Genomic DNA, 72,089 nt, shown 5'->3' with positions numbered 1-72,089 from the left:
CAGTCATACTCTGGACCTAGTTTTGTCCCACGGAATAAATGTTGTGGATCTTAATGTTTTTCCTCATAATCCTGGATTAATCGGACCACCATTTTATTGCGTTTGCAATCGCAACAAATAATCTGCTCAGACCCCAACCAAGGAGCATTAAAAGTCGTGCTATAAATTCTCAGACAACCCAAAGATTCCTTGATGCCCTTCCAGACTCCCTCTGCCTACCCAAGGACGTCAGAGGACAAAAATCAGTTAACCACCTAACCGAGGAACTCAATTTAACCTTGCGCAATACCCTAGATGCAGTTGCACCCCTAAAAATTAAAAACATCTGTCATAAGAAACTAGCTCCCTGGTATACAGAAAATACACGAGCTCTGAAGCAAGCTTCCAGAAAATTGGAACGGAAATGGCGCCACACCAAACTGGAAGTCTTCCGACTAGCTTGGAAAGACAGTACCGTGCAGTATCGAAGAGCCCTCACTGCTGCTCGATCATTCTATTTTTCCAACTTAATTGAGGAAAATAAGAACAATCCGAAATGTCTTTTTGATACTGTCGCAAAGCTAACTAAAAAGCAGCCTTCGCAAATGGAGGATGGCTTTCACTTCAGCAGTAATAAATCTATGAACTTCTTTGAGGAAAAGATCATGATCATTAGAAAGCAAATTACGGACTCCTCTTTAAATCTGGGTATTCCTCCAAAGCTCCATTGTCCTGAGTCTACACAACTCTGCCAGGACCTAGGATCAAGGGAGATACTAAAGTGTTTTAGTACTATATCTCTTGACACAATGATGAAAATAATCATGGCCTCCAAACCCTCAAGCTGCATACTGGACCTTATTCCAACTAAACTACTGAAAGAGCTGCTTCCTGTGCTTGGCCCTCCTATGTTGAACATAATAAACGGCTCTCTATCCACCGGATGTGTACCAAGCTCACTAAAAGTGGCAGTAATAAAGCCTCTCTTGAAAAAGCCGAATCTTGACCCAGAAATTATAAAAAACTATCGGCCTATATCGAATCTTCCATTCCTCTCAAAAAATTTAGAAAAAGCTGTTGCACAGCAACTCACTGCCTTCCTGAAGACAAACCATGTATACGAAACGCTTCAGTCTGGTTTTAGACCCCATCATAGCACTGAGACTGCACTTGTGAAGGTGGTAAATGACCTTTTAATGACGTCAGACCGAGGCTCTGCATCTGTCCTCGTGCTCCTAGATCTTAGTGCCGCTTTTGATACCATCGATCACCACATTCTTTTGGAGAGATTGGAAACCCAAATTGGTCTACATGGACAAGTTCTGGCCTGGTTTAAATCGTATCTGTCGGAAAGATATCAGTTTGTCTCTGTGAATGGTTTGTCCTCTGACAAATCAATTGTAAATTTCGGTGTTCCTCAAGGTTCCGTTTTAGGACCACTATTGTTTTCACTATATATTTTACCTCTTGGGGATGTCATTCGAAAACATAATGTTAAATTTCACTGCTATGCGGACGACACACAGCTGTACATTTCAATGAAACATGGTGAAGCCCCAAAATTGCCCTCGCTAGAAGCCTGTGTTTCAGACATAAAGAAATGGATGGCTGCAAACTTTCTACTTTTAAACTCGGACAAAACAGAGATGCTTGTTCTAGGTCCCAAGAAACAAAGAGATCTTCTGTTGAATCTGACAATTAATCTGGATGGTTGTACAGTCGTCTCAAATAAAACTGTGAAGGACCTCGGCGTTACTCTGGACCCTGATCTCTCTTTTGAAGAACATATCAAGACTGTTTCAAGGACAGCTTTTTTCCATCTACGTAACATTGCAAAAATCTGAAACTTTCTGTCCAAAAATGACGCAGAAAAATTAATCCATGCTTTTGTTACTTCTAGGCTGGACTACTGCAATGCTCTACTTTCCGGCTACCCAGATAAAGCACTAAACAAACTTCAGTTAGTGCTAAATACGGCTGCTAGAATCCTGACTAGAACCAAAAAATTTGATCATATTACTCCAGTGCTAGCCTCCCTACACTGGCTTCCTGTTAAGGCAAGGGCTGATTTCAAGGTTTTACTGCTAACCTACAAAGCATTACATGGGCTTGCTCCTACCTATCTTTCCGATTTGGTCCTGCCGTACACACCTACACGTACGCTACGGTCACAAGACGCAGGCCTCCTAATTGTCCCTAGAATTTCTAAGCAAACGGCTGGAGGTAGGGCTTTCTCCTATAGAGCTCCATTTTTATGGAATGGTCTGCCTACCAATGTGAGAGACGCAGACTCAGTCTCAACCTTTAAGTCTTTACTGAAGACTTATCTCTTCAGTAGGTCCTATGATTAAGTATAGTCTGGCCCAGGAGTGTGAAGGTGAACGGAAAGGCTGGAGCAACGAACCGCCCTTGCTGTCTCTGCCTTGCTGGTTCCCCTCTTTCCACTGGGATTCTCTGCCTCTAACCCTTTTACAGGGGCTGAGTCACTGGCTTACTGGTGTTCTTCCATGCCGTCCATGGGAGGGGTGCGTCACTTGAGTGGGTTGAGTCACTGACGTGGTCTTCCTGTCTGGGTTGGCGCCCCCCCCTTGGGTTGTGCCATGGCAGAGATCGTTGTGGGCTATACTCGGCCTTGTCTTAGGACGGTAAGTTGGTGGTTGGAGACATCCCTCTAGTGGTGTGGGGGCTGTGCTTTGGCAAAGTGGGTGGGGTTATATCCTGCCTGTTTGGCCCTGTCCGGGGGTATCATCGGATGGGGCCACAGTGTCTTCTGATCCCTCCTGTCTCAGCCTCCAGTATTTATGCTGCAGTAGTTTATGTGTCGGGGGGCTAGGGTCAGTCTGTTACATCTGGAGTATTTCTCTTGTCTTATCTGGTGTCCTGTGTGAATTGAAATATGCTCTCTCTAATTCTCTCTTTCTCTCTTTCTGTCTTTCTCTCGGAGGACCTGAGCCCTAGGACCATGCCTCAGGACTACCTGGTATGATGACTCCTTGCTGTCCCCAGTCCACCTGGCCGTGCTGCTGCTCCAGTTTCAACTGTTCTGCCTGCGGCTATGGAACCCTGACCTGTTCACCGGACGTGCTTGTTGCACCCTCGACAACTACTATGATTATTATTATTTGTTTGGGGTTTTAGGCTGGGTTTCTGTACAGCACTTTGAGATATCAGCTGATGTACGAAGGGCTATATAAATACATTTGATTTGATTTGATTTACTTAGCTTACTCAAGCCTGTCTCAAAGTGCCCCTTTAAGACAAAAAAAAGATATTTACAAGACTCTAGAAATGTACAGTTTTTGTGCTCTTGAAGGAAGCAATCACTCCCCCATTGCTGACTACAAATGATCTATAACTGGGCTAATAACTCACTATCTAGCAAAGGGTGTGAACAAATATGCACACGTGGGTACATGCAGTTTCACTTTGATCTCAAAACAAGCACCGCTCATGCTGTAAACAGAGGCCAGTTCAAAGTCAAGGGCACAGATCCATATATGGCAATAGTCTTTCTGCATAAAAGCCTACTGCAGCTCTGATTGGTTATGCCACACCGGTTTATGTAGAGTATGGCTGAGTCGTGTGGCTGAGTCATGCATGTCAATGAAATAGAATCCTACTCCGATGCGTTCTGCCTACAACAAAATCTGCAAGCATAGTTCGTTTTGCATGGTAAGTCTTGCATAGTTCGTTTTGTTTCGGTATGTTGCATTGAAAGTGGTTAATATTGCGTTGATTGATCACAATTCCCTCAAGAAAGGGAAATGTTGACAAGCGCGCTGATTAGAGGGAACATTGCAATAGACTATATACTTCTAGTCTTTTACTCTCTTGTTATTCATTTGCTTGAGGTGAACAGTTTATCTGGCTTGGAAGTGAAATTTGCGAACTTACATTGTACCACTACTTTATGTAGCACACATAACATATAGTTATTTAGCAATTACTTGATTATAATGTATACATTATTTACTTACAATGCACGCTAACTATTACTAAACAAATGTGTCTTGAAGATGAATTACACTCCTTAAATATGAGGAATAATATAGATACATGTACAGTGCCTTCAGAAAGTATTCATACCCCTTTACTTATTCCACATTTTGCTTTTGTCTCAACCATCTGCACACAATACCCCATAATGACAAAGTGAAAACATGTTTTTAGCCATTATTGCAAATGTATTGAAAATGAAATACAGAAGTATCTAATTTATATAAGTGTTCATAACCCTGACTCAGTATGTTGTAGAATAATCTTTGGCAGTGATAACAGCTGTGAGTATTTCTGGGTAGGACTCTAAGAGCTTTCCACACATGGATTGTGCAACATTTTCCCATTATTCTTTTCAAAATGTTTCAAGCTCTGTGTCTGGTGGAAAGCAGACTGAACCAGGTTTTCCTCTAGGATTTTGCCTGTGCTTAGCTCCATTCCGTTTTTTTTATCCTGAAAAACTCCCAAGTCCTTAATGATTACAAGCATACCCATAACATGATGCAGCCACCACTATTTAATTATTTATTTACCTTTATTTAACTAGGAAAGTCAGTTAAGAACAAATTCTTATTTACAATGACGGCCTACCCCGGCCAAACCCGGATGACGCTGGGCCAATTGTGCGCCGCCCTATGGGATTCCCAATCACGGCCAGATGTGATACAGCTGGATGTGATATGCTTAAATATATGGAGAGTGGTACTCAGTAATGTGTTGTATTGGATTTGCCCCAAACATAACACTTTGTATACAGGAGAAAAAGTTAATTGCTTTGCCACATTTGTTTTGCATTATTTCTTTAGTGCCTTGTTGCAGAAATATTTTTTATTCTGTACAGGATTCCTTCTTTTAACTCTGTCAATTAGGCTAATATTGTTGAGTAACTACAATGTTGTTGATCCATCCTCAGTTTTCGCCTTTCACAGTCATTAAACTCTATAACTGTTTTAAAGTCACCATTGTAGTCACTGCTAAGATAATGGCGCCGGAGGCGATGGCTGATGTTTTACGGGTTCCTAACCAATTGTGCTATTTTGTGTGTTTTTTCACATTGTTTGTAACTTATTTTGCACATAATGTTTCTGCTACTGTCTCTTATGACCGAAAAGAGCTTCTGGATATCACAACAGCTGTCACGTCCTGACCAGTATAGGGGTTATTTGTTATTGTAGTTTGGTCAGGACGTGGCAGGGGGTGTTTGTTTTATGTGGTTCAGGGTGTGTTTTGTGTATGTGTTTAGGTAGAGGGGGTATTTGATTTATTAGTCCGGGGTTTGTTAGTCATTGTTCTATGTTAGTATATTTCTATGTTGTATCTAGTCTTTTGTAGTTCTATGTTTAGTTAATTGGGGTTGGACCTTCAATTGGAGGCAGCTGGTTATTGTTGCCTCTGATTGAGGGTCCTATAATTAGTAGTTTGTTTTTCATGGGATTTTGTGGGAGATTGTTCTTGTTTAGCTGTTTGCCTGACAAGACTGTCAAGTTCGTTTTTGTTTTGTATACGTTTATGTGTTTTCCTTCTTCACTATAATAAAAGAAGATGAGTGTACATATTCCCGCTGCGTCTTGGTCTCTACCCTACGACACCCGTGACAACAGCGATTACTCACCTGGAACTGGACAAAGATGTTTTCTTTAATGAGTCTGACGCGAAGGATATACTGTTGCTCCCGGACCAGGCCCAAATCCCCATCATTAGCATGAAGAAAAGACTGAGATACAGTGGGCGCAGATCTGGGTGCTTTGTGAGAATTCGTTGGCGAGTGGGTAACCCGCCTCTACCATCCGTTCTACTGGCCAACGTGCAATCACTGGAAAATAAACTGGATGAGCTCTTTTCGAGACTATCCTACCAACGGGACATTAAAAAGAGCAATATATTATGTTTCTCTGAGTCGTGGCTGAACGATGACATGGATAATAATGCTCATCCAAAAGCGGTGCTCCTAGTGGCTGGGGACTTTAATGCAGGCAAACTTAAATTTGCGTGAATAAAGGTTGAAATACCATTGATCAATGCCTCAACCAAATATTACCCAAATTTCCACATTGAAATGACGTGGTGTGCCCAGTGGGTTGCAACAGTACTAGATACTGCTAACACATACAATCTTTATATACTGTTAAAATACACGTCCAACAGGCTGTTCCACTGTCTATGAGACGGACAGTGTTTATCCCTGATTCTCCTTTGATACAGGCATCTTCAGAAAACCAGGGAAAGGAGTCTACTACATCAGATTCACCGCCATGGGTTGAAAGTCTTATCAGAAAATTGGTGTGTACTTGACCAAAAATGGACAGCGACTGCTACACAACGTCCAGGATAACTTCAATGGTAGTTACGAGTACATATCAGGTGCCATGATTCTGCAACTGGAGAAAGATGATCATGTGTACATGGAGCTTCCCTGGGGGTGTGGGCTGTTCGATGTCTCGTACAACCACAACATCTTTAGTAGCTTCTTGCTCTTTCACACCAACCAAGCTATGGTCCTACACCACTAAAGTCCTTAGGTCCCTCCCGAGCCCTGTACTAAAGTTCACACTCATAAAGTCCCTAAGTCTTTTCTAGGCAGGAATAATTTATAATTAGTTGATACAATTTTGAACACAAAGCTTATGTCAAGTTGTGTAATTAGCTCATTTATAATAGGGTTTCGATGCAGGACTTGCTTTTGGCAACATATGTCATAAGAATGCAATTTCACTGAGAGCCATGATTCAACAATATTTTTTTCTATGGGAGTCACAGAGACAACAGGATAGCATATCTGTTATTTGGGAAACACTTTGTTTGTAGTAGAATCAATGGCTCATATTTTTTACCTGACGATTATATCTGGTACTATCCCCAAGGTTTGGAAGGCGACTCATGTACCTCCCCTCAAAGGAGATGCCCCTTGCCACCTAAATAACTATCAACCTACAGTTGAAGTCAGAAGTTTACATACACCTTAGCCAAATACATTTAAACTCAGTTTTTCACAATTCCTGACATTTAATCCTAGGTAAAATTCCCTGTCTTACGTTAGTTAGGATCGCCACTTTATTTTAAGAATGTGAAATGTCAGAATAATAGTAGAGAGAATTATTTATTTCAGCTTGTATTTCTATCATCACATTCCCAGTGGGTGAGAAGTTTACATATACTCAGTGAGTATTTGGTAGCAGTGCCTTTAAATTGTTTAACTTGGGTCAAATGTTTCGGGTAGCCTCCCACAAGCTTCCCACAATAAGTTGGGTGAATTTTGGCCCATTCCTCCTGACAGAGCTGGTGTAACTGAGACAGGTTTGTAGGCCTCCTTGCTCGCACATGCTTTTTCAGTTCTGCCCACACATTTTCTATAGGATTGAGGTCAGGGCTTTGTGATGGCCACTCCAATACCTTGACTTTGTTGTCCTTAAGCCATTTTTCCACAACTTTGGAAGCATGCTTGGGGTCATTGTCCATTTGGAAGATCCATTTGAGACCAAGCTTTAACTTCCTGAATGATGTCTTGAGCTGTTGTTTCAATATATCCAAAAAATGTCCTACCTCATGATGCCATCTATTTTGTGAAGTGCACCAGTCCCTCCTGCAGCAAAGCGCGCCCACATGATGCTGCCACCCCCGTGCTTCACGGTTGGGACGGTGTTCTTCGGCTTGCAAGCCTCCCCCTTTTACCTCCAAACATAACGATGCTCATTATGGCCAAACAGTTCTATTTTTGTTTCATCAGACCAGAGGACATTTCTCCAAAAAGTACGATCTTTGTCCCCATGTGCAGTTGTAAACCGTAGTCTGGCATTTTTATGGCGGTTTTTGGAGCAGTGTTGAGCGGCCTTTTAGGTTATGTCAATATAGGACTCGTTTTACTGTGGATATAGATACTTTTGTACCTGTTTCCTCCAGCATCTTCACAAGGTGCTTTGCTGTTGTTTTGGGATTGATTTGCACTTTTCGTACCAAAGTACGTTCATCTCTAAGAGACAGAACGCGTCTCCTTCTTGTGTGGTATGACGGCAGCGTGGCCCCATGGTGTTTATACTTGCGTACTACTGTTTGTACAGATGAACGTGGTGCCGTCGGGTATATGGAAATTGCTCCCAAGGATGAACCAGACTTCGGTCTTGGCTGATTTCTTTAGATTTTCCCATGATATCAAGCAAAGAGGCACTGAGTTTGAAGGTTGGCCTTGAAATACATCCACAGGTACACCTCCAATTGACTCAAAGGATGTCAATTAACAGAAGCTTCTAAAGCCATGACATAATTTTCTGGAGTTTTCCAAGCTGTTTAAAGGCACAGTCAACTTAGTGTATGTAAACTTCTGACCCACAGGAATTGTGATACATTGAATTATAAGTCAAATAATCTGTCTGTAAACAATTGTTGGAATAATTACTTGTGTCATGCACAAAGTAGATGTCCTAACCGACTTGCCAAAACTATAGTTTGTTAAAGAGAAATTTGTGGAGTGGTTGAAAAACAAGTTTTAATGACTTCAACCTAAGTGTATGTAAACTTCCGACTTCAACTGTATTTCAGAGGAATAATATTAGAATCATTGTTCAATTCTCAGTTACGATCTTTCGTATCTATGAAAAGTATTCTGAATGTTTATCAGTCTGGTTATAGACCAGGACATAGCACTAGCACCATCTCTGCTGCATCCCTCAAAGTAAATTATTTTGTGAATTGTTTAGATAAGAAACAACATTGTTGCTTCAGAGGCTATCTTCAATTAGCCTAGATGAGGCCGCTTGCACTTAGGTTAAAAACGATCTGACTGATAGAACGCAATGTATATCTATTGATGGTGTTCAGTCGAGTTTTCTTAATATAACAAAAGGTGTTCCGCAAGGGTCTATTCTGGGAATAGTACTTTGTATTATCTACATTAATGATATTGGTTTGTCTGTGAATAATTGTTGTGTTTTCTATAGCCTCCACTGTGGACCAGGCTCTATCTGACCTACAGAATTATTTCATTGTCTTACAAAAAAACGTATTGTCCTTAAATTAGTTTTGAATGTGGGAAAAACAAAGTATATGTTGTTTTCTAGAGCACACAATTACTCTAAAGATTTAAGAATCTGTACCTTGATGGTGTCCAAATTGATATACTTCTAAGAAACATATAGATGAGTTAACCAAGAAGCTGAGAATAAAATTGGGCTATTTCTATAGAAATAGGTCATGCCTCTCACTGAGCAGATCCTTCAGTCTACATTCCTACCGGTCATATACTATGCGACATCAGCTACATGAATGCAGCTGCCACATCATTAAAGATGTTAGATGCAGTTTACCACAGCACACTTTTTTTTATCACTGGTGACAGGTTTTGCACTCATCACTCCTTATCATAGCCTATCAGTTTAAATGTTTTGCTGATATGCAATTGTAGTCTTTTGCTGATATGCAATTGTAGTCTTAACTACAGTGCCCAAAAAGTTTTGTCACTGATTTACATCAAATACTCTCAAAGTGGTGGATTTTTTTCAATAAACAATGACATTAAAAAAATGCAAGCCAATTTTAACTTTTAGTAGTAATCATCTTGTGATTGTTCATATTATTGCTGTTGTAGCTAATTTCCCCTTGGGGTTGAATAAAGTATCATCACCTCTCTCTCTTTCATCTCTTAAGACATCATGTGACAAATCTGTTTTGGATCCAATGACTGTATATATGAATGGACAAAGCCATCAATCACGTCACACCATTCATTCCTATGGGAAGACTCAACAGTGCATTGAAGCCAAATAAAGTCGTTTTAGATGGCCTCTGATGGAGACATAAGGGCTCAGACACACCATAAGCGTTTGCTGACCGAGAGAACTTAGTACCTCTGAAAGTAATTTGTGAACAGACTTATTTTATATGTAGAATAGAGTGAAAACTGTCAACAGTCAGACTTCTACAAAAATGTCAGCAGTCTACAGGGGCTGGTCCCTAAAATGCAGCGCGCTGAACGATCAGCAGACCAACCCTAGATCCACATTTGTTGTAATGTGTGCGAGCCTTAACATGTGCAGTTTGAGCTACTTCAGGAAGTGATGTTGCAGGCTAGCTCAGTGCTGCCCCTTTTCATTGAGTAACTCAAGTTGAAGGCCAAATGGGTTTATATACTGCTCAAAAAAATTAAGGGAACACTAAAATAACACAACCTAGATCTGAATGAATGAAATAATCTTATTAAATACTTTTTTCTTTACATAGTTGAAAGTGCTGACAACAAAATCACACAAAAATAATAAATGGAAATCCAATTTATCAACCCATGCAGGTCTGGATTTGGAGTCACACTCAAAATTAAAGTGGAAAACCACACTTCAGGCTGAGCCAACTTTGATGTAATGTCATTAAAACAAGTCAAAATGAGGCTCAGTTGTGTGTGTGGCCTCCACGTGCCTGTATGAACTCCCTACAACGCCGGGCATGCTCCTGATGAGGTGGCGGATGGTCTCCTGAGGGATCTCCTCCCAGACCTGGACTAAAGCATCCGCCAACTCCTGGACAGTCTGTGGTGCAATGTGGCGTTGGTGGATGGAGCGAGACATGATGTCCCAGATGTGCTCAATTGGATTCAGGTCTGGGGAACGGGCGGGCCAGTCCATAGCATCAATGCCTTCCTCTTGCAGGAACTGCTGACACACTCCAGCCACATGAGGTCTAGCATTGTCTTGCATTAGGAGGAACCCAGGGCCAACCGCACCAGCATATGGTCTCACAAGGGATCTGAGGATCTCATCTCGGTACCTAATGGCAGTCAGGCTACCTCTGGCGAGCACATGGAGGGCTGTGCGGCCCCCCCAAAGAAATGCCACCCCACACCATGACTGACCCACCGCCAAACCGGTCATGCTGGCGGATGTTGCAGGCAGCAGAACGTTCTCCACGGCGTCTCTAGACTCTGTCACGTCTGTCACGTGCTCAGTGTGAACCTGCTTTCATCTGTGAAGAGCACAGGGCGCCAGTGGCGAATTTGCCAATCTTGGTGTTCTCTGGAAAATGCCAACACGTCCTGTACGGTGTTGGGCTGTAAGCACAACCCCCACCTGTGGATGTCGGGCCCTCATACCACCCTCATGGAGTCTGTTTCTGACCGTTTGAGCAGACACATGCACATTTGTGGCCTGCTGGAGGTCATTTTGCAGGGCTCTGGCATTGCTCCTCCTGCTCCTCCTTGCACAAAGGCGGAGGTAGCGGTCCTGCTGCTGGGTTGTTGCCCTCCTACGGCCTCCTCCACATCTCCTGATGTACTGGCCTGTCACCTGGTAGCGCCTCCATGCTCTGGACACTACGCTGACAGACACAGCAAACCTTCTTGCCACAGCTCGCATTGATGTGCCATCCTGGATGAGCTGCACTACCTGAGCCACTTGTGTGGGTTGTAGACTCCGTCTCATGCTACCACTAGAGTGAAAGCACCGCCAGCATTCAAAAGTGACCAAAACATCAGCCAGGAAGCATAGGAACTGAGAAGTGGTCTGTGGTCCCCACCTGCAGAACCACTCCTTTATTGGGGGTGTCTTGCTAATTGCCTATAATTTCCACCTGTTGTCTATTCCATTTGCACAACAGCATGTGAAATTTATTGTCAATCAGTGTTTCTTCCTAAGAGGACAGTTTGATTTCACAGAAGTGTGATTGACTTGGAGTTACATTGTGTTGTTTAAGTGTTCCCTTTATTTTTTTGAGCAGTGTGTCGTGTCTTTGGCAATGCCGGATTAAGTGATATGACATGCTAACCTATAAAATCCTTTCTCTGTAATTAATATTACCTGATTAAGCTAATCATGTAAATGTAATTAACTAGAAAGTCGGGGCACCACGGAAGAACGTTTATAGAGCCGTTATCTTCCGAATAAACTCTTAAAATACTTAGTCATATTTTACATCGATAGCAGTCAATATTAACCCTTATCTTATTTTCAGTCTCATAATGAAAGTTGTAAATTCTTGGCTATCTTCACGAACCCTGGCTAACAAGTTGAATCAGCAATACAAAATTGGGTTTAATTATTTATTTACTAAATACCTAAACTAATCACACAGAATTACAAATACACCGAATACAAATGATGTCATACATGATGGCTGGTTACACAAAGGAAAGAGGGTTGGGCTTGAATGAAAGAGCGGGAAGATTTAGGAACAAAGAAACAGCAGCTATGCTATCGTAAATACATTATCTTATGCATTCTAAATTACCGCCCATTTGGAAAAGGAAAATGCAATAAATATTTACTCTGAGCTGCGCTTCGGTAGATTGGTCGTAGATGCTGGCTGGGTTGGCCAACAGATCTTCCTGTCCTCGGAAGAATGTCTCTGGTGGTAAATTGGATACGTGGTGGTATCTTCGTCTGGTTGTTAGACTGGATCCGTCGTCCGTCCTTTCCTACCCCACGTCTACAGCGGCCGCTGCTAACTCAACGGCTAGGAAGTATCACTTCTGTAATGAATAAGCTCAAAGTTCATACCATTCGCCACCAAAGCTCACGCCGAGGTTGGCTTAGTTCTGTACTTGACATGTGTGTCCTTCTAACGTAGAGGCTGCAGACCTCACGTACTGGAACATGTGGTTATCTTTTCGTCAAAGGCTTATATAGTGGAGAGGGGAAGGATGTGTTTCATCGTTTATAACCCCTGTCTCTTCACAGGGGTGTGCCACTGATCAAGCAGGGCACTTTCCTTATGAAAACCCAATTCTCTCATTTGGAAGCTAAAATTACATTTAATCTCCTAACAAACAATTTCAATATCAAACATTTCAATTGCATAACAATTCCATGTGACTCTGATAACTAGAGGGTGTATACTTTCCCAGGTACAGTTTATGTCGTCCTGTCATCAGTCATAATGTTTCAGATGACAACCGAACTGACATCCATACTCATTACGTTCCAAAGTATATTGGTTTTATTACCAAAATATGGTTCCTTTCCCCATTTGTTTGATGTTCCCAGACTCTCTATATTTAATAGGACAGCAGTCCTTCAGGACAGCAGTCCCTCAGTAGGGTCAGAAAGAGAGTGGAAGGGAGAAAGGTATTTATGGTGGGGTCATAAACCTTACCCACAGGCCAACGTCATGACAAGTGTATTATCTTTATAAAGTCTTCTGTGTACGATTTTAAAATACTCGGTTGAAGGACATACACCTGGTTTATTTGAAACAATTATTGGTACCATGAAAAAAATATTTACAGAAAGATTGACCAGGAAGATTGCCATTTTTCCATTCATTATAATGGGGGATCCTGTTTTCTGCTAACAGTACCGCGGTCGGCCGTGAACTTCCATGGCTTCAATGAGAGGGGAAAGTTGTTCTCCGGTTGGATCAAAGATTGTGTATTATATTTATAAGATAGTCGTGTGATCGCTCTAACAATGGAAATACATGTCCTCAAAGATGGAAGGCAGGTGGGAGAAGGCGAGATCAGGTGGAACCATTCTAGCCAATGAGAGGGCAGATATGCGTGTGAACAACAGGCCATAGAGATTGAGGACTCATATTTGTATCTGTGCCATCATAGCGTCTGTGACAGCATGGGCAGCCCCATTAAGGCTCCATTTTAAAGTAGTCAATTGTCTTCTTCTTCATTGGCTGATTGCTCCCAACTCATAAGAATCCCCACCCAGTTGGCTACTTTAAAATCGTGGAAGCTCTCCATTGCAGTGTCCATGCTAAAACAGGTTATATCCATGATAAGTCCTCTATCTATCTTTATGACAACAGGCACAACTCCTATATAAAGTAGTTTTTTTCAAAGTTGCCGAAATGACATATGCATCCACATCAGTGCATTCCTAACAACCTAACCATTATGAAACTCTTGTTCGTTCAAATAAGCCTCACTTAGAAAATTAGCAATTACATTTTTTGTTGACCAAATTTGACACTCTCCTTGACCTCACTTCGTGGGCTTATTTTCATGGAGAGATTTTGGGCTGAGTAAAATCTCTTCCTCTCTGGCTGGATTCACTCCCGGCCTCTGTTTTCCACCCTTTCCATCAGCTGGGTAATCTGCAACTGCTACTTCCATTTGTGGACTTTTAAATGAATAATATAAAGCCGTTGACTCTTGAAGAATATAACCTATAAATGCCTCATGTGCATAGTTCAACTGTCTAACCCACAGACTAAAAAAACAAAGCCATCGATGACGTCACCCCATTGTTTCCTATGAGAATGCTCAGTGGCGCATTTGAAGATCAAGAAGTGTCGTTTCAGCGTGTCACCATCTTGCTATATGAAGGAGTTTTTAGAAACATTGCATGCGCAGTTTGAGCGCTTCTCTAGGAAGTGACGTTGCAGGCTAGCTCAGTGCTGCCTCCTCTCCATTTAGTCAGGGGAGAATGACTGCCCCCTAGCATTGAGGATTTCATGTTAAAGGCCAACCGAAGCACAGCAGGTATTGTTTGTTTTAATTCATTACTTGTTAACAATGTAATTGTAAACAAACACTGTATAGCTTCAAAACATGGTTAAAACTATCATTTTGATCTCATTGATGGTCAGTCCTTGCATCCATAGCCCCGACTAAAGGGTGACCGCTTTGTTATTGGTATTAAACAAGGGCACTGCGTTCATCCACCACTGGCCTGCTGGCCCCCCTACCTCTGAGGAAGCACAGTTCCCGCTCAGCCCAGTCAAAACTGTTCGCTGCTCTGGCACCCCAATGGTGGAACAAGCTCCCTCACGACGCCAGGACAGCGGAGTCAATCACCACCTTCCGGAGACACCTGAAACCCCACCTCTTTAAGGAATACCTAGGATAGGATAAAGTAATCCTTCTAACCCCCCCCCCCCCCCCTAAAAGATTTAGATGCACTATTGTAAAGTGGTTGTTCCACTGGATATCATAAGGTGAATGCACCATTTTGTAAGTCGCTCTGGATAAGAGCGTCTGCTAAATGACTTAAATGTAAATGTAAATGTTATTGTTTGAACTGCAGATTGCCATTTAATGAATCTCTTCTGGTTGACCTGCACACACAGAGACATTTAAAGGACATTTTATACAATCAGATTAATATTTTGTAATTTTTTCAAAATTGTAAAAATCGAAACATTTTTGAAGGGTAAAAAATAAAAATCCTGTAAGGGAATACAGTAATATGTATCTTAAGCGTTTGTCAATACAGTATCAGCTAAATGTACCAGAAGAGGGAGCCAACTTACTGTTTATCAGAAATATTTATTTGACCAAATACCCAACTCCTAACATCATACACAATCATGTACACACCAATAACAACTCCACTGATTTCCCTGAAACAAGCTAGGTTTCAAAACTTTTATTTTCTGTGACAGAACTAATTCAGCCTTGGTACACATTACAGATTGTGTACGTCCCTCCTGTTTTGCGTGCACAATGAAAGAAAAATCATGACATTCAAATACATTTTAACAGCAAACAAATACATTTAAAACAAAAACCCTGATAAATAAAATAAAACACTCAATGAAACCTAGAACAAGCATTCTGAGAGAAATATGGTGCTCGTATTACCTAGCCTGGTGGTCCAGTCTGTTTGCGCTTTTGCCAACTTCTCTCTGTGTTCGTTCCTTGTCATACAGGATGTACACTACATGACCAAAGGTATGTGGACACCTTCTCGTCGAACATCTCATTCCAAAATCATGGGCATTAAAATAAAGTTGGTCCCCCCTTTGCTGCTATAACAGCCTCCATTCTTCTGGGAAGGCTTTCCACTAGATGTTGGAACATTGCTGCGGGGACTTGCTTCCATTCAGCCACAAGAGCATTAGTGAGGTTGGGCACTGATGTTGGGCAATTAGGCCTGGCTCGCAGTCGGCGTTCCAATTCATCCCAAAGGTGTTCGATGGGGTTGAGGTCAGGGCTCTGTGCATGCCAGTCAAGTTCTTCCACACCGATCTCGACAAACCATTTCTGTATGGACCTCGCTTTGTGCACGGGGGCATTGTCATGTGAAACAGGAAAGGGCCTTCCCCAAACTGTTGCCAGAAAGTGGGAAGCACAGAACTGTCTAGAATGTCATTGTATGCTGTAGCGTTAACATTTCCCTTCACTGGAACTAAGGGGCCTAGCCCGAATCATGAAAACAGCCCTAGACCATTATTCCTCCTCCACCAAACTTTACAGTTGGCACAATGCATTGGGGCAGGTAGTGTTCTCCTGGTATCCGCCAAACCAAGATTCTTCCGTCAGACTGCCAGATGGTGAAGGGTGATTAATCACTCCAAAGAACGCATTTCCACTGCTCCAGAGTCCAATGGCGGTGAGCTTTACACCACTCCAGCCAACTGCTCGGCCATGGAAACCCATTTCATGAAGATCCTGACGCTGCCTCCAGAGGCAGTTTGGAACTCGGTAGTGAGTGTTGCAACCGAGGACAGACGATGTTTACGCGCTGCGCACTTCAGCACTCGGCGGTCCTGTTCTGTGAGCTTGTGTGGCCTACCACTTCATGGCTGAGCCGTTGTTGCGCCTAGATGTTTCCACTTCACAATAACAGCACTTACAATTGAGCGGGGCAGCTCTTGCAGGGCAGAAATTTGATGAACTGACTTGCTGTAAAGTTGGCATCCTATGACGGTGCCATGTTGAATGTCACTGAGCTCTTCAGTAAGGCCATTCTACTGCCAATGTTTGTTTATGGAGATTGCATGGCTTTGTGCTCAGTTTAATACACCTGTCAGGAACTGGTGCTTGCTGAAATAGCCGAATCCACTAATTTGAAGGGGTTTCCATATGTATATATAGTGTATGTATAGCTTGACAAGGATAGAAGAATAGAAAGTTGGCTACAGCACACTTACAGAAGGGGACCAGGCTATACAGTATATATGACCAATGTTAATACATAAAACAATTAGTCTAGAGATGGGCCTAGGCTTGTGACAAGCTGAGGAAGAGTGTATCAATAAAATATTGTCAATGTGTGTGACATCACTAATAGGAACAATGAGAAAGGTGAAATAAACAGAAGTCATAATATGGCTATTTTTTACGCATCAGCTGTCCTAATAGTGAATCAATGTGCTTAATGTGAGAGAAAAAATTGGGCTTGATTCCTTTTGTTTTGTTTAAACCAGTCAAAACTGTGAAAGAAGTTACAATACCATGCATTCACACAATACTGATAAAGTGATACTTCTTTTTTTAGGTTTGGCTGAATTCACTCTGTAGTAGGTATGTAGTATCCGTTTTGGCCCCTGAATGACGACAAGCCATCTTCCATTGCAAGAAAGGATAAAAATGCCTCATCAAGGACCTTGAGAACCACCCAGACTCATTCAGAAATATAGAGGAAAAGAGGGGTGAAAGTCAATTCAAACGCAGCTCCCCTGGAAGGCAACATTAGCTATTCTTGTGTCCCCAAAGGGTAGGAAAATAAATATCTTGAATCTTATATTTTCAACATTGAGGCCAACTACCTCACTTTGACAACTGTACACTATATACAAAAAAGATAACACAGACAAAGTACTGCTTCGTCTTTTCCTCAAACTTGACATCAGCAAACTCAAGCAGAGCAATGTAGTTTTGGACAGTACGAATAACTTTCATCAACACAAGAGTATGAGATATTGCCTTTCATACAAATAAGAAAATGATTTGTTCACATTACTTTAAAGAAGTGTAGTCTTTCAGATTACATTGTTCCAGGAGCAAACACACAAAAACAAAGTTAATGAACCCAAATCCATTACTACTCATTATCAAAATGTGTCCCCTAATGTTAATGATAACTACGGCTTACTATATACAGTTATGTTTACACTCATGCATATAGTTTACAAGTAGCACATTGATAATCTAACTTTGAGGATTATTCAGACAGAGGTATAGACAACACTAGCACACTATGCTCACCACAGCGCTAAAGGGAACATCGCCGCACACCTGGACAAGGAATCAACAACAATGTATGACTAAACTTGACACAAGAAATTCTTGATGACTTTTCTATGAAAGAAGCACAACTGTAGAGTTTGTGTTGTTTTCTCTGTCACCTGCGGTAGATAACAGACAAAATGAAAGACATCACATCTATAAAAGGATTGGCAGTCTCTGTCTTGGAGATCTTGATAGCTTACTACAGGGATGGGCAATGGAACTCATCATGAGGGACTGCAGTGGCTCGTGGGTCTGCGTACCCACATCCATACCACCCTCCGCGAACAAAACATTGTAGCGAACCCCTCGTGACAGCGAAAATAAACATTTTAAGTTTTAAAATTCATTTCCTACAATTCCACACATTTTGCCATGGGGCGTAGAGAAAATGTTGGCGTTTTAAAGCAAGTTTGCTGCAATTCTACACATTTTGCCACAGGGCGGAGGGAATTTTTGTATTTATTTTACAACTAATTTAATGCAGTTCTACTCATTTTGCCATGGGGCGGAGAGAAAAATTTGCAGTTTTACAGCTAATTTCATGCAATTCTACCAATTTTGCCATAGGGTGGAGGTAAATGTTATCAGTTTTTAATATTATAATTGATAATCAATGGACCCTACTCTGTTTGGTAATTCGACCATGCTTACTACAAGTTTAGATAGCTGGCCACTAGACTAACTTACCAATCAAAAAACAATTAGCTGACATAGGCTAATTGAGTGACTGCTGATGCACAAACAAATTTCGAAATTGCATCTTGTGTATTCTATTATTCTAACTCTCAACCGTAAGTTGAGACCCCAACTAAGCTCCTAAGAATGTGTTTTTTTTATTTTAAAAAAATGTATTGGTCCGCAGGCCTATCCAAGGCAGTTGCCCATCCAAGGCATACTATACATTTTCTGGACTTTATCTTCTTACTACGATGGAAGTCCTATTCACCCAAATATGGAAGATCCATACTGTATCCTTGTCTTAGGATATAATTCTTGTCATAAGAAGTCTGATAAGAATATCAAAAGAGCTTCAACTCAACCAACCACGCTAGAAAAGGTTGATTCCTTTCAAAAAGCTTTCACTGACAGATATCTAGGCTCATTCCTTCCAATTATATACTTTTTGTTGATAAAACAACTTGTTGATTTCAATTTACACAGTTTAGTTTTTGTTTTACAATGATATTTAATTTGTAAATTGTGTTAAATGTATCTTAGTGAAAAACCAGATCACCTTCTGACAAAACATTTCTGTGTATTGTAGTCTTCTTTTACACTGTCTCCACTGTATAACATTCTCACAATCGCTTCATTGTAAAAATGGTCTGTTAGCAGACAAAGCCGACTGAATTAAATATGTTTAACACAATTAAAAGAAAGATCATAGAAGACATTATAGGATATAAATACATTTCACAAAGCCATAATGCTAATTTCACCTCTAATTAATTATTTATTGACTTGTCTAGTGTAATAGTATTGTTGCTGATAAATGTTTCATGGGGATTTAAAAAAAAAAAAACATTATATGCATTAGTGACATTTTATATCAAGACATTCTTCTAGTAAGGAAAGGTTTCTTTAGTTTCTGTAATATTGGAGATGCAGTCATGACTGCAACAGTACTGTGTAGACATACAATGAATTAGTCTCATTTAAGTATTTACCTCAGTAACTATGTATTTATCATCCATATGCCCTTCGCATTTAAACAACCACTCACGTTTCTGTGTTACAGGGATATTATGACATATTTGTCTAGTGTATTTTTGGGGGGGCACTGAACAGAAATTGTGGACGCCAGCCAGGAGCACTTTCAGGCATAGCTTTGAAGTTCTGTATAACCAAACAAGCACCATTTTTTTGCTTCATCTGAAATTACATTTTGGATACACAGCCTTAGGAGTCTTGATCCAATGAAAGTCAACAGAGAGCTTCCATTTAAAATAAACCTGCAACAACAGGATTGAAGGAGCTAGAGGACAAACACTAAATTAATAGTTAAAAAAACAACATAATCCCTCCGTTTTCACGTCTGAATTTTTTGGGCCACCATCCTGCTGGAGTTGGTTCAGAGGCCTTAGTTGTAGTAGTGGATTCTTCAGATGTCTTGGATGTGGCAGTAGATGGCTTAAGCATTGGATGTCATGGATGTTAGATTTAGGATAAAGGGATGTGGTAGTCAATGGCGTAGGAGACCTTGGATGTGACACGTCAATGCCTCCAAAACCTTGGATTTAATCGTACATAGTTCAGAGGTCTTGGATGAAAGCAATAAAGTGGTTATTTTTTTTCTTTTTAGCTTTCAAAGACTAAAAATCTTTCAATTTTATTTTAGAAGTCTTCAAATACTTTTGAATAGCTCTATAAGACCTCATAGAAGCTTTCAAAGACTAAGAAGCTTTCGAAGATCTTTCTGAAGCTTTTGAAGACTCTAGAAGCTGAAGCTTTCAAAGATCTTTTAAATATTGCTTTTTGAATCTTGCTTTCAGATTCTTTATAGAGAAGTTAGAAGCCCTTGATGTGGCAATACGCTTCCAGGGAGGAGAATACGATGTACATGAGCCACAGGCTGAAGAAGAGACAGGTGGTCGCGATTTTGGGGCCCCGGGGCCCACCCAGCTCGCCCCCAATCTCAGGCCGGCGCCGGTACATGAGCACGGCCACGGCGACAAAGGCGAAGATGGTGAATAGGGTGACGGAGAAGGCCAGGGTGCCTGGGTCCACCCGAAAGTCGTTGCCCTTGGAATTGTGGTAGATGGCGGCGATGGACCAGGCCACGCCGATCCCCAAAAAGACGTTGACGGCATTGCTGCCCGTTACGTTGCCAATGGAGGCGTCAGCGTACTGGTCCTGGATTGCAGCTACCTTGCTGGCAAACGTGTCTGGGGGAGCAAGAGAGCGATAAAGAGAAAGGGAAAGGAAGAAAAATAAGAATTGTGAATGGTGGTAGAGTGACATGGATCCAAAATTAGATGTCCATGCATGACAAGAGATATGACATAGTGTACTATTCAAGAACACTTCATACAAAGCACTGCTTTTAGGAGTGACAATGCCTAATTGTGATAAAACCCTGTCGTGAGAGTGTAGAGTTAGATGGTATATGTTACTAACCTGGTGTCCCAATGCCGCAAACACTAGATTGGTGACAGAGTCATAATAAGACCCACCGTTTGTGAATATGTCTGTGTGTGTGTACACATGTCTGTGTGTATTGCGGCATGTATGGAACGCACCTGGCACAGACGTCCCGAGCGCCACAAACACCACGGCGGTCACGGAGTCCTTGAGGCCCACGGTACAGCCAAAGTGGGAGGCCAGGTCTCCAATGAAGGCGGTGAGCAGGCCAATCATACTGATGGAGACCACGAAGCAGGCCCAGCCGTTCCAGTAGTCGGTGGGCGGCACAAAGGCGAACAGGAGCTTCCAGAAGACGGTGAGAAAGTGCATGACGTAATCAAAGCAGGAGGGCAGCTTCTCCTCACCGCACTCGTCCTCATCATCATCGCCTGAGACATTTTGAGGGGAGGAAAAATGTGTTGTAACCCCAACTTTGTAGTTAAATTTCAACATTTAACATGTTTAAAACCTCTGCTACAATGTTAAGTTTCTCTGCAATGTAAACAAGTCTTAAACTGTGAGTGGACCAGGAGAAACTAGCCACCACTAGTCCATTCTAAATTAAAACACAGACGTTCAGGCATTCCCAGTAGCGTTAGCCGTTAGCCCCACTCTCTCCACTCCCTACAGACCGTATGGAGAGTGAATTGCCACATTACACAAATAATGAAGCCAAGTCAGGACAGTGAGCCACATCTCTACTCATTGAAGCCATGGGAGAGTTCATTAGGGTGACTGACAGCATTGCTTAAAATAGCTGATGGGCAAAATCCATCTGAATGCGTTTCTCTGCATGGGAGCAGGGAATGGTCACATTTTTGTGTGTGTGTGTGTGTGTGTGTGTGTGTGTGTGTGTGTGTGTGTGTGTGTGTGTGTGTGTGTGTGTGTGTGTGTGTGTGTGTGTGTGTGTGTGTGTGTGTGTGTGTGTATTTTTGCTAATACAACACGTCGTGTCCATGAGTATGTCTCAAGACATAGGCCTGCATTTCAATACTTGTTTCAATGCTTGTTTCTATGCATGCGTGTATGCGTGGGTGCGTGTGTGTGCTCATGCATGCATTTGAGTGGACAGGAGGCCATAGTGGTTAAAAAGATCCAGCTTGACCATGTCCTGTCCTGTTTTGAATCCAATCGAATTTGTGTTACGGTAAACATACAGGTTAGGGATGAGATCAACCATAGCCCATCTGCAGCAAAGACTCTGTGCCTATCCTAGAGGAAAGGGTCTGCCCGGATATTAGCACAGTTCAGAAACTCACGAGTACAGACACACACACACACACACACACACACACACACACACACACACACACACACACACACACACACACACACACACACACACACACACACACACACACACACACACACACACACACACACACACACACACACACACACACGCGGTTGTGTCTGAATACCCACTTGCATTCTAAATAGTAGGCATTGTTTTATAGAATGTTTTATAGTATGTGAAATGTCAAAATATTTGTATGCTTTAAATGGCAGGATGTCATACTAATTTCACCTTGTCAGCTAGTAGAATTCACTGTACACTTTTGAGGAAGATAATCTTCTTTCGAGAACCATGTGTCTGACAACTGCTGATAATCAGCTGAGGGGACGTACTGTACCAAAATTAACGAACGGCGGGAATAAACGTAATTGCTCAAATGGATGATGCATTCTCAGGAGCCTAGTATGCTGATATTTGTTGCTTACTGAATTTGTTTTTTTCTAAACAGTATGTGGTACTAGCACACAATATGCAGTTTAAGTAAATAGTAGGAAAGCCTGATTCTGGACATGGCCACAAACACACGACCACACACACATGTAGTTTAGAACCCCACGAGCAGACTAATTCATTACATGGGCTTTTTAATGATCTCATTACTAGCCCTGGAGGAATCTCCTCTGGAGTTCACTCCCATGGCTAACAAGCTTTGTCATCTCCACTCAGGCTCTCAGTGGAACTTTGTGTGAGATGTGTGTGTATGTGTGATTGTGTGTGTGAGTTTGTGTGGGTGTGTGTGTGTGTGTGTGTTGCTTGATGAGTTCGTTGTGCTCCGGTGCTGCTCCGCTGATAAATCAACAGTGCATTGGAATGTGCTTCGGAGGGCGCCGCTACTGGAACTTCACAGTTCCCGCTAATTACAAAAAGCGTTCCAATTAAGATTTGGGCAGATGGCATTGTGGCTAGGGTGATTGTGTAGCCAATTAAGACAAATGTGATTTGAAAGGAAAATAACATCTTTTGGACAAGATTTGATTTAGCTCTGAATACATAATCCTGTATTGTTGTCCAAGAATCAGAATATAGGGTGCGTCCCAAATGGAAACCTATTCCCTATAGTGCACTACTTTTCAACAGAGCCCTATAGGCCTTGGTCAAAAAGTAGTGCACTATAAAGGGAATATGGTGTTATGTTTAAGAGGCTACCCTGAAGGGTTCTTCCTACTGCACTTCCTAGACCGAGGGAGTTTTCCCCTGCCACTCTAGATGTGGCTTGCTCTTTTGGGGTTTAGGCCTGGTTTTTTGGTTAGGCAATTTATTATAAACACTTTTCTAAAAAAGCTCTATAGGCTGCCAATTAAATGATTGATTGATTGATCTGCTTACCAGAGCTGACTGTGATAGCTTCCATAAACTGCTGCCTCCAGCTATTGGTTCCAATCAATAGAGCCAAGTTGGTCTTCTTAATCAGCTTATCCACTGTGTTCTGTGAGGCACCAGAAGAGAATATTTCAGTCTATTAATCCTCAATCCTGGTTATTTAGCATTCCACAAACACAGATACATGCCCAATGAATACACCTTGGCAGTGAACATGATGTACAAGTCTATAAAATACAATGGAGACAAACCAGTTTGATTTATCAGGGCAGACTGTGAGCCAAACCATTTCACATTCCTTATATCAACCTCAAAACATACCCTGACCTCTACCCCTAAAACTACCCCAAACGGCAAAGACATTTTTAATGCTCAAATTCTGAAATGTTCATCCTGAACACTGTCTCTTTCATGTGGAATACAGAACTTACAGTATCAGTATACCTTTTGGATTGACAGATGGGAGATACCACTAAAGACACCAGAGGTACGTCTTACTGTAAGTAATGGGAGATACAATCTCAAGTGCAGCTGGTTGTCTTACTCCCTCCCTTTCCAAGTGGTGGAGTGGGTGGTTTTATAGTCCACTAGTTGTTTTACGGTCCTATCAAAGCTGTGATTTACTATTATTAAAGGTACAATTTGCAGGTTTGTGCGCGACACGGCAGATTTCAGAAATAAATGAGAGTTAATGATCTGTCATTCTCATTGAAAGGAAGTCTGGTAAGCGGTAGATCCGTTCTTTGTGCGGTATGCTATGCTTCACCTCTATAAGTTTCGTTTTTGCTTATTTTTTGTTTTAGTTTTGTACGTCAGCTTCAAAGAGCTGAAAATACAATATTTTGGGTTATTCCAAATATATTTCACAGCGTTTAAGATATTGCAATGATTCTCTACACTATACATTGATTTTTTGTGTCACTAAAACTAAAATCAGGGGAACATTTTAGTAACCAGGAAACTTCTGTCTAAGAAACCAAAAGGTAGTCATTAATCTAGTAAAATAGAGCGCCTCAGAAACAGACCAAAGCGGAACTGTGGTCTCGTACCTTGAACTCATACGACTCCTCGATGACAACTTCCAGTTTGACGTGCTCCCCGAGGGTGGGCCGACCCATCTCAGCGATGCGGCGTTCCTCCTCCTCTTTCTTGGAGAGAGCTTCCTCGCCCCCTTCCTCTGAGGGAGAGATGGGGAGAAAGATAGAGAGATGGAGAAAGAAAGAGGAAAGGAGAGAGAACACATTTGGGTGGTTAGCGGCCATGACAAGGACGATACCCATAAGAGGCCATTAATGTGTTTCCGTGAGTGGTCAAGGTAGCTGTTGACTGTTCAACACCTGCCTTTGAAAACCTTTACACGTTTCAAAATATTGTGCTAAGTACTATGCTGCCTTGGATATTTTATTTTCCCATAATCCTTTCTAGCACAGTTCCAGCTACTGTGGTGGATGCATAACCTGGCCAGAGCATAACAGTTCAGCTTGGCTCTGTTTAGCGAGGCTCATAAGTGTGAAAATGTCACTTGAGTCCAGGTTTCTGTTGCAAGTGTACCTTCTTGTGCTCTGTTTATGCTAAGTGAGCAATGATAAAGTGAGGACTAGGAAAAGTGTGCATTCACAGGCTACATAAACGATCTGTGGTAGGAGAAGCCACAAAGGTGTGTGAAAGGGGCAAATGTGCAATAGCTGCATGATACTGACTATTAGCTTTGCTGTGACAATCTAGTCATTTGACTGGCCCAAAGCTAGTCATCGAAGCAGAAACAAAGACATACTGAGCTGATAGAGAAAGGGAGTTCTTTCAGAGTGACACTGGAAATAAAAATGCAGACTGTTATTTCGCAGAGATTTCCAGCCGGAGGCAGTATTGAGACGGCCGTGACAGAGAACTCTTGAGTCACACAGTGGCGTGGGTACAGCCTTTGACACAACACCGGCACATGGATGGTGAGAGGGAGCATAGAAGAGAGCGAGACGATAGAGAAGTGAGGGGAGGATAGAGAGGACAAAGGGAGGATGTGTACCTGCAATGCTGATAATGGTGGCGGGGACAGGGTTATCCCTACCCTGCACTTTCCGGTAGACGTCCCTGCCTGAGGGACAAGTTCACAGTTCAGAGTTCATTGCACAAAGAGCCCCCGTTAGATAAAAAAAACTGTTTCCCAAGGTTTCCGGATAAGTCAAAAACACTATCCAATATATTTCACAATATTATGGTTGAGGAACGCATGTTTCAATTGAAAAGCTGTTGAGATTCTTTGATCCCACTGTAAACTTTACTTTGTTGAGTACATGAATTTGAGTACATTTGCTTTGAGACTTTTGTTAAAGTTGCAGCTCTAGAGGAAATATGTTTTTAAAGTTATCCGGGGAAAACCAGTGACTGTTTGATTGAAAAGATTGTTTTTCATATAGCATTGGATCCAAACACTCCTCCTGAAGAGCTACTGAATGTGAAGAGTTTTGTTCCTGCCCACCATTAACACACATGATTCAGCTAATGCCAGCCCAGAACGAAGAGCTGAATGAAGTGTGTAGGCTAAGTGCTATCAACTGTGTTATTGCTGGGCTGGAACAAAAGCCTGCACACTCAGTACATCTTCAGGACCGAAGTGACCACTGACATACATTTGAAGTCGGAAGTTTACATACACCTTAGCCAAATACATTTAAACTCAGTTTTTCAAAATTCCTGACATTTAATCCCAGTAAAAATTCCCTGTCTTAGGTCAGTTAGAATCACCACTTTATTTTAATAATGTGAAATGTCAGAATAATAGTAGAGAGAATGATTTATTTCAGCTTTTATTTCTTTCATCACATTCCCAGTGGGTCAGAAGTTTACATACACTCAATTAGTATTTGGTAGCATTGCCTTTAAATTGTTTAACTTGGCTCAAACGTTTCGGGTAGACTTCCACAAGCTTCCCACAATAAGTTGGGTGAATTTTGGCCCATTCCTCCTGACAGAGCTGGTGTAACTGAGTCAGGTTTGTAGGCCTCCTTGCTCGCACACGCTTTTTCAGTTCTGCCCACACATTTTCTATAGGATTGAGGTCAGGGCTTTGTGATGGCCACTCCAATACCTTGACTTTGTTGTCCTTAAGCCATTTTGCCTCAACTTTGTAGGTATGTTTGGGATCAATGTCTATTTGGAAGACCCATTTTCAACCAAGCTTTAACTTCCTGACTGATGTCTTGAGATGTTGCTTCAATATATCCACATAATTTTCCTCTCTCATGATGCCATCTATTTGTGAAGTGCACCAGTCCCTCCTGTAGCAAAGCACCCCCACAACATGATGCTGCCACCCCCGTGCTTCACGGTTGGGATGATGCTCTTCGGCTTGCAAGCCTCCCCCTTTTTCCTCCAAATATAACGATGGTCATTATGGCCAAACAGTTCTATTTTTGTTTCATCAGACCAGAGGACATTTCTCCAAAAAGTGCGATCTTTGTCCCTATGTGCAGTTGCAAACAGTAGTCTAGCTTTTTTTATGGCAGTTTTGGAGCAGTGGCTTCTTCCTTGCTGAGCAGCCTTTCAGGTTATCTCGATATAGGACTTGTTTTACTGTGGATATAGATACTTTTGTACCTGTTTCCTCCAGCATCTTCACAAGGTCCTTTGCTGTTGTTCTGGGATTGATTTGCACTTTTCGCACCAAAGTACGTTCATCTCTAGGAGACAGAATGCGTCTCCTTCTTGAGCGGTATGACGGCTGTGTGGTTCCATGGTGTTTATACTTGCGTACTATTGTTTGTACAGATGAACGTTGTACCTTCAGGCATTTGGAAATTGCTCCCAAGGATGAACCAGACTTGTGGAGGTCTGCAATTAGTTTTCTGAGGTCTTGGCTGATTTAGATTTTCCCATGATGTCAAGCAAAGAGGCACTGAGTTTGAAGGTAGGCCTTGAAAAACATCCACAGGTTCACCTCCAACTGACTCAAATGATGTCAATTAGCCTATCAGAAGCTTCTAAAGCCATGACATCATTTCTTGGAATTTTCCAAGCTGTTTAAAGGCACAGTCAACTTAGTGTATGTAAACTTCTGACCCACTGGAATTGTGATACAGTGAATTATAAGTGAAATAATCTGTCTGTAAACAATTGTTGGAAAAATGACTTGTGTCATGCACAAAGTAGATGTCCTAACTGACTTGCCAAAACTATAGTTTGTTAACAAGACATTTGTGGAGTGATTGAAAAACAAGTTTTGATGACTCCAACCTAAGTGTATGTAAACTTCTGCCTTCAACTGTACTGTAGCACATACAGTAATCGCCAGGCATGTTAGGTGATATGATATTACAACTGGTCACACCTAACACAACAAGAACACATTCATAAACCATTCATGAATCATTTGTAATACCTGAATTACCATGATTAAAGTGTGTCAGTGTGTAAGCTTTATGAATGTCTATTTCCTGTAAAATAGGGGGAATTCAATTCAAGTTTCTGGAGACATGAAATTATTTGAATCAGAATTTAGCTAGTTCGTTTTCATTACAATGTTATATTTCCTTATCTGTAATTAGCTTACTGTATACAGTTGAGTAAGTACAAAGTGTTTGTGGAAATTGCATTCCCAAGAGACTTGATTGAACCCTGATGAATAGTGTGACCCGACCATTAACGGTTCACAACCCAACAGTTAAAGGACCACAGAATGCTCTCAGTGTGTCCATTAGGCCTGTGGATTTAAACATTTTTTTTTATCAGAATGAATTAGATTGAGCAATAAAACCCCCACTTTTATTCCATAGGCTGGGATCCGCACTATGCAGCTGTTGCAAGAGCGCATTTTTCACTGGCTGGTATCAAAAACAATGATTGGTAGGCAGCTTGAACTTCTTGAATTCAACCATTATTGGGTTCAAATACACATTTAGATTTGTGAGCAGCCATCCACAACAACCACAATTCGTAAGGCGTAAATTGATAAATGAGAGAGCAGCAGTGTGATTCACATCAATGCGCTATGTAGATATCAACAATAAGTGATATCCGTATCGCCGTAGACTACACCACTGCTGTCATCCTTACCTCCAAGCGTTTATTCAAATTGGATAGCCTTTGGATGACGACAGCAGTCGCACCATTGTAAGACATAGCTTGTACTGTAGCCTACAAGCCTATTTGTGCTCTTTTCCCACGATTCATCAAACACATTTGGTGTGTTGTCATAGTGGTCAGACTCGCTCAGGTGGAACAAATTTAAATGTGCGCCTTTTTCAATGCTGATTTGAATGTCATTGAGAAAACAGAGAAGTGTCAAAGATATTTTTCGCAAATATTCTTTCTGAATTGAAAAGTAATCCTCAAAGTAATCATCTAGTTTTTCAAAAGTATCTGTAATCTGATTACACAATTTTTTCTGGTAATGTAACAGATTACAGTTACCAGTTTTTTTTTGTAATCCCTTACAAGTAACTGATTACATGTAATATTTTGCTCCCCAACGCTGTCATTGGCATGGTATCAAACACATCAAAGACGTAGTTTCCATGCGGTTAATACCACTCCATTGACTCCATTCCAGCCTTTATTATGAGCCGTCCTCCCCTCAGCAGCTTCGACTGGTACATGCCTACATGAACACACAGTGAGGTCGCACACACGCATTCATCATCTTTCACACTCTTTCGCACACAGTGAAGTGTGACTCATTCAGTGATAGGATAGGCCTACACATTGAATGCCTGGAGGTGCCACAAACGAAGGTGCAAACCAAACAAACTACATTTCTAATATTCACCAAAGAAAACACTATAGTAGTACTACAGTAGTACACAAAACATATTCATTCAAGTGTTCTCAGTGCTGTCTTTGGAGTATATTTGATTTGAAAATATGCCATGCTCAAATCAACTAAAGTCTATCAAAGCATTCTGAATATAATCAATATATTACATTGGTTTGTTATAAATGTCTATGTGTAAATAGACATAGTTACAAAGATAGTCTAAACAATGAAAGAGTAGCCTGAAAGGCTTGTGCCATTAGTAGTGGGTAGGAGAACGCACGATTCTCACCAAGGTGACACATACATTACTTGAATTTGACTTGCTTTAAATTTCAACGATTTAAAGCAATCAATTGCAACACTGAATTGTCTCTTACCATAAAGCCTTTTGTCTATTAAAATTAATACAAAATGACCCATTAATTAATCAATCAATCAATATATATACATTGAATCCAAATAATATATATATTTTTACAATAGTAATATACCATACCTGTCTTCACGAATCCACCTAAAACCAAGAAAAATAAAGAAAATAAATCAAAACATGCCTTTTGGTTGTGAGTGGGTATTAGTTTATATGAAGTATCTTAATAGTATTATTGATTAATGACACATTTTGATCAGCAAATGATAATTTAACTCTAGTATAAAAATACTGTATAGGCCTACTTCCAACTCACTCTTTAATAAGAACAGTTACACATGTTTTCTTGCAACTGAGAACATTTACATTTTAGTCATTTAGCAGACGCTCTTATCCAGAGCGACTTACAGTAGTGAATGCATACATTTCATTTCTTGCATTTTTTATTTTTTTTGTACTGGCTCCCCGTGGGAATCGAACCCACAACCCTGGCGTTGCACACACCATGCTGGCGTTGCAAACACCATGCTCTACCAACTGAGCCACATCATTTAGGAAATGTATTTACCCTTCCGTAGAAGGTTACCATGTACAAGAACTGCCAGTGTTTGCACGCTTGACACTTGACACTACAAAAGTAACAGACAATGATTGACATTTGAAGTAATAAGTGACTTCAGAAGGGAGGGAAGAGAAGAGTGTGACAGCACACCAGAGCAGACTAACGAGAAAAAGTAGACTGCTTACCAATTTCTTGAAGCAACACAGCTGATAGGATGGAAACAGATGAGACAAGAGACAGTTGAGCAGAGAGAAACGAGAGATGAGAAACAAGAGAAATGGAAACAAGTAACAAGGGAAACAGAGGAATGAATATACACCAGCCGGTGGCAAAAAGTTATAGCCATCAGGCAAGTTAGTTATAATATATAGATTTCATGGTTAGGTTGTTGTTCACTACAGACTAGATGTCTAGCAAGTTTTTGAATTTCAAATCAGGCTTGTAGGACTCGAAATGTTATACATTAAATGCCAATAAAAGACTTGGGCCAATCAAATCTCAGAGGCACAATTTCAATTCCCAATATCTATGAGTATTTAAAGATGTAACAAATTTGGAAATACAAATAAGGGTTTCATAGTGGTATTTGTTACACGCTAAATGTTTCCACTGGATGAAAGTTTAAACAATGACAAATGATGCCTAAACGCACACTGAATAAGTCAAAACAGATTATTGTCAAAATGATGCGCTAACATTAACCTGCAGTGTAGTGTTTTGGGCCAAGTTTCCTGAGATGGAACTGAAGTCTCATAAGAGCGTTTTAACGATGCACTGTCCCTAATGTTCGAAGATGTAATGTTAGAGGGTTTTGGGAAACAGGGCCTTAGGCTCTGGCATAGCTTAATTTGGAGGTCAACATAAAATAAATATTAAATGAAATGGCACCACAATAAACATGTACTGCAATCACTTCTCTGTGATGGAAAAATTTGCCTAATAAATTAACCACCGCAACACACCATTTTCTCATCAGCACAATGATAATATGTTAAAAAGTAATTTCCATACATTGACAGTGGTGTTTTAGTATATGTATTGGTACCGTACATACACGGTAATATTGTATTATGTAATGATAAAAATATATCTAATGGCGTTTCTTCCAAAATCCTACAGTAAGGAGTTAATCAAAGTCCAAAATGCATAATGCAAAACTCATAAAGTTCTTGAGTATTGTGAGTGTGTGTTCCAAGCAACACCCCAAACAGAAACAGTGGAACACATTTAGTACCCAAGGGGTATGGTTAGGAAAGGGTAAACTCGGACCATTTGCTTGGCTGAAGACCACAAGAGCTCAAGGGCTAGAACATGTGGAGGTACACATTTCTACAGAACCTTCTTGAGCATACAACCACTACCACTCAACGTTCCAACTTTGTTTATCAACCAAAAAGTTATCATCACTCTGCACGCCTCATAGGATGGGACTCCTTAACAAGATAGAAATAAACTTATTTGACTCTGCTCAAATCCTGTTCAGCCGGCCCCCATTGAACAGCGGTGTTGACCAGGGGCAGTAGAAATACAAGAAACCAGAGGAGAGGGTAGGTAGCCTTGCAACAGCAGAGAAAATAGGAGAGGGAGCAGAAGAGGGTGAAAAAAAGAACAGGAAAGTAAGAAGGAAAGAGTGGGAGGAAGGAGAGAAGGAGGAGGTCAGAAGCTTGAGCCCATCTTCTACTCTTTTCAGTTACTCTCACACCTGTCAATCGCCTTTTCCAATGGGGCTCCTGCAGCTCTATGTAGAATCTGGCCTGTCTTTCATATTCGTCGTGGTCAAGTATTCTAACCGCTATGGTCTTCCTGCAAGGGGACACAAGACAAGGTACAAAACAAAAAGGGAACGGTGAAGGACGAGGGCGGGAGGTGGGGGAAGGGGGAAGGATAGATTGTGTAAGTTTCACAAACACACACACACACCAAAAAGGATTTGTACTGGTTTCAATATCCACCTATCCACTGGGCCATCCATGGACGTACAGATGGAACAGTTTGTCAGGGTTCTGGGGTAGGGGGGAAGTCAAGCTGTGTTGCACACCCGTACCACCTCATGGTGTATACATGGAGGGACAGTTGGAACTCTGTTTGGAAGCCTCTATGATCTCAGTTTGAGTTTAAAGATCAAAGCTTTTCACCTCAACTGTCTTCATTGATCTTCACCTCTAATCATAATAGCAATATTGTTATGTCTGTGCATTTGATATTGTTATGTCCTGGTATTTACCTCTCATAACATTGATATTGTTTTGTCTAGGTGCTGAGGTAAATAAAAGGTCACAGCTCAAAAAAGTGACTATTCAGAACAAGTGGTCTGTAGTCTAGGTCTGACTAAAATTGTTTTAGGATCAATTCTGGTCTTGGAGGACCACTATGCATGGTGGTTTCGGCTCCAATCAATCTTAGGATTTATAATCAAGAAATATACACCTGACCATTACACAAATATGGTTGAAAGGTAACAATGAAAACAGACCAAAAAAGACAATCCAGTGGGTAGGAGAACCTGCCTATTACTGTTCTCTTCTTGGACCAGGATTGGGAAAATGCTCCATGGAGGATGGAAATGTGGCCTTTATCCATGTATACCCAATTCAGTAGGTCTGGGCAAGCACAAAGTAATAGTGGATGGATCCAGTAAGGGATGCCATACATGGCGAATGGAATGGGGGCGGGGTTAAGGGGTACAGGGTGGGGACCAAAGCCTGCGAAGGGAACGCCCCACCTTTCCTCTCACTCATCTCCAGCAGCTGAGGCTTTCCCATCTCAAGGAAGAAGTTCTTGTTTTTCTCATATTCCTCGTCATCGATTATATTGATCTGTATAGTTTTGCTGAAACAAAGAGAGAGAGAAAGAGAGAGAAAGAAGACAAGGTTGCAGATAGAACAGCGTATGGAGAGTGCGAACATGAGGGAAGAAGAACGACGAGCCATGCATCGTCAAACGACACAAAGGCGACAGCACAAAAAAAAAATGGGAAGATGGGTTGTTACGGTGACATTAAGCAATTCTGGTGGGGGGAAACAATAAATCCCAAACAATGAAATCAATGTCTTTTATACAAAAATGTACTGGAAAAATTAAAACACCCCCCCATATATCGCCTCATCAAAACACTACATTTAAGTTCTGAATGAAAGTATTTTGAGACAAATAAGGGACACAACAATTCACAACAAGACTGAAATATTTTCAAGAGTGTGACTATGCAGTGCTGTATTGTACTGTTAGTGTTCTTATAGGCCACAGGCCCTCTATACAGACAGGCATGGTGGACATTTTTTCCCTCCAATATATATTATTGCATTTTCTTCTCAACAATAGGTCAAATGTATGTTGAGCTTGACTTGGCTCAGTAATATAATAAGGCCTAGAGAGTCTATCAGTCTATTTTAGTCTTATACTGTGGCTCAGGCCCATGTTTGAGAATGACCAGAATACTCTCAGCAGCGATGCTACCCAAATATGGACACTAAAACAACTCTCCAAGACAAAAACAGAGCACCCATGGGTTGAAGACGCACTCTTGCATATTGTTTATAAACTAAACCAGGGGGAAATTATTGCCTGATCCCACATATGTTTGTGCTGTATATCCAACTCATGACAATGACCATAGGACTTGGCAAGACTGCACAAACAGATCTGGGACCAGACCAGACCAGGGGTAAGGTGAGAGGGAGATGACAGTCTTCTCGCTCTAACAGCTAGCCAAACATGTCTGAACATATCTCCAAACACCACACTACTAATAAACTTGGACAAAATATACAAGTAATGACAAAAACGATGTAGATAGCTTTGAAAGAAAAGCCTTTCTACTTGCCTTGGGCCTAAACAGGAGATGACATTGCCAATTTCTAAGTGATTAATTGTCTGATTGCTACTGTTGAATAATGCAGAAACTAGCTGCTGTAGCAGATTGCCATTTGCTGTTGGATTTGAAATAATAGCAAATAATCACAACAGATTGTGACAAGTTTCAGACTGTGGCTAGTTGTTCATATTGTAGGCCTACTAGAGTGGTCTACCATCAAAAACAATGGAGAAAATGCATCCACGATTTGTTGACAATTTGTCGTCAGAATAAAATAAACAGCCAGTCCATGTGACACACAGAATGTAACCTTGTGGATGGTTGATGAACGATACTTCAAGGCTGCTGTGTTTGCCACATTTCACCCCTTACAAGATGGACCATTTAAATCTGGCAGATAACTGCGTCTAATAACAGAACATGTCCATGGTCTGACGTATTTCCTTCATTAAAGGTAGGCTAAACACTGATTGCGAGTCCTAATAGCATTATGTCAACATAGGTGCGATTTCAATTGCTTACACATATTCAGAGACTGTGGGATAAACAGGGTCATTAATTGGAACGGAATTACACTGTCCCTTGATAAAACAGTGCTGCTTTGTAGCAATTGGAAATGTCAAAAACTTTTGGAAGGGAAAATTGCCATAGAAAGTAAACACATGCTGTATAGTCAACCTGGTCTCAGACCATTTCATATTATTCTGTATGTAAATCCGAGACACTCCTATTTAGTATGATATGTTACGTTTCGTATGTTAAGTATTAATTTGTGGATGTTCATCACCCATTTCATTTGATAAGTTAAGAATTACAATTCGTTTTATATGTTACAAATTTGCTAAATGTACTATATGTTACAAATTTCCAAAACATGATATGTTAGAAAATCTAGCTAGGTGGCTAACGTTAGCTAGGCTATAGTTAGGATTAGCTAACATGCTTAGTAGTTACAGTTGTCCGTAATGAGATTTGATCTCACAACCTTTGAGTTGCTAGATGTTCACGTTATAAACCAACCCATCATTTTAGTCATTTAGGAGACACTCTTATCCAGAGCTACTTACAGTAGTGAGTGCATACATTTGAATACTTTTTTTCACCGTGGGACTCAAACCGACAACCCTGGCGTTGTAAGCGCCATGCTCAACCAACTGAGCTACACGGGACTACCATCCACCCTGACCAACCACCACAGTAAGTAAACATCTGTCTTATATAACCATACCAAACGTAACATTTCATACTAATTTGAGTATCTCGGATTTACATTTACTATGTTACGTCTACTCTATGAGACCAGACTGGCATACTGGGTTCCACAGTGATTCGTGGGTATATTAGGACCTCTGGCAGTCTCTATGGGGGTACCACAGGGTTCAATTCTTGGGCCAACTCTTTTCTCTGTATACATAAATGATGTCGCTCTTGCTGCTGGTGAATCTCTGATCCACCTCTACGCAGACGACACCATTCTGTACACTTCTGGCCCTTCTTTGGACACTGTGTTAACAACCCTCCAGACGAGCTTCAATGCCATTCAACTCTCCTTCCGTGGTCTCCAACTGCTCCTAAACACAAGTAAAACTAAATGCATGCTCTTCAACCGATCGCTGCCTGCACCTGCCCGCCTGTCCAGCATCACTTCTCTGGTCGGTTCTAACTTAGAATTTGTGGACAACTACAAATACCTAGGTGTCTGGTTAGACTGTAAACTCTCCTTCCAGACTCACATCAATCATCTCCAATCCAAAGTGAAATCTCGAATTGGCTTCCTATTTCGCAACAAAGCATCCTTCACTCATGCTGCCAAACATACCCTCGTAAAACTGACCATCCTACCAATCCTCGACTTCGGCGATGTCATTTACAAAATAGCTTCCAATACCCTACTCAACAAGCTGGATGCAGTCTATCACAGTGCCATCCGTTTTGTCACCAAAGCCCCATATACTACCCACCACTGCGACCTGTACGCTCTCGTTGGCTGGCCTTCGCTTCATAATCGTCGCCAAACACATTGGCTCCAGGTCATCTACAAGACCCTGCTAGGTAAAGTCCCCCCTTATCTCCGCTCACTGGTCACCATAGCAGCACCCACCTGTAGCACGCGCTCCAGCAGGTATATCTCTCTGGTCACCCCTAAAGCCAACTCCTCCTTTGGTCGTCTCTCCTTCCAGTTCTCTGCTGCCAATGACTGGAACGAACTACAAAAATCTCTGAAACTGGAAACACTTATATCCCTCACTAGCTTTAAGCACCAGCTGTCAGAGCAGCTCACAGATCACTGCACCTGTACATAGCCCATCTATAATTTAGCCCAAACTACTACCTCTTCCCCTACTGTATTTATTTATTTTATTTATTTTGCTCCTTTGCACCATATTATTTATATTTTATCTCTGAACTTTCTTCAAACTACAAATCTACCATTCCAGTGTTTTTCTTGCTATACTTTATTTACTTTGCCACCATGGCATTTTTTTGCCTTTACCTCCCTTATCTCACATCATTTGCTCACATTGTATATAGTCTTATATATATATATATATTTTTTTTTCTTCTACTGCATCATTGATTGTATGTTGTTTTACTCCACGTGTAACTCTGTGTTTTTGTATGTTGTCGAACTGCTTTGCTTTATCTTGGCCAGGTCGCAATTGTAAATGAGAACTTGTTCTCAACTTGCCTACCTGGTTAAATAAAGGTGAAATAAAATAAAATAAAATAAAAATATTCTCATAGACATATTGGAGGTATGCTGGTTTTGCTCTTACATTGTTCCTAACATTACATGGTTTTTGGGTTAGAGACTACAGTGGGGGGGAAAAGTATTTGATCCCCCTGCTGATTTTGTACGTTTGCCCACTTACAAAGAAATGATCAGTCTATAATTTTAATAGTAGGTTTATTTGAACAGTGAGAGACAGAATAACGACAGAAAAATCCAGAAAAACGCATGTCAATAATGTTATAAAATGATTTGCATTTTAATGAGGGAAATAAGTATTTGACCCCTCTGCAAAACATGACTTAGTACTTGGTGGCAAAACCCTTGTTGGCAATCACAGAGGTCAGATGTTTCTTGTAGTTGGCCACCAGGTTTGCACACATCTCAGGAGGGATTTTGTCCCACTCCTCTTTGCAGATCTTCTCCAAGTCATTAAGGTTTCGAGGCTGACGTTTGGCAACTCGAACCTTCAGCTCCCTCCACAGATTTTCTATGGGATTAAGGTCTGGAGACTGGCTAGGCCTCTCCAGGACCTTAATGTGCTTCTTCTTGAGCCACTCCTTTGTTGCCTTGGCCATGTGTTTTGGGTCATTGTCATGCTGGAATACCCATCCACGACCCATTTTCAATGCCCTGGCTGAGGGAAGGAGGTTCTCACCCAAGAATTGACGGTACATGGCTCCGTCCATCGTCCCTTTGATGCGGTGAAGTTATTCAATACTTCCGGTTTGGAGCGAGCAGTCGCACCACGCTTCGCTCCACAGGTAATATTCCACTTCGCTACATTACAACGGCTTGATTTGTTTGATCTGAGCAATTCTTCTTAGCTAGCTACATAGCCGTCTTTGTATCAAAGATAATTGTGTAGTTTAGAGTAACTGAGTAATTATCGAGGCTAGCTATCTTCGTCCTCCTAACGTAGTCAACACTGCTAGCTGCTAGCTAGCTAGTCATCACTGTTAGCTAGCCAACTTCTACCGACTAACAGCACCGCAGAAACTATTACATTACAACGCAACGACTTGATTAGTGTGGTGTTAGTGTTAGTTAGCCAGCTACATAGTTGTCTGTGCTGTCTCTGTATCTAAGATAATTGTGTAGCTTGAGTTTGAGTATTATCGAGGTGGGCTAGCCAGCCGCGACGCGGCGCCAGACTTACTCAACACACCTAGTCATCATTAACCCACTGCCAGATAGCCATCCGTTACCGACTAGCAGCGCTGTAGTTACTAACACTTCACAACGGAACGATTTGACTAGTGCAGTGTTACCTAGCGAGCTACCTAGTTGTCTTTGTCATAGCTTGATAATTGTTAATTGATAATTGTTAGCTAGCCAGCCATCGAGGTTAGCTAGCCAGCTATTTCCGTCCCCCGCGACGCCATTTTTCCTAACCTAGCCAACTATTACCGACGAGCAGCATTGTTGAAACTAAATACACTACAAGGAACGTCTTGATTAGTGTTATGTTAGCTAGCTAGCTACAAAGTTGCTTTGTATCATGACAAGGTGTAGTACTGAAACTACCGAGGTTACCTAGCCAGCTACACGTTCAAAGTCAACAACGCAGCCACTGCTAGCTAGCCTACTCCACCAGCCAGCAGTACTGTATCATTTTAGTCAATAACATTTTTGCAACGTAAGCTTAACTTCCTGAACATTCGAGACGTGTAGTCCACTTGTCACTCCAATCTCATTTGCATTAGCGTAGCCTCTTCTGTAGCTTGTCTACTATGTGTCCGCCTATCCCTGTTCTCTCTCCTCTGCACAGGCCATACAAACGCTCCACACCGCGTGGCCGCTGCCGCTCTAACCTGGTGGTCCCAGCGCGCACGACCCACGTGGAGTTCCAGGTCTCCGGCAGCCTCTGGAACTGCCGGTCTGCGGCCAACAAGGCTGAGTTCATCTCAGCCTATGCTACCCTCCAGTCCCTAGACTTCCTGGCGCTGACGGAAACATGGATCACCACAGATAACACTGCTACTCCTACTGCTCTCTCCTCGTCTGACTACGTGTTCTCGCATACCCCTAGAGCATCGAGCCAGCGGGGTGGTGGCACTGGAATCCTCATCTCTCCCAAGTGGACATTCTCTCTTTCTCCCCTGACCCATCTGTCTATCTCCTCATTTGAATTCCATGCTGTCACAGTTACCGGCCCTTTCAAGCTTAACATCCTTATCATTTATCGCCCTCCAGGTTCCCTTGGAGAGTTCATCAATGAGCTTGACGCCTTGATAAGTTCCTTTCCTGAGGATGGCTCACCTCTCACAGTTCTGGGTGACTTTAACCTCCCCACGTCTACCTTCGACTCATTCCTCTCTGCCTCCTTCTTTCCACTCCTCTCCTCTTTCGACCTCACCCTCTCACCTTCCCCCCCTACTCACAAGGCAGGCAATACGCTTGACCTCATCTTTACTAGATGCTGTTCTTCCACTAATCTCATTGCAACTCCCCTCCAAGTCTCCGACCACTACCTTGTATCCTTTTCCCTCTCGCTCTCATCCAACACTTCTCACTCTCCCCCTACTCGGATGGTATTGCGCCGTCCCAACCTTCGCTCTCTCTCTCCCGCTACTCTCTCCTCTTCCATCCTATCATCTCTTCCCTCTGCTCAAACCTTCTCCAACCTATCTCCTGATTCTGCCTCCTCAACCCTCCTCTCCTCCCTCTCTGCATCCTTTGATTTCCTCTGTCCCCTATCCTCCAGGCCGGCTCGGTCCTCCCCTCCTGCTCCGTGGCTCGACGACTCACTGCGAGCTCACAGAACAGGGCTCCGGGCAGCCGAGCGGAAATGGAGGAAAACTCGCCTCCCTGCGGACCTGGCATCCTTTCACTCCCTCCTCTCTACATTTTCCTCTTCTGTCTCTGCTGCTAAAGCCACTTTCTACCACTCTAAACTCCAAGCATCTGCCTCTAACCCTAGGAAGCTCTTTGCTACCTTCTCCTCCCTCCTTAATCCTCCTCCCCCTCCCCCCCCCCCCCTCCTCCCTCTCTGCGGATGACTTCGTCAACCATTTTGAAAAGAAGGTTGACGACATCCGATCCTCGTTTGCTAAGTCAAACGACACTGCTGGTCCTGCTCACACTGCCCTACCCTGTGCTTTGACCTCTTTCTCCCCTCTCTCTCCAGATGAACTCTCGCGTCTTGTGACGGCCGGCCGCCCAACAACCTGCCCACTTGACCCTATCCCCTCCTCTCTTCTCCAGACCATTTCCGGAGACCTTCTCCCCTACCTCACCTCGCTCATCAACGCATCCTTGACCGCTGGCTACGTCCCTTCCGTCTTCAAGAGAGCGAGAGTTGCACCCCTTCTGAAAAAACCTACACTCGATCCCTCCGATGTCAACAACTACAGGCCAGTATCCCTTCTTTCCTTTCTCTCCAAAACTCTTGAACGCGCCGTGCTTGGCCAGCTCTCTTGCTATCTCTCTCAGAATGACCTTCTTGATCCTAATCAGTCAGGTTTCAAGACTGGGCATTCAACTGAGACTGCTCTTCTCTGTGTCACGGAGGCTCTCCGCACTGCTAAAGCTAACTCTCTCTCCTCTGCTCTCATCCTTCTAGACCTATCTGCTGCCTTTGATACCGTGAACCATCAGATCCTCCTCTCCACCCTCTCCGAGCTGGGCATCTCCGGCACCGCGCACGCTTGGATTGCGTCCTACCTGACAGGTCGCTCCTACCAGGTGGCGTGGCGAGAATCTGTCTCCGCACCACGTGCTCTCACCACTGGTGTCCCCCAGGGCTCTGTTCTTGGCCCACTCCTATTCTCGCTATACACCAAGTCACTTGGCTCTGTCATATCCTCACATGGTCTCTCATATCATTACTATGCAGACGACACACAATTAATCTTCTCCTTTCCCCCTTCTGACAACCAGGTGGCGAATCGCATCTCTGCATGTCTGGCAGACATATCAGTGTGGATGACGGATCACCACCTCAAGCTGAACCTCGGCAAGACGGAGCTGCTCTTCCTCCCGGGGAAGGACTGCCCGTTCCATGATCTCGCCATCACGGTTGACAACTCCCTTGTGTCCTCCTCCCAGAGTGCTAAGAACCTTGGCGTGACCCTGGACAACACCCTGTCGTTCTCCACCAACATCAAGGCGGTGACCCGATCCTGTAGGTTCATGCTCTACAACATTCGCAGAGTACGACCCTGCCTCACACAGGAAGCGGCGCAGGTCCTAATCCAGGCACTTGTCATCTCCCGTCTGGATTACTGCAACTCGCTGTTGGCTGGGCTCCCTGCCTGTGCCATTAAACCCCTACAACTCATCCAGAACGCCGCAGCCCGTCTGGTGTTCAACCTTCCCAAGTTCTCTCACGTCACCCCGCTCCTCCGCTCTCTCCACTGGCTTCCAGTCGAAGCTCGCATCCGCTACAAGACCATGGTGCTTGCCTACGGAGCTGTGAGGGGAACGGCACCTCCGTACCTTCAGGCTCTGATCAGGCCCTACACCCAAACAAGGGCACTCCGTTCATCCACCTCTGGCCTGCTCGCCTCCCTACCTCTGAGGAAGCACAGTTCCCGCTCAGCCCAGTCAAAACTGTTCGCTGCTCTGGCACCCCAATGGTGGAACAAGCTCCCTCACGACGCCAGGACAGCGGAGTCAATCACCACCTTCCGGAGACACCTGAAACCCCACCTCTTTAAGGAATACCTGGGATAGGATAAAGTAATCCTTCTAACCCCCCCCTTAAAAGATTTAGATGCACTATTGTAAAGTGGTTGTTCCACTGGATATTATAAGGTGAATGCACCAATTTGTAAGTCGCTCTGGATAAGAGCGTCTGCTAAATGACTAAAATGTAAAATGTAAATGTAAAAACACCCCCAAAGCATAATATTTCCACCTCCATGTTTGATGGTGGAGATGGTGTTCTTGGGGTCATAGGCAGCATTCCTCCTCCTCCAAACACGGCGAGTTGAGTTGATGTCAAAGAGCTCCATTTTGGTCTCATCTGACCACATCACTTTCACCAGTTGTCCTCTGAGTCATTCAGATGTTCATTGGCAAACTTCAGACGGGCATGTATATGTATCCTTGAGCAGGGGGACCTTGCGGGCGCTGCAGGATTTCAGTCCTTCACGGCGTGGTGTGTTACCAATTGTTTTCTTGGTGACTATGGTCCCAGCTGCCTTGAGATCATTGACAAGATCCTCCCATGTAGTTCTAGGCTGATTCCTCACCGTTCTCATGATCATTGCAACTCCACGAGGTGAGATCTTGCATGGAGCCCCAGGCCGAGGGATATTGACAGTTCTTTTGTGTTTCTTCCATTTGTGAATAATCGCACCAAATGTTGTCACCTTCTCACCAAGCTGCTTGGCGATGGTCTTGTAGCCCATTCCAGCCTTATGTAGGTCTACAATCTTGTCCCTGACATCCTTGGAGAGCTCTTTGGTCTTGGCCACGGTGGAGAGTTTGGAATCTGATTGATTGATTGCTTCTGTGGACAGGTGTCTTTTTTACAGGTAACAAGCTGCGGTTAGGAGCACTCCCTTTAAGAGTGTGCTCCTAATCTCAGCTCGTTACCTGTATAAAAGACACCTGGGAGCCAGAAATCTTTCTGATTGAGAGGGGGTCAAATACTTATTTCCCTCATTAAAATGCAAATCAATTTATAACATTTTTGACATGCGTTTTTCTGGATATTTTTGTTGTTATTCTGTCTCTCACTGTTCAAATAAACCTACCATTAAAATTATAGACTGATCCTTTCTTTGTCAGTGGGCAAACGTACAAAATCAGCAGGGGATCAAACACTTTTTTCCCCCACTGTACGAGTTGACTGGACGCTAATATTACACAGTGTGAATACAGTATGGGTGAATTGTCAGTAATAACCTTTATTTAACTAGGCAAGTCAGATAAGAACAAATTGTTATTTACAATGACAGCCTACCCCAGCCAAACCCTAACCCGAACGACACTGGGCCAACTGTGCACCGCCCTATGGGACTCACAATCCTGGCCGGTTGTGATACAGCCTGGAATCAAATCAGGGTCTGAAGTGATGCCTCTAGTGCTGGGATGCAGTGCCTTAGACCACGGCGCCACTCGGGAGCCCAAATACTTTGCTTCCTTTTTCAAAACCTCATTAGGTGGAAGCTAGAGAGGGATTGACAAACCACAAACTAGTTCAAACTTATTGGAACCTCCAAACTGATTAGATTTGAGGCAATTATGTGGGATAGTCAACCTGAGCATGCAACAGTTTAATTAATGTTTTGTTTGTCCTTTCTATGAGAAATTTAAGTTGTGATTTTGTGTGGAAATGTGACATCCATCACGCTGGAATTGCTCATTACTCAAAGTCAACTACTAAGTGACAGGGGACCTTTTTATAGCGTCATTAAGCTGATGTTCATGTGATTGACTAAGATTAACATGAATTATTGATCAACGGCCTCTTGGTGCCACAGAGGTGAATGAGTCTCTGGTGAAAGGAAATAGCAAGAGTCCTGCTGGGCCCTTGGGTGACATAACAGGGAGTCAGTCACTTCCTCTTGTGACACCTCCTATTCAACCTCTCAGGCAGCCCTGGGTGTCATGGATTAAACCAGGGGTGTCAAAGTCATTTTTCCCCTGGTGCCACAATCGGTCTTCTACGAGGTCCAGTGGGCCGCACTGAAAATTGGTTATGTTTCCTTGCCATCAAAATGCCATTGTTTTGGGAATTTTCAATGCTTCCTGACTGTCTAGTGATTATTAGCGATTTGGACAGTCAAGAAACTGTACTAATGTACACTAAGTTTGGGGTCACTTAGAAATGTCCTTGTTTTTGAAAGAAAAGCACATTTTTTGTCCGTTCAAATAACACCAAATTGATCAGAAATACAGTGTAGACATTGTTAATGTTGTAAATGACTATTGTAGCTTGAAACGGACAATTTTTAATGGAATATCTACATAGGCGTACAGAGGCCAATTATCAGCAACCATCACTCCTGTGTTCCAATGGCACGTGGTGTTAGCTAACTAGACACTCTAATGTACTTGTCCTCTTGCTCAGTTGTGCAGTCCTCTTTCTATTCTGGTTAGAGCCAGTTTGCGCTGTTCTGTGAAGGGAGTAGTACACAACGTTGAACGAGATCTTCAGTTTCTTGGCAATTTCTCGCATGGAATAGCCTTCATTCCTCAGAACAAGAATAGACTGACGGGTTTCAAAAGAAAGTTCTTTGTTTCTGGCCATTTTGAGCCTGTAATCGAACCCACAAATGCTGATGCTCCAGATACTCAACTAGTCTAAAGAAGGCCAGTTTTATTACTTATTTGATCAGGACAACAGTTTTCAGCTGTGCTAACATAATTGCAAAATGGTTTTCTAATGATCAATTAGCCTTTTAAAATGATAAACTTGGTATAGCTGACACACCGTGCAATTGGAGCACAGGAGTGATGGTTGCTGATAATGGGCCTCTGTACGCCTATGCAGATATTCCATTAAAAATCAGCCTTCCAGCTACAATAGTCATTTACAACATTAACAACGTCTACACTGTATTTCTGATCAATATGATGTTATTTGAATGGACAAAATAAATTGTTTTTCTTTCAGAAACAAGGACATTTCTAAGTGACCCCAAACTTTTGAACGCTACGTAGGTCCATTGACAGTGCACAGTGATTATTAGTGAGCTGGACAGTCAATAAACTATATGAATACATTGTAGGTCCATTATCATTTCTACACAGTTTAGATATGGTTTTAGTTATTTTAAAGTATATTGAGTTAGTTTCGCCCCCCACTCAATTTTAAATCCACCTGCGTGCAGCTCCCCCAAGACTGCCACACAAAATAAATATCAACCCGCACAGAGAAGCACGAGATTGAACTTTACTCAACTTTCTAGAGTTTTCCCCCTTTGTCAACACTACCAACTGTGGGAATTGTGATCGAATCAACACAATATTAGCCACTTTCAATTCAACATACTGAAACAAAACGAACTACGCAAGACTTAGAATGCAAAGGCAGAACGCATCTGAGTAGGATTCTATTGCATTGACATGCATGACTCAGCTGTTCTCTACACAGTCCTGTATGGCATAAACAATCAGAGCGCTGTAGACCTATATGCAAATAGGTCTTTCCCTTTCACATATATGTATCTGTACCAATCACGTTGAGCGGTCGTGAGTAGATGCGTTTGTTTTGAGATCAAAGCAAGAGCTGCATGTAGCCATGTGTGCACATTTGTTCATATCCTTTGCTAGTTAGTGAGTTATTAGCCCAGTTATATATAATTTGTAGTCAGCAATGGGGGAGTGATTGCTTCCTACAAGAGCACAAAACGTGTACATTTTTAGACATCTTTGAAAAGCGAGTCCGGTAAAGATTTTTTTTTTGTTGTCTTAAAAGGGCAGTGTTGTATTTTGAAACAGGCTTGAATAAGCTAAGTAGCCAATAGGCAGAGGGCAGCATACTTTGTCTGATTCTCTGTAATAATGGTATGGGAATAATAATGCATTTTATTTTGTAAAGTAGTTTCTTGCATCAAACAACACAACAACATTTGCAGTCACCTCCTTGTCTGAAGGACAAGTGGATAAACAGGTTAATGTCAAGCCTACATTGAACACCACACATTGACTGCTACTGTCAGCCTTACAGTAGCAGCCAAAGTGTGGTGTTCAATGTAGGCCTAAATTCCTTGACTTTTGAAAAAGACATGCAAGGCTTGACATTAACCTGTTTCAAACAGTGCATCGGCTGATTTGGCTCAGTTGGAGGGCTGGCTCATAAGCTTACAGTAGCAGCCAATGTGTGGTGTTCAATGTAGGCTTGACATTAACCTGTTTATCCACTTGTCTTTCAGACAAGGAGGTGACAGCTATTTCCATGTTAAAATGTTATGGATGCATTTTCTCCATTGTTTTTCATGGTAGGCCACTCTAGTAGCCACAGTCTGAAACTGTAACTTCAAACAGGTACAGCCTGCAAACTAATACTCATTTGGCAAATTCAGACGGCTTGGGTAACAAAACCTATTCAGTGGCTCTAATCTGCAAAAGTCAACAGAGAACCCCCTAGTGAGCCACTGTTACTCTCACAAGCATGGGAAACCGGGGATAGGTCTGTCTCCACATTTCAACTGGCTTTTGAAGAGATAAAGCCCCCTTTGTCAAGGATGCGCAACAAAGTAAAAGTTGGAAGCAAACAACTCTGTTGAGCAGTCGGTTTGAAAAAGGAGGGAATATTTCTACCGTGTTGGCTCTGAGCAGGATTACATGTGATGGCTTCCTCACAGCTTTGTCAAAGGCAAGCTCTGGATGTACATTTTACAGAAGCCAAGTGTACAAACAGTTTAACTGAGAGATACAGAGAAAGAGAGAGAGAGAGAGAGGGGGGGGGGGGGGGGGGGGGAGAGAGAGACTGACAGACAGTGGGTGAGTCATGACAGAGCGACTGAATGGCAATAACAGTAAGAGAGGGAGAGAGAGAGAGAGAGAGAGAGAGAGAGAGAAAGAGAGGGGAGGCAGAGAGGACATAAAGGGGAAAAGAGAAGCAAACAACAGAGAGAGTGGGAGAGAGATAAAAAGAGTGAGAGAAAGAGGACATGGGGACAAGGGGAGGAGAGAGAATGTTCCTATGGCTTCTTAGCCCCGTGTCAATCCTATCCCTATGAGCCAGCCCTCCAACTGAGTCAAATCAGCCGATGCGCTGTTTGACTCAGGGCCAACCACCAGCTGCGAGCCAGCATCTCCCCAGTCCTCAGCACTTCTATACTCCCACTCAAAGGCATCCATCCCACAAAATAGGCAATGTCAACGGTCACACTGCCACTGAATGTCAACACCAGTGACCTTGTCAACGTCAGTTACCATCCTTGACAATTTTATTTCCAGTGAAAGACAGCCCCAGATAGTTATACTTTAATGTCTGATTTGCGAAAGACTCAAGTTCAGAGTAGGTTTTACTGTTGCCAGAATTGAATTAAAATGAATGGTTTAAAACCCCTTACACTTGTGGAAATTGGCCTATTTGGTTAGGGACAAATGTAAATGTTTCTAACAGAAGAACTATAAAAAAGCATATGCAGGACAATGGTAGCGACTAAAAGAGAACGCTGGAGATTATGGGGAAATAATCAGACCAAAGGTGAGGACACGAGACTGAATCCAAACATTACACTGTTGATTTTATGTTGATTTTATGTGCATTTTACATTTAATGTACTTTTCAGTCTTTGTCAATAACAAAATCTGAAAATACTCTGGAAACATTCAGTAACATACTAAGAATATTCACTGAAATGTTGGATTGGTGCAAACTAAGAAAAAACAATTACAAGGGTTTGAGTGAGAGGTCTAACTGGTGTTTCCAGGTGGCCACACACCTCTCCAAACTGCACATTTACTAAGTAATTTCAATGCACTTGTAACAACCGTCGTCAAGAATGGACCAAGGCGCAGCAGGTATGTGGATACTCATGTTTTTTAATTTAAAAAAAGGAGTAAAGTATCCACTGGACAAAAACAATAAAGGCAACAGTCTTGCATGCACATACAACGCAGTGCAAGGACAACTACCCACAATCCCAAAGAAAAACACACCCTTCTATATAGGACTCCCAATCAAAGGCAACTCAACACACCTGCCTTCAATTGGGAGTCCAATCCCCAACACAAACCCTTAACATACAAAAAACCTGCCACATCCTGACCAAAACTGATACAATACCTCCCTCTGCTGGTCAGGACGTGACAGCACTTTTATGACTCAAGGAAAGAGCCTTCAACTATAAGGTGCTTTTTTGAGCTCTCCTAGCTTTGCCATTGAGGAACTGAAGCAAGCCCACATAGTTTTTTGTTTGGAACACAGCACCATCACACAATTACTGTTGCTGTATACACAATCCAAAAACACTCCATTATGAATCGCAATCTAGGTCAGGTGGGCATGTTTTGAAAGCTTATTTTATTGCCAACATGGCTAGCAAAGTTATAAAATAAGATTGTATATTGTTAGGCTTTAAAAAGGCACTTCAGACAAACAGATTGTAATTTTGGTGCATATAGAATGAGTGCATTCAAGTGCATGTTCTGCGTCTAATTTTCTTCACAATACAACAGTTTAGTCATCTCAATATCAATATTATTTATTACAAGATTTCGTTGAGGTTTAGGGTTTAGTGAGTATTTTGTTGAGTGTTGCAGTCATTTCAGTCACTGTAGTAGCTGACGTGTATAGTGTTGAGTCATCTGCATACATAGACTCTCTGGCTTTACTCAAAGTCAATGGCATGTCGTTAGTAAAAATTGAAAAAGCAAGGGACCTAAACAGCTACCCTGGGGAATTCCTGATTCTAACCGGATTATATTTGAGACACTTCCATTAAAGACACCCTCTGTGTTCTGTTAGACAAGTAACTCTTTATCCACATTATAGCAGGGGGTGTAAAGCCATAACACATACGTTTTTCCAGCAGCAGACTATGATCGATAATGTCAAAAGCTGCACTGTCTAATCATCAGTCATTTGTGTAAGTGCTGTGCTTGTTGAGTGTCCTTCCCTATAAGCATGCTTGAATTCTGTTGTCAATTTGTCTACTGTGAAATACCATTGTATCTGGTCAAACACCATTTTTCCCAGAAGTTTACTAAGGGTTAGTAACAGGCTGATTGGTCGGCTATTACTATTCTTGGGTAGTGGAATAACTTTAGCTTCCCTCCATGCCTGAGGGCACACACTCTCTGGTAGGCTTAAATAGAAGATGTGGCAAATAGGAGTAGCAATATCGTCTACTATTATCCTCAGTAATTTTCCATCCAGATTGTCAGACCCCGGTGGCTTGTCATTGTTGATAGACAACAATAATATTTTAATGTGTAGTGTTAGCGTTTGTTGCTGGCATGTCATCCCTAAGGTTGCTTATCTAGCCAATTAAAAAGTCATTAAAGTAGTTCGCAATATCAGTGATGAATGAGCCATCTGATTCAATGAATGAATGAGCCGAGTTGGCTTTTTTCCCAAAATGTCTTTTAAGGTGCCCCAAAGCTTTTTACTATCATTATTTATATAATTTATCTTTGTTTCATAGCATAGTTTATTTTTATTTGTATTTAGTTTAGATTTCTTAATTTGCAGTACATTTGCCAATCAGTTGGGCTGCCAGACTTAATTGCCATACATTTTGCCTCATCCCTCTCAACCATACAATTCTTCAATTCCTCATCAATCCAAGGGGATTTAACAGTTTTTACAGTCATGTTCTTAATGGGTGCGTGCTTATTAGTAACTGGAATAAGTAGTTTCACATATGTGTCAAGTGCAACGTCTGGTGGCTCATCATTACACACCACAGACCAACAAATATTATTTACATCATCAACATATGAATCACTACAAAATATATTGTATGACCTCTAATACACTATATTAGGACCAGACTTTGGAACATTGGTTTTCCTAGATATGGCTATTATATTGTGATCACTACAGTTGGTAGAGCATGGTGTTTGCAACGCCAGGGTTGTGGGTTCGATTCCCACGGGGGGCCAACACAGAAAAAAAAATGTATGAAATTGTATGAAATGTATGCGTTCACTACTGTAAGTCGCTCTGAATAAGAGCGTCTGCTAAATGACTAAAATGTAAATGTAAAATGTAAAATGTACTGCTTTAAAGCAAATTTCTGCAACATTAGTAAAGATGTGATAAATACATGTTGATGATTTAGTTCCTGTGCTGTTTGTAACTACCCTGGTATGTTGACAGACAACCTGATTCAGGTTGCAGGCACTGGATACAGTCTGAAGTTTTTTCTTGAGGGCAGCTTGATGATAGCCAGTCAATATTTAAATCACCCAGAAAATATTCTCTGTTGATATCACATACATTATCAAGCATTTCACACATATTATCTAGATACAGAATGTTAGCACTTGGTGGTCTATAGCAGCTTCCCACAAGAATGGGCTTTAGGTGAGGCAGATGAACCTGTAGCCATATTACTTCAACAGTATTTAACATTGGATTGTCTCTAAGCTTTATAGGAATGTGGTTCTTTATATAGACCGCAACACCACCTCTGTTGGCATTTCTGTATTTTCGGTAAATGTTATAACCATGTATTGCTACCACTGTATCATCAAAGGTATTATCTAAGTGAGTTTCAGAGATAGTCGGAATATGAATGTCATCTGTTACAAGCAAGTTATTGACTTCATGGACCTTGTTTCTTAAGCTACATATGTTAATATGGGCTATTTGTGGCACCTTTTGCATTGCTTGATTGTTTTTAATGCTTTACTGGGAAGCTTATCGGAGGTAGACTTACTCATGTTATTTACATTGGAGCTGATAGTGCAGGGTGAGCGGCATAAAGTGGTCTTCCTACTAGCGCATACCACCTCAGTGCTAACAGTGTAACTCTGGTTTATAGGCTCATGATTACTGCTTACAATAGCTGTAGGATAAACAGATGTATTCGGTGCAATTAGGGGTACATAAATTAAATTACTTACATTGTGTTTTCCAATGCCCCTAAGATCATGTACATTTGATGCAGCATTATGACGACTCATTGTCACAATGGTAGGGATTAACTGAGCTGGTCTTGGATCATTTACCAGTCATTGTTTCAACGCAGCCTTGAAATGCGTGGACAGAGTCCAGGAGTCAAGATGATTCTGTTTCCAGAAGATACTCTACAGTATCTTTAGAATTTGGGTCCCTCTTCTCTTTCCGATCCATTAAATCTGTTGCATAAAATGGCCCAGGTGTCTTCCTTCTTTTTGACAGTGTTGTTGTCTGTCTTTTTATCCTGCAGCAACAGTTACGTTACTAAATTCCTCCATCAGCTCCGGCAATAGTTTTTTTTTCATAAGTGGAGAAATTAGAATTTTTTGGAAATGCCATAATCAGGTGGCTAACGGACAAATAATAAACGGCAAAATAATGTTAAGTAATGACAATAATAAATCATATTTTATGCTATCTAGCTTGGTTTATAAACGCTAACATTAGCTAACAAATTATTTTCCTGTCTAGTACTGGCAAATAACAGATTTTATTTCAAATCAACCAACCCATGAGAACCTTTCACGATGGAGTTGCAGTAGTTCTAACGTTACATTGTTATTATTTTATCAAGGAACAGCAACTTTGTGGCCTCATTTGTCAAATCGGCTAGCTACTTCGTTTAAACTCACAAAATACCTCTTATATTGGTGTAACATGTCACTAATCATAGTTTAAAACCATTAATCATAGATTTACTGATCCAGATTTAAAATTAAGTGGTGCAACACATCTCTGATTAATTATAAATCTAGATTTACAAAACCTAGATTAGCTCTAATCCTAGATAAATGTAAACCATGTTGGTGCAACCCACCTTCTGTGTTTGGTCTGGTTCTTAGAGGAAATAACACTTTTTTAATAGTTAAAGATCTGATGCTTTCGTACACATCCATGCATTTCTGACTTTAATGGATATGACACACCAAGAGGTGACAGAGGAAAACCTCCAAAGAGCCACATACACCGGACTAGGAACCCTGGTTTTACCTGGCTCTGCTTTCAGTGTATTTGGGTCTTCCCAGGTTATCAGACCCTGTTATGGAGAATTCTAACAGGGAAAGAGTTAACACCAACCAGTAACAGGCATTACCCTCTAGTCTTCAGACCCAGCCACACAAAAGGAGACTGAGAGCGAGACTTGACAACACAGTAGCAGTCCCAATACACTTAAGCTTAGCCTTTACATTCAAGCCCTCCAGCTGGACTGGCAGTATCTGTGATTAACTAGAGGAGAATACTGTACAAAGCCTGACTCAGCGACTCCACTCTATCAGTCATTGTAACCGAGGAGGAAAACTCCCTAATGTAAGAACTCTATTAACCAACTCCTTCGTGACCTACTCAATTATAACCTTCCAACCACAGTACATCATACTTCCATGCAGAAAGTAGGCTACAGTCTGTCTCTCATTGGATTCTGTCAGAAGTAATTCTCTTTTGGTGCCTAAGGAGCTGGCAGACCAATAAGTTGCCTTCCCTACCATGAATATAATTCGTTTTCCTGCCTCACATTAATTTTCTATTTCTGGCCCTACTATAAGATCCTTATGCCAGTGGTCTTGAAATCATTTGCAGATTTTGTGAACGTGTAGACTGCGGTAAGTAAGAAGACAGCTCATAAAGTGAGGGAGGCTTATTAAATAATAATAATAATAATAATAATAATAATTTGGTGGGTGCTTATTTGTCCTATTTCACACATGTACACGTGTATTAATACGCATGTGTGAATTGGAAATGTGTTTTTTTACCTGGTAAAATGATGGCAAAATAAAAAATGTCCATATCTCAACTCCAGCTGAGTAACACCTCCGAGAGTGGTGTCATGGCCAGCGTCTGCCATAATCAACTGTAACACTCAAGCAATTAGGGTTAAGTGCCTTGCTCAACGGCACATTGACAGATTTTTCAGCAGGCTGACATTTACCCTGGAGCCAGATCTGAGCGATTTCTGCGATTTCTGCCAGCTGTAAAGTCAAAATTGGGTATAATGTACAAATTAATGATAACCAACGTTTGCTCTTTGGTCTTCATTTAATGTTAAGGGTTAGGGTTAGCAGTGTGGTTAGAATTAGAATCAGATGTTATGACTTTGTGGCTTTGCCAGCTAGTGACCACTCTGCAGAGCTGCCTCTAGAACAAGATTCATGACAAAAAAACGCTGAACGATTTTTCGCTTGTCGGCTCTGGGATTCAAACTAGTTACCTTTCGGTTACTGACCCAATGCTCTAACCTCTAGGGTTCCTGTCGCCCATTATTCTGTTGATGTCTATGTAATACTAGGTAGAATATTTTCTTGCAGACTGAAAAAATGTACACTATGTCTGTAAAGTAATTTACATAACAGATTTTTTTATATGTTTGCTATTCATGCATAGGGCTGGAAGCAGGAGTACGAAAGATGCCGAACAGGAGGCTTGAAAACCGTATTCCAAGATTTTTTATACATTTTGTAGTCACATTTTACCATCTTAAATGCCCCAATAAGCTATTTCCTCTTTGTAAATCATACAATTCAAATTACACACGAAAGATGGCTTCACAAAGATAGGCAGTTTGCAATGCTAATTGCTGCTTCCGTCACAAAATATACAATGCAGACTAATGAAAGTTTTTCCTTGTCCTTTATTCCTCCCCTTCTGGTCTCAGAATTTAAATTGATTTACAAAGAGATGTGGGTTCCCCTATGTGCAGTGTACATAATGTTAAGTATCCCTCTTGCGGTGGGAAGAAGTCCTATGGTATTACATCAGCAAAGCTACCAAAAAAGTCAAAATAATTCTACAATTCGTCACTTGCCACAGTTTTTCTTACAGCTATTCATAACCTATAGACTATACTCTTGTGTGTACAAAAATTATGTAACAATGCTGTTTCTGACTATCAGGCATGTGTGTCCTATATTGAGTGTCTTTCCACGAAAATAAATGTATTTTGCTAAGATATGGTATGTTTATTTCATGGCATCTTCATTGATGTGCTTACTTGAGCAGCAGCCAGAGTCGTAAGTGTGATCGGTTTTGCACCAAGTATACAATCGGATACAACGCTAAGAGAATCCGTCAGCACATACGAGATGGCCTTAGTGATTGATCAAACTGTGCTTTGTAAGTAACACGTCTGCTATTATCTGCGCCCAGTCTCTGTGTCTCAGCCAATTAGAGGCCTGAAAAACATTATTTCAGCCATGTAGAAAGCTTGACAAACATTTCAGGCAGCAGGGTCCTCTTTTGCCTGCAGAAAAGAAAGACACAAATACGTCCATCACCCCTGAAGCTTTTAGCTCCCCAGAAATTGGGACATTGCAAAGCACTGACCAACCCCCTCAAAAACATCCAAAGGCTGCAAGGGAAAACGTGAGGCGTATACAGACAGAGGTTGAGGGGGTTGGCTTTGGATAGGCCTGGGTTTGGATAGTATTTGATATCGTTCAAATACTTTAAGCATTTGGTTGAGCCTGCACCAGGCAAGCTCAATCAAGCACAGCTTGGAGTAATTTGAAAGATTTCAAACATGATTTGAACCCTTGGTCTTCTTGCTCCTCTATGGTCCAAAGCGCCTTGTTCTCCTGCCTCTGTCTATTGCTCGTCTGATGAAGCGGTGGTGACAGCCCCGCTGTCATGCAGCCCAAGGGAACACGTTACTCCCCCAGCCATGTGATCCACAGGCCAGAGCCGCCACTGGGCCGCGGGGGCAGCTACGCTAGCCCTGGATCATGACAGTGGTCTGAGGAGGAGCACGAGGTCTGTCCTCATGCGAGAGCAGGCCAGAGACGAGAGGGCAAATTTAGCATAGGCAAAAAAACGATTTAACTAGTTGTTTAAAATAGTACCTCATTCTAAAGCCCAAAGTAACCCCCTGTCAAGTTTCATGCTTGTCAATGTGTGTAGTCAAAGCAAAGTCATTAATTTCACTACATGTAGGCAGCAAAGTTAATAATATCTACATTACCAGAGGGTGGGTCTTATCAAAAGAAAATAAGGCATGGTTGGACCATCATTCTCTACGGTTGAGGGCAGCAGATATGATCTTGTCTGATAAGGACAGTAGGACACAAAGGACACATTCTGGCTATAATAAATTGTGATGTAAAATTACATTTACAGCATAGTTATCATTCAGTATAGTTTAGAGTGGATCGAACCACATTTTTTGAGAATAGATCCAATAGAAATTGAACTGAAATGGGTACTTTGTAGAACATTGTTAGTTTGATATTTCAAAGGCGGCTGAAAGATACTTGGCGGAGTACCCGGTGCTGCTTCTTTAACACCTATACTGGCTCAGTCAGGAGCGGAGCCCTTATTACACATTAATGTCTACCAATATCATCACAACAACTAACACTTGTTCCTACCAGCAAAACAAAAGAACATGGTCCTGACCGTGTAACTTCTTGTGATGATATAACTAGATCATCTTTGACTAATCAACCCCCCTTATCTGGATACAGCATGGTTGAGAGTAACCAGGCCTCTTGCTTCAGTGAAAAATGGAATTACTATCAATCCTATTCTGTCTGTGGCATAAGTGAATGATGTGTGCAGAAACATAAATAAATGTTTACATTCCAACGGACATTGCATGCATCTTAAAATAGATTTGGAAATAACTTGCAACTGCATCCTCTCAAATGTGTCAATGCCAACGTTAATACATTTTCCAAATGATAACTTAAGAACCGACTTCCCAACAGACGCTGCTGCCTTGTCTATATATGGTGCTGCTTCTCTATGCAAAGCTGGCTGAGACGATTTACACTGCTCACTTCAAAGCAATCCGTTTGCCTCTGTATAAATGTGTGGATGTCTTAAATCTTAAAACAGAGCACAGGGCCTTTTCCATTTGGTGCTATCCTCAAACTGGCAATGTTTTCCTCTATGGAATACATTTGTTGTCATTATATCCCCCACCCCACAATCCATGGAAAATGTCTGGCCCAACTGCTATTTTACGTATGTACAGTATACCTGACTATAGCAGTATATCATTTATGGAAGTTCCAGTTTGAAGAAGGGAGTGATAAAAGTGTCGCTGGATTTCTCATTGAAAAAGGCAAAAAGGCCTTACTCGCATTCAATTCTGGTGGTTTCCTATAAATGATGGACACACTGATATGGAAAATCTGTATCAATAGCAGCTGCATTTTTGTTTAATATGATATTGATGAAAAACATTTCAATATTACAACTGCTTAGCTTACATGTAATGTCTTATGAATGAGGAGTTTGTTTTGAGTTTAAATAAAACAGGATAGACTGCGGAGCAATTCAAGATCCAAATGATTTTAGCTAGTATGTAAGCTACATGTGGAGTGAACATGTAGGAGTCCTACTGTCTCATGTTCATAACTCCTTTCTCTACTCGTATCTCTCTGGAACCTATAACATAGTAAAATTTGTTTAGTAGTTGTTGGGAACTCTTCATAAATAGTAACCATTTGCCAACTGTTTAGAGTCCATTACATCTTTTGATACAACTGTTGATATTTATATTTAAAAAAAATCTTTATCAGGAAGGTATTCCAGTGTTTTTACATTGCATACACAAAATGAACAGCCAAAGAACAGCTGCTGCCTCTGAGCTCCAACATATTCCATACCTAATCTATTCATGCTACATGCTAATGCATCATTATCATTAGCATCACAATGATCATTTCTGGATGTGTTTTCTCTCTTTTATCCAGCACCAGTGAGTCATCAAGTCCCGTTTTCAGTGAGATACACCATGGTATTTGGTACACTTGAATACTCTCAATTGTACAGTATGTTCTGTGCCGAAGTACTGCAAGTCATAAAATATCCAACTGGTGTTGAGCGAAAGTGGAGGAGAAATTGCAACAACATTTTTTTTTAACTGAAATGAAATGAAGCCAGTTCTGCAATACTATTACAGTCCACAGTATCTCTACATATGGTATGCAAAACACTAATTGGTAGATTTGTAGACAGGCGCTATTCAGGCAGTCAATAGAATGCTCAAATGAATGATTAAAAAAAGAGGGGCAGTGAGAGAAAAGCTGTGAGAAAAAGAACACTTGACAGTGAAGCAGAAAGGATGAAGTACAGTGGAAAGATAGAAACTTAAGACAGGATTCCTTCTTGAACCCCAGAGACACTTACATCCCCTGAGAAAATGTAACCTAAGACAATAGATTAAAACAACAATAGGAATGGACAGCACATTGAAATGAATGGAATCTAATGACGATGTCAACAGGCCATACAAAATACAACCCACTGTGCAAAAACTGGTTGAATCAACATTGTTTCCACGTCATAAACAAAAAAATGACGTTGAATCAATGTGGAAAACTGATTGGATTTGCAAAAAGTTTGAACACAAACTGAACACAAATCCAATGACATGATGACATTTTTTTGTTGATTTCACATTGAATTCACATTAGCTGACAACTAAACCAAGTGTAAATTTAAAAAATAAGTTTAACTGGCGTCTGTGCCCAGTGGGAAGTCTCTTAGTGCTAGGAGATAACAATAAAGCTATTTTCTTTTTGAGACAGAAAGTTGCTTCTGTGGGACAAACTAGAAACAGGGACATTGACATAACTTAGACATAACATTTGTCCAAATTGAACGTCAATGTGCTGTGGGCCTCACCTCATTTATATGACAACAATAAAAACATGACAACGTTAAAAGCGAGTATGTAACTTACAAGATCTCATCGTTCTGGAATTCCAGCGCTCCGTGCGTATCTTCAAAGTCTTCTCCCCCTCCTTTTGCTGTACCCTCCATGGTCTTGTAGGGTACGACCACTAGTCCCCGCGCTCCTGAGGTACGGAGAACCTTTACTTCCATCATGCCGATACTCTCGCTCACGGTCATTACCGGTTCTTCAAAAGTAAAGATCCCGGCATGGTCATCGTCAAAGATAGTCACAGTGGCTGAGCAGGGTAGGCCAAGGCCCGCCAAAGTGTCCACTTGATTAGCCCTTGGTTGTCCGTAGCCAGTGCCCTCGGATATGACCTTCACGTTGCTAAGGTGGACCAGAAAATGCTCATCCTCCTCAAAGATGTCATCGTCAATGATGTCTATCCGGATCTCCTTCTCAGTCTCACCAGGTTTGAACACCACAACGCCCTCAGTGAACTGGTAGTCCGAGCCGGCATTGGCTGTGCCGTCTTCGGTACGGTATTCCACTGAAACAGTGTTAGTCAAGTCCTCACCAAGGCGTACCACATTCAAGGCCACTGTACCGCAGTTCTCCAAGCACTGGTATGTACCAGGGTCAAAGAAGACCTTTGACGAAAAGTCATTCTCCGAAACTTCGGAGCGGATCTCGTATGCACCAACAGCTTTCCTGGCTTGGTCTGCTGCATGCTTCTTCAGTACGTTCCCTGCTCCCGTCATGATTCTGGTAGTCTGGCATCGGTAGAAGGCGCGACTCTTTTGCTGCTGTGTCAATACCTGGTAGTTGGCCAGTTCTATCAGCTGCTCCATCTCCTTCTCTGGATGCTTCTGCTTCAGTTCCTTCAGGATCCGGGCCATTTCCTTCCTGGCCTCCTCCTCATCCAGGTCCTTCTCATCAAAACCCATCGCTCCGTCCATGAAGCTCTCTGAGTTGAGCATTTTCCCATCCATTTCAATGTCCATCTTTGAAGGAAGTTGAGCCTCCCCTTCCGTCTCAATGATCACCCCTCTTCGCTTCCCTGCGCGGTAGCGCTTGTACATGTACTTATAGACAAGAAGTCTGCGATCCGCAACGTAAGCCATCCCTACACACAACGGGAAAAAGAACAGTGTGACAAGGCCCTCCCACACCTGTACGATGCCCGGAGAGATGACAGCCAAGATGAGATAAAGCCAGGTGTACGCGAATATACTCCAGGTGGCGGTAACAAAAAATACCCTCAAATGTTTGACTTTCCGGTGCTCTCCATCGGGAATGACAGAAACACAGAGTCCAATGATAACGAACATGTTGAAGGCAGCACTACCAACGATGGTGTTCGGGCCCAGATCACCTGCGTCAAAGTTGTGACCGCACACCTCAACGACGGACAGTAGGATCTCCGGAGCGGAGGAACCCAGGGCCATAAGGGTCAGGTTGGACACTGTCTCGTTCCATATACGAACAGTGGTTGTCACTTTTTCGCCATTTGGTTTCTTGATGGTGATCTCCCTCTCTTGTGATGTAATTACCTCAATGGATGCCATGAAGCGATCCGCAATGATAGAGACCCCCAGGAACATGTAAAACAAGGCCACAAAGTAAACTGTGGCTCTTGCCAGTTTATCTCCAAAGGATGGGTTCTCTGGTAACCATTTGGGCAGAATGACACCCACTTTGCATTCAGTACCCACAGAATCACACTTCTTGTTAGTCTGGTTGCCAATGGAAGAGTTTGTTCCAAGGCTTGGGTTTGAATTCACCGCTGTAACAAATGTAATTTCAGATGAAAAAACTGCCAACAACACTGTGAGTTGGAGAGTACAGAAGAGGAAAGATGATGTCCCAGTTTGTCCCATGATTCTGACGAGGTGTTATGCTCCAACTCTACCTTTCACCTATGCAAAAAAAAGGGATCGATGAGAACAGAACTACCAAAAACTGTACAAATTTGAAAAATTACAAATGACTGAAAGAGAAATATAAATATTCCTAACTCCAGTGTTTCCCTAAGTTACAGTAGATATAAAGCAACATCCCCCAGAGCCGCCTCCAATGCACACATCACACATTCAGTATTGGAGCCAATTGAAGTTAAATTATTTTAGGAAAGACCTCTTTGTCAGATGTGGGGGTGCTTCAGGTGTCCTCTGGGATACCAGGTTAGGAGGGGGATCCGGCTAACCTGGTTGGGGAAACACTTCCTAAATAATATCAAGAAAATAACACTGGTTTAACCAGACAACCACACAAGTGTACCACACACTTCTCTCTCTGAGTGTGTGTGTGTGTGTGTGTGTGTGTGTGTGTGTGTGTGTGTGTGTGTGTGTGACTTGGAGCGTTATCACCTGCATTGTATCATTTGAATAACTGGTTTAGATGGAAAAATGGCACCAATGATTACATTACAAGCTTTACTATGTCCTCTTGACATACTGCCAAATTAGGGTTAAGTGCCTTGCTCAAGGAGACATCAACAGATTTTTCACCTAGTCAGCTCGGGGATTCAAACCAATTCTACGTCTAGTTTTGATTGACATATTATATATATTTTTGTTACTCAGTTGGGGTCTCAACTTACTATTGAGAGTAAGAACAGTAGAATAGACCAGTTGCAATTTTGAAATTTGGTGGTGCATCAGCAGTTTTTCTATTGTTATGTCAGTCACTGACAGTCACTCAATTAGCCATGTCAGCAAAATATTTTTAGATTGGCAGTTAGTCTAGCCAGCCATATAAACTTATAGTAATCATGCCGAATCCCGACTGGGCACACAGGGCACGTGTCCAGGGGCCCTGACATCTAGGGGGGGGGGGGGGGGGGGGGGCACATTGATTTTGTTAGTCATTCTCCCTCAGATATCATACTAACATTGCAAAGTCATTACAGAATGTGTAGAATTGCAGGAAATTTGGTGTAAAACTGCAAAGTTTTCTCTTTGCTCCATAGTAAAATGTGTAGAATTGCAGAGAACTTGCTTTAAAACTGAACATTTTCTTTACCCCCCATGACAAAATGTGAAGAATTGCAGGAAATGAACTTAAAAACAAAAAAATGTTCTCTCCACCATCAAGAGGGGAGTCACTAAAATGTTTGCCCGAAGTCGGGGCACCCCAACCAAATCTTGCTTAGGGTCCCCAGAAGGCTAGAGCTGGCTTAAGCTGGCGATAGTAAAATGTCTTTCATAGTTTTATCTTTCCTTACATAGGTTATTCTTTTGAGAAAGGCTAGACAACATGTATCCTAATTACATGATTCTCATTTGCAACATGAAATCACAAAGATACAGTATCAGAAAACAAATGACAGCTGACAGCAATCTAGTCCGCAATTTACAGTACATCCATGCACATGTTCTTTACAGGTAGGATTTAAAGCCAACTAGCCCATAAAGTAGCCTACAAAAATGTGTAACATTTCAAGTGACAGTAGTTGCCCAGAATGCTAGCCTACCGTTTTAATCCACGCAATAGGGAAAGGAATTTATAAGCTACTCAAAAACAATGGAGGTTGAAGAAAGGATACAGAAGTCCTTGAGAAATCTTCAATTTCCAACCTTTTATAAAACAATGATGTAAGTTGCGCCATCGTCAATAAATCTTGAGTTGTTGTATAGGTAAACCCTTCGTACCCAAAAAATCTAAATGTTCTGCCACCCTGTAGATAGCCGACTAGAGACAATCATGGGCTCTCAAAGCACGCTTCCTCGGGACTGCTCTCTCTCACTCTCTTGCTCTGTCTCCCCCTCCCGCTCTCTCTCTCTCTCTCTCTCTCTCATCTCTCATCCTGGTTTTAATGTCCATGCTCTCATCTCCCAAGTGATGTGATAATGTTATTTCGATACTGATGCAAAGCAATGGGGGAATTCATTTCCATATATTATTTGATTTGCTTTCTTGAGAAAAAATAATGCATTTATTCTAACAGCTTATTTTAGGAATAGTTTCATTATATCTAACCAAAACTTGAACATGAATCAAGTTTGAACAAATCAGTACTGTATCTTCATCTCATGTATTTTAGAAGCACTTACTTGTGGAAACTACATTATTGGCACAATATTAATATAGTATTGGAGGTTAATGCAACCAAGGCCTAATGCAAACCTAGATATGCTCCATTTTGTTTAGCCATAATGCTATTTTTTTTGTATCCTTTATACAATAAATATTTAACACTTCTTCAGGATCAGTGGGTCCCCCACGGGACGGTTGAGCTAACATAGGCTAATGCGATTAGCATGAGGTTGTAAGTAACAAGGAAATTTCCCAGGACATAGACATATCTGTTATTGGCAGAAAGCTTAAATTCTTGTTAATCTAATTGCACTGTTCAATTTACAGTAGCTATTACAGTGAAAGAATACCATGCTATTGTTTGAGGAGAGTGCACAGTTATGAACTTGAAAAGTTATTCATCAACCAATTAGGCACATTTGGGCAGTCTTGATACAACATTTTGAACAGAAATGCAACGGTTCATTGGATCAGTCTAAAACTTTGCCCGTACACTACTGCCATCTAGTGGCCACAATGTAAATTGTGCATGGGCTGGAATGATACATTATGGCCTTTCTCTTGCATTTCAAAGATGATGGTAAAAAAATATATTAAAAAAACAGCAGTTTCTTTCTTTGTATTTTCTTTTACCAGATCTAATGTGTTATATTCTCCTACATTCATTTCACATTTCCACAAACTTCAAAGTGTGTCCATTCAAATGGTATCAAGAATATGCATATCCTTGCTTCAATGCTTGAGCTACATGCAGTTAGACTTGGGTATATCACTTTAGGCAAAAATTGAAAAAAAGGGACTGATCCTTATCCAACTGCAATACTGTTATGTTTCACAGGTTATAGGCCTACGTTTTTTTTTTTTTTTACCCATTTTGACAATTCAGGAGTCTGATCCCAAGCTATTTATTTAATTGAGTATTTACAGAGAAGCCCAAATGCAACCTGGACTCAGAGGTAGACGTAACATGCTAAATGAAAATCCAACACTCAAATTAGTATGTTACATTTGGTATGGTATGTATTAATTTGTGGACATCAATCATCTATTTCATATGATATGTTCCGAATTGCAGTTCATTCAATATGTTAAGAATTTGCAATACGTATGATATGTTACAAATTCCAATGTGTTGTGTCTAACGTTAGCTAGGTGGCTAACACTAACATTAGCTGTCATAGCTAATGTTTAAAGATAAATATTGATATATTACTAGCTCTTAACACTTTGAATCTGCAAAAATGACAAATTAATTAGTGGGTGATTTCAGATCACTGATAGTGGGGTGGTAGATACCTAGTTTCCCTCATGGCTCAGCTTAGGTGCCTACATACACCATAGACACGCACACCAACACACACACACACACACACACACACACACACACACACACACACACACACACACACACACACACACACACACACACACACAGAAGTCAGCTTAGACAGATCCGTATCGGAGGCTATGTATCTAGATACGTATCGAATCGTCTTGAAAGTGAAAGATTCACTCCCTAGAAGTTTGGTTAAAGGGTTAATGTTACAATTAGGGGAAGGGTTAGCTAACATGCTATGTGGTTGCAAAGTAGCTAAAAAGAAGTAAGTAGTTGCAAAGTTGATAATTAGCTAAAATGCTAAAGTTGTCCGTGATGGGTTTCAAACACAGAACCTTTGGGTTGCTAGACATTTGCGTTATTCCTCTAATCAAACTGAATCACACTGAATCATTTCAAACTAAAACGTATCATTCCTGTATGGTATTGAAGCCCATGTATCTAGATACTTATCAAATCGTCTTGAAAGGGAAAGATGTATATCTTTAAGAGTTAGCTTAAGGGATAGGGGAAGGGTTAGCTAACATGCTAAGTACTTAAAAAGTAGCTAAAAAGTAGTATGTTGTTGCAAAGTTGCTAATTAGCTAATGTCCATGATGAGATTCAAACACACAACCTTTTGGTTGCTAGATGTTCGCATTATACACCTAACTATCCACCCTGACCAACCACCCTCCTTTCAGTTTTGCCTGAAGTAACCTTATGTGTTATGTAACCCCACCAAACATAACAAATCGTACTAATTTGCATGTCCCCAATTTCCGTTTACTATCTTACGTCTAGTCTATGAGACCAGCCTGTCAGACAAGCTGAGGTCAATTATAACTCACTAAAGAAAAGAGTTTCTGCTCCTGCTTGTAATCTTGAGTCACTGCAATGCCATGTCAGGTCAAGTTACCCAACGCTGAGCTCTCTGACATCTTTTGTCCCCCCTTGTTAGCCCACTCTATCTCCAGGCCTCCGGTAGAAGGCTAGCTTAGCAGCGGACAGATATGAATAATATGTCAGATGCTGCTGCAACAGTCACTCTTTGAATTAGCCCATGCTGCTCCAAATGCACTACACACACCACACAGTGACTAGCCTATACAGAGTCACCAGAAAACACAAACATTTAGTTTTCAGGGATACAATATTTTCATCCTAACTTCCGTTTCCCCTGAAAAATGGAAGTGGGAACTCTGCTCAGGCGTCTTTCTACGCCTACTACATTAGGTTACACAGTGACTACCTTTCATTATTTGAAGCTTTGACTTTGAAATCATTTCACCTTACGGGAGAGGCGAGAGTAGTTCAATCAAAGTTTCATCAAATGCGCAGTGTGTGATTTGTTTCCTTTTGAAACAATGTAGATGCGTGTCCCTTGGCAGAGACACAGCATGCAGTTGAACCTGACTCCATTCTGAGTCAGTGGAGTTTTAATGACGATATTGTAGTACTGGGAAGCTTTCACCTCAAATAACTTCATCATAGAGCGAGAGGGACAGTTGAGGTGAACTCACAGTTAAGTCAGTCATGTTTTTACTCTTGGCTCACACAGACTGGACACACTTTACTTGAACGTCAGTCAGTTAGTTAGTCATTCATGATTTTGCTATCAGTTATTTTGGCTTACAGGGTTATTTTGGCTTACATGCACTTGGCCAGACTGCTTGTACTCTCTCAGTCCTTAAACAGTCCTTTGCATCGTCGTATGACACATAGTAAGTGAAAGATGTGATAAGCAGTCACGATATATCTAAAGTAGGTTTTGATATAGTAGGAATGCAAGCTTTCATGGATAGTTTGCTGCATATCTGAATGAAAGTTATGTTCAGACGGTAGAGTGTACACATTTGTAAGGCCAAGTATGGATTGGGAACAGAAATCACTCCCATAGCATTTCTCCATTTTTGTGTATGCACTTATTGATTGATGGGCTGTTCCACTAAACTACTTTGGGGATGGTGTCTGTAAAATGTTACTGCAGACTATTAGTCAAATGATGATCAATCTGCTCAAAAATCATAATAACAGGCCCATGGGCTGCAACACTTTTCTTTCTCCTTTTTTTAAACAAAAATACAATGCAATGTTGTTGATCCTCTGTATTTTCAAATATTGTGGAGGCAGCATCATGTTATGGGTATGCTTGACACCAGCCGGGACTGGGGAGTTTAGAGGAAAACCCACCGTAGTCTTCTGAAAACCTAACCCAGGGACAGAGTTTTATTTTCAGCGGGAAAATTTCAGCACAAATGTTAATGCCAAAGACACACCAGAATGTCTTTCCAAGAGGTGTTCCTGAATGGTCCAGTCTCGGTCCTGATTGAAATCTGCTTGAAAATCAGAGACAAGATTTGAATATTGTTGTCTATCAATGATTCCCACCCAAATTACTGAGCTTGAGCAATTTTAACAAAGTCAATTGATATACAGTGCATTCGGAAAGTATTCAGACGCCTTGACCTTTTCCACATTTTAAAATTGATTAAATCGTTTTTTTCCCCTCATCAATCTACACACAATACCCCATAAAAAATGGATATATCACATTTACATAAGTATTCAGACCCTTTGTTGAAGCACCTTTGGCAGCAATTACAGCCTGAAGTCTTCTTGGGTATGACGCTACAAGCTTGGCACACCTGTATTTGGGGAGTTTCTGCCATTATTTTCTGCAGATCCTCTCAAGCTCTGTCAGGTTGGATGGGGAGTGTAGAGCTATTTTCAGGTCTCACCAGAGATGTTCGACCAGGGTCAAGTCTGGGCTCTGGCTGGGACATTCAGAGTCTTGTCCCCGAAGCTACTCCTGCGTTGTCTTGGCTGTGTGCTTAGGTTCATTGTCCTGTTGGAAGGTGAACTTTCACCCCGGTCTGAGGTCCTGAGAGCTCTGAAGCAGGTTTTCATCAAGGATCTCTCTGTACTTTGCTCCGTTCATCTTTCCCTCAATCCTGACTAGGCTCGCACTCCATGACGCTGAAAAACACTGCCACCACCATGCTTCACCGTAGGCATGGTGTCCATTTTCCTCCAGACGTTATGCTTGGCATTCAGGCCAAATAGTTCAATCTTGGTTTCTTGAGACCAGAGAATCTTGTTTCTCTTGGTGCTTTTTGGCAAACTCCAAGCGGGCTGTAATGTGCCTTTTACTGGCTCCCATCTGGCCACCCGACCATAAAGGACAGATTGGTGGAGTGCTGCAGAGATGGCTGTTCTTCTGGAAGGTTCTCCCAACTCCAGAGCTCTGTCAGAGTGACCATCGGGTTCTTGGTCACCTCCTTGACCAAGGCCCTTCTCCCCCGATTGCTCAGTTTGGCCAGGTGGCCAGTTCTAGGAAGAGTCTTGGTGGTTTCAAACTTCTTCCATTTAAGAATGAGGGAGGTCACTGTGTTCTTGGGGACCTTCAATGCTGCAGAACATTTTTGGTACCCTTCCCCAGATCTGTGCCTCGACACAATCCTGTCTTGGAGTGCTACAGACAATTTCTTCAACCTCATGGCTTGGTTTTTGCTCTGACATGCACTGTAAACTGTGGGACCTTATATAGACAGGTGAGTGCCTTTACAAATCATGCCCAATCAATTGAATTTACCACAGGTGGACTCCAATCAAGTTGCAGAAACATCTCAAGGATGATGAACGGAAACAGGATGCACATGAGCTCAATTCCGAGTCTCACAGCAAAGGGTCAAAAGCGAAAACAGTTTTTAGATTCCTAAATATTTTTAGTTTTTTATTAAGAAATACCTTATTTACTTAGGTAAGTATACATACTTACCTAAGTAAATAAGGTATTTCTTAATAAAAAACTATTTAGGAATCTAAAAACTGTTTTCGCTTTTTCATTATGGGGTATTGTGTGTAAATTGATGAGGATTAATAAATGTTTTTAATCCATTTTAGAATAGGACTAATGTAACAAAATGTGGAAAAAGTAAAGGCGTCTGAATACTTTCCAAATGCCCAGTATGTTGCCCTAAGAGTTGTGCAAGGTTGGTAGAACCTTATTCAAAATGATTCACAGCTGTAATGGCTGCCAAAGTTTCTTCCACCGAAAGGGATGTGAAGACATACGCAGTCAACGCATCTTAATAATACATAATAAAAATCTAAAATTCGTCTTTCACTTTGAACATTTTGAGTAGCTTATGTAGATCGATAGGAAAAAATATATAATTTAATCCTTTCTTAGATTTCAATTTAAGGCGGCAAAATGTGAAGACTGTGCAAGGGGTGTGTACACTTTCAGCGACTGTATATTCATGTTCTCCTAGTTTCAGAGTATAGGCAGCACAGTGATATATTCAGCCATGGTCATGCATTGCATTACGATAGATAATCAAAAACTGGGAGGACAATAGCGTAGCATCCGGGTATGTCTGTTAATAACTGCAACGCATTTTAATTATGTTAACTGTAGGACATCAACTTACATTTCGGTAAGAAAATGCTAATATTCACTTATTTCGAATTTTATTTTTATTTATTTTTATACCCCTTTTTTCCCCCAATTTCGTGGTATCCAATTGGTAGTTACAGTCTTGTCCCATCGCTGTTGGTGGCAGTCAAAAGTTCAACCAAACCAAAGTGTGGATTGCAGGCCCTCCTTGTCCATAATCTGATTTCTGGGTAAAGGAGCAAACATATACATTTCTGTAAATTGGGAGAACTATCTCTTTAAATGTCATACAAATGTATGTCAAATGTATGATTTATTTTTATTTATGTTCTTGTAATTATTCATGGTCTAACTTCCCCGCTCCTATCCAGTGCATGAGCTGCACCAGTTAATTAGGTCTGAATCATGATTTATCTGACCCCCTTTGCCTGAAAGTCCAATTTCTCACTGAATGTAGAGGACTTTTGTTCAGGTGCTTCTGCCATCAATTGGATAAAAGGGCTGAAAATCAATATCGTATGGTTTGCTGATTTAATATTTGAATCCCCCATAATCCATATTATAATGGAATTACTCACTGCCGTAAACAAGACTATCATATCACTAAGAAAATCATGCAAAAACATAGAATTATGATGACACATGATGATTCCCCATCTGCTAGTCAACGGCACCATCATTCTTTCTAAGGTGACAGACATTCATGGAAGTCCAACCATCCATGCACCTCACACAGTCAAAAAACCAAAGCCAAACATCTCACCATGTTTGAAAAAACTCCATTGGTGACAAATACATTTCAAATTTGTCAAAGGTGAAAGGGTTGACCAACCGAACAAGAATCCCTCTACTAACCTCTGTTAGTCCCAATGGAGCTGTGAAAAATACGTACTGCCTAGCGGGAAGAACGGCGTGCGATAACCACTCTAAATTGAACAGAAACAGACTGTTCCGCCAATGCCCGGTCCCAAGGAGTCTCTCTAAACATGGGTCGCATAGCTGGGGTGGGTGCTGCTTATCGTCCTCCTCAGCAGAGATCCGTGGCCATACAAGGACTCTGCTGATAGAGCCTGTCACTCTGGGCTTCTGGAGTAGGCCGGCTATCTGGCAGCTCCTTGTCGTCACCGACACATGGGAGATAAAAGGTTTGGAGTATTTGGATGGTGGGTACTTTTTAGACAATGTTGAACCCCCCCACCAGTGGAGGAATGCGGTGGATAATTGGTTCCCTCCAGGGTGATTTTCCACTGTTTCCAGGCCCTTTGACCGTGGAGGTGGTATATGGAGATTGGATATCTCCATTAATTGTCTTGAAGTCCGTATTATGGATCCAGGGGATGGGTGGATTAGAGGTGGATCCATAGAGGAGAGGTGAAAAAAGAGGATCTTGGTAATGTTTCAGTTCTCCCCAATGTGTTTATCAAAGTGACAAGGTTTCAATCTGTTGATACGTTTGGAAGCGTTGTAACAAAGATGTGAACTATAGGGGTATGTTGTGTGATTTCCCATCACTTGCAAGCTTTATTGAATGTGTGTGTGTATGTGTCCAGCCCTTTTACACATGTGTTCACAGTGTGTGACGGACTACATGCATCATATCATTGTACTCTCTCGGACACTGCACAGTACGTGAACATTAGTTTCAAAGTTATGACCACTTGTTGCCAAATACATTTTGATTGATAATCAACCAGAGGCATTCAAATAGCCATTTCTGTATGGCTTATGTTCCTCCCTTTTCCAGTGTGAAGCCAACAAACTCCCTATCAAAACTGAGGTGAGAGCAAGGCAGTGATTATTTGAAGAAGATAGCACACCCAACTGATATCTGTCTTTGTCTTGAGCACACAGATATCAACCATCGTCTACTAGCGTCTGGTGGAAGAGTAGAGATATTGAGAGGAAGGGTGGCAGGCTCAAAAGGGTTGAGGCTCATTAAAGCTACTGTAAAACAAGAACTCATTCTCAGACAAAATGATTGATATTTCTGCATATCTGAACCCATAATCAGCTGATTAGCATAATCTGCTATTTTAGCCCTCATGCGCTTTATAGGCAGGCATTATTGTAAATCAATGAGGATGTTACATACCCTATATTCTGCTATGCTAAGTGTTATATAACAATACGAAGCATATAGCTGAGCTTTGTAAAGCAAATTGCCGTAGGTATTTTCACACCATTGGTTTTCCTCTCCAATCGAGTTGTAGTCGTGACTTATTCGCAGTGACAATGCTCCCTCCTCGCTTCCCTTGAAATAGAAGCCTTATCTCTCCCCATCTGTGGCACAGAATCTGTGCCTGAGGTCCATTTCATTTGGCCCCAAGCAGCACGCTGCTCTATTTACTGGACTACCCTTTGTGCTCCATCGACATCATAATCCAAGTTGGAAAATTCAAGTCATGCCAAACGTCTGTTCCACACAGAGTTAGGACGCATACATTAACCTCAAGTGGGAGCAATCGCTTTTGAAGCATAAATAAACGGTGCTATTGGACGAGCTCAGACGGTGTCTTGGTAACTTTTATGTTCGGAAATGTTATTTATATTTTTCCTAGTGAATGGGACCTTGGTTTTGCCACTTTTAAGTTTAAGTTTCCACTATTTTCCTCTGTTGTGTTCAGAGGAAAAGAATCATGGATATGTTTCTACAAAATACCCCATTATCTCAAAACACATTATTTTGGTTTTGAGAGTAACTTACATCATGGAGCATTGACCATTTTGGAGGACAATGCTACAACATATTAGCTAGTCAAAAGTCTTGAGACATAAGCTGGCATTCAATCATTGCAGATGTTACATTTTCGAAACTGCCTTTTCAGAAGTGCGTTTGATTTGCACAGCATTTACCTTAGAAGGAGGAAGTTGACATGTGATTTAGAAATGGGCAGTCTCGTGTTGTGAACTGTTCAGTATGATGCAAAACTTGGCTGAGAAGTCATCCAGGGCACACAACAGCACTACCAATTCCTAAATCAAGTGTCAACTTCTTCCAGCCCGGACTTGCTGCTGTAAAGGGCAGTGTGGAAATCTATCATCTGCAATCATTGAATTCCAGCCAGTCTTGTTTGAGACATTGGAAATGCATTGCTTTTCTTACATACATGTACATAATATCATTTTAGGTTGTGGCCTTGTACTTTTCTGTAACTGAAAATTGAGTGTTAAAGGATTTGAACCACAAGCTGATTGACTTGAGTCAACTGACAGTAAAAATGAAAAAGTAATTGAATCAATAGACAGTCATATGCCTCATTCCCCTCATATCCAAGAGTTAACTTGATGAAGACTGACAGAAAGAACTACGAAGGCTAATGTGGATTTCTTCTCATTTATATTTCAATTACACCTGCTTTGGGGGTTCAAACCCATTTCAATGCAATTTGTTTCGAAAACTCAATGAAGACATTAATGCCCATACGAATGCAGTTTCTTATTGTGAGGGTAAATCATTTGAATATACACAGAGATCATTTGAATATACATAAGTTCACTCAAATAATTATGGAAGACAGGAAATCATTGTAATGAACCCAATGTGCCATCTCATTCTTGCCGCCCGCGACGTGATGCAAGATTTTCATGTGACTGAGGGGATTTGCTGGATCTGCTCGACGCTGCTGATGCTCAGGAGAAAGAGTCTTCCATGAACCACATTTCAAATGATCCCAAAACAAAGGACCCATCAAAGAATAGCTCAATCTGTCAGAAAGGAACACTACAAAAGGTAAATAAAAAATGAATAAAGGCCCACGAAAATCTCCAGGCAAAAAGTTGTTAGATTGGACTATTATGATGCATCGAATGTAAATGATTGGAATTGTGGTTTAACGCTTTCGTTGCGTGCGTCATAGCACAGTTGTTTCAGATGTCAGAAGCACTGTAGCCTAATTACTGATCATTCTTAAGACAACATAGTGTTGCTATGCAGGCAACATTTAAAGTGTCAACAATATAGGCTATCTCTTGTGATTTATCACAAAATGTAAATTTTGTCAAGTATGATTATTAAGGCCTCACAGGAAATGTACTCAAGAAACATATCCGGAACAGTCACTACTTCCAACGCATGCTTGGTCACTCACTCACTCACGCTCTCTCTCAATTTAATTTAAATTCAATATCAATTCAATTTAAGGGGCTTTATTGGCATGGGAAACATATGTTTACATTGCCTAAGCAAGTGAAATAGATAATAAACAAAAGTTAAATATATAATGAAAACGTATTATTATTATTATTAAAATAATAACAGTAAACATTACACTCACAAAAGTTCCAAAAGAATAAAGATATTTCAAATGTCATATTATGTGCAAATAGTTAAAGTACAAAAGGGAAAATAAATAAACATAAATATGGGTTGTATTTACAATGGTGTTTGTTCTTCACTGGTTGCCCTTTTCTTGTGGCAACAACAGGTCACAAATCTTGCTGCTGTGATGGCACACTGTGGTATTTCACCCAGTAGATATGGGAGTTTATCAAAATTGGGTTTGTTTTCTAATTCTTTGTGGGTCTGTGTAATCCGAGGGAAATATGCTTCTCTAATATGGTCATACATTTGGCAGGAGGTTAGGAATTGCAGCTCAGTTTCCATCTCATAGCAAGGCTATGCTCACTGAGTCTGTACATAGTCAAAGCTTTCCTTAACTTTGGGTCAGTCACAGTGGTCAGGTGTTCTGCCACTGTGTACTCTCTGTTTAGGGCAAAATAGCATTCTAGTTTCCTGTTTTTTGTTAATTCTTTCCAATGTGTCAATGAATTATCTTTTTGTTTTCTCATGATTTGGTTATATCTAATTGTGTTGCTGTCCTGGGGATCTGTTTGTGTTTGTGAACCCCAGGACAAGCTTGCTTAGGGGACTCTTCTCCAGGTTCATCTCTCTGTAGGTGATGGCTTTGTTATGGAAGGTTTGGGAATCACTTCCTTTTAGGTGGTTGTAGAATTTAACGTCTATTTTCTGGATTTTGATAATTAGCAAGTATCGGACTAATTCTCTCTCTCTCTCTCACGCACACACAAACACAAACACAGGGTCAAGTTATGGATTCATCAATAATATTCATCAAACAGCTGAGACATACGAATACCTGCTTCTGCCATGATGCTTCCACACACAACACTGACTGCAGATTCTTAGTCAATACCAAGTGATTTGGGGATCTGCAGTAGGCTACTGATAGTAATGAGTGGAAATGGATTCTACATTATGTTTTATTCAAAAGGATTCAATCATTTGGATATTTCTTTGTGTGGTGTATTACATCCGGCCGTGATTGGGAGTCCCATAGGGCAGCGCACAATTGGCCCAGCATTGTCCGGGTTTGGCCGGGGTAGGCCGTCATTGTA

General features: G+C 41.5%; 1 protein-coding gene across 3 annotated transcripts; it reads right to left on the bottom strand.

The window, feature by feature from the left end:
- Positions 1 to 15,149: 15,149 nt before the first annotated feature.
- Positions 15,150 to 60,713, bottom strand: slc8a1a (solute carrier family 8 member 1a). Of its 3 annotated transcripts, XM_014131173.3 has the most exons (12): positions 60,455 to 60,713; positions 59,116 to 59,204; positions 57,046 to 58,898; positions 33,001 to 33,107; positions 30,464 to 30,484; positions 29,843 to 29,860; positions 29,724 to 29,738; positions 25,621 to 25,689; positions 24,647 to 24,774; positions 23,604 to 23,703; positions 21,097 to 21,369; positions 15,150 to 20,742 (listed from the first exon to the last, which is right to left on the bottom strand). In XM_014131173.3, the coding sequence occupies exons 3-12, from the start codon at positions 58,857 to 58,859 to the stop codon at positions 20,366 to 20,368; spliced, it is 2,922 nt and encodes a 973-aa protein (XP_013986648.1). In that variant the 5' UTR covers positions 58,860 to 58,898; positions 59,116 to 59,204; positions 60,455 to 60,713; the 3' UTR covers positions 15,150 to 20,365. The 3 variants fall into 3 exon arrangements, with proteins under 3 accessions (XP_013986648.1, XP_013986657.1, XP_013986658.1); XM_014131182.3 differs by lacking the exons at positions 30,464 to 30,484; positions 33,001 to 33,107 and adding an exon at positions 31,981 to 32,081; XM_014131183.3 differs by lacking the exons at positions 29,724 to 29,738; positions 30,464 to 30,484; positions 33,001 to 33,107 and adding an exon at positions 31,981 to 32,081.
- Positions 60,714 to 72,089: the final 11,376 nt, after the last annotated feature.

Source organism: Salmo salar, chromosome 12 (assembly GCF_965601325.2).
Source record: "Salmo salar chromosome 12, fSalSal1, whole genome shotgun sequence".
Lineage (NCBI taxonomy): Eukaryota > Metazoa > Chordata > Actinopteri > Salmoniformes > Salmonidae > Salmo > Salmo salar.
Note: the sequence above shows the minus strand (reverse complement) of the source record. Positions and strands in the feature narration are given on the sequence as shown.

Bases quoted from the DNA above. Each gene is read 5' to 3' on its own strand.
- slc8a1a (XM_014131173.3), bottom strand. From the start codon at position 58,859: ATGGGACAAACTGGGACATCATCTTTCCTCTTCTGTACTCTCCAACTC. The intron at 21,370-23,603 runs GTAAGCAGATCA...AAAATGTCTCAG, and splicing joins AGCTATCACAGTCAGCTCTG to GCGATGATGATGAGGACGAG. The intron at 20,743-21,096 runs GTGCGTTCCATA...TTGCTCCCCCAG, and splicing joins GCTCGGGACGTCTGTGCCAG to ACACGTTTGCCAGCAAGGTA.